The 51,622-nt window shown below is 35.8% G+C and overlaps 4 protein-coding genes across 9 annotated transcripts; 1 reads left to right on the forward strand and 3 right to left on the reverse strand.

Annotated features, from left to right (window-relative positions):
• Positions 1-670: 670 nt before the first annotated feature.
• On the reverse strand, positions 671-7,426 carry LOC140791403 (uncharacterized). 4 transcript variants are annotated; one of them, XR_012109565.1, is made up of 14 exons: positions 6,979-7,426; positions 5,930-6,375; positions 5,327-5,526; positions 4,972-5,133; positions 4,591-4,905; positions 4,275-4,433; positions 4,056-4,205; positions 3,743-3,925; positions 3,444-3,625; positions 3,177-3,353; positions 2,938-2,995; positions 2,246-2,592; positions 2,016-2,151; positions 671-930 (listed from the first exon to the last, which is right to left on the reverse strand). XR_012109565.1 is itself a non-coding variant. In XM_073141959.1 (12 exons), the coding sequence occupies exons 1-12, from the start codon at positions 7,307-7,309 to the stop codon at positions 820-822; spliced, it is 2,469 nt and encodes an 822-aa protein (XP_072998060.1). In that variant the 5' UTR covers positions 7,310-7,426; the 3' UTR covers positions 671-819. The 4 variants fall into 4 exon arrangements, 1 of the variants encoding a protein (XP_072998060.1); XR_012109564.1 differs by having other exon boundaries at positions 3,444-3,620; positions 6,979-7,424; XR_012109566.1 differs by lacking the exons at positions 2,016-2,151; positions 2,246-2,592.
• A 1,240-nt stretch (positions 7,427-8,666) lies between these two features.
• Positions 8,667-29,886, reverse strand: LOC140790990 (protein translocase subunit SECA1, chloroplastic). Its single transcript, XM_073141330.1, has 20 exons — positions 29,283-29,886; positions 26,761-26,833; positions 24,831-25,037; positions 23,992-24,095; positions 23,656-23,835; positions 23,081-23,299; positions 21,989-22,102; positions 21,590-21,703; positions 20,444-20,611; positions 19,311-19,486; positions 19,116-19,182; positions 18,874-19,020; positions 17,678-17,773; positions 17,528-17,596; positions 16,964-17,065; positions 12,226-12,477; positions 12,030-12,097; positions 11,111-11,228; positions 10,596-10,835; positions 8,667-9,044 (listed from the first exon to the last, which is right to left on the reverse strand). The coding sequence occupies exons 1-20, from the start codon at positions 29,688-29,690 to the stop codon at positions 8,925-8,927; spliced, it is 3,042 nt and encodes a 1,013-aa protein (XP_072997431.1). The 5' UTR covers positions 29,691-29,886; the 3' UTR covers positions 8,667-8,924.
• A 2,530-nt stretch (positions 29,887-32,416) lies between these two features.
• Positions 32,417-38,855, reverse strand: LOC140791142 (protein transport protein SEC23 A). Of its 2 annotated transcripts, none has more exons than XM_073141550.1 (6): positions 38,686-38,855; positions 37,541-38,050; positions 35,465-37,285; positions 33,807-33,923; positions 33,054-33,125; positions 32,417-32,877 (listed from the first exon to the last, which is right to left on the reverse strand). In XM_073141550.1, exons 2-6 carry the CDS (start codon positions 38,006-38,008, stop codon positions 32,740-32,742), a joined length of 2,616 nt encoding a protein of 871 aa, XP_072997651.1. In that variant the 5' UTR covers positions 38,009-38,050; positions 38,686-38,855; the 3' UTR covers positions 32,417-32,739. The 2 variants fall into 2 exon arrangements, with proteins under 2 accessions (XP_072997651.1, XP_072997650.1); XM_073141549.1 differs by having other exon boundaries at positions 37,541-38,065.
• Positions 38,856-44,617: 5,762 nt separating this feature from the next.
• LOC140790801 (CBL-interacting protein kinase 1-like) lies at positions 44,618-49,256 on the forward strand. 2 transcript variants are annotated; one of them, XM_073141068.1, is made up of 13 exons: positions 44,618-45,022; positions 45,151-45,213; positions 45,976-46,047; positions 46,185-46,292; positions 46,724-46,804; positions 46,892-46,945; positions 47,038-47,163; positions 47,766-47,969; positions 48,060-48,164; positions 48,307-48,423; positions 48,541-48,603; positions 48,682-48,756; positions 48,854-49,256. In XM_073141068.1, the coding sequence occupies exons 1-13, from the start codon at positions 44,852-44,854 to the stop codon at positions 48,977-48,979; spliced, it is 1,365 nt and encodes a 454-aa protein (XP_072997169.1). In that variant the 5' UTR covers positions 44,618-44,851; the 3' UTR covers positions 48,980-49,256. The 2 variants fall into 2 exon arrangements, with proteins under 2 accessions (XP_072997169.1, XP_072997170.1); XM_073141069.1 differs by lacking the exon at positions 45,976-46,047.
• The last annotated feature ends 2,366 nt before the right edge of the window (positions 49,257-51,622 follow it).

Consider the following 51,622-nt stretch of genomic DNA (forward strand, 5'->3'; position numbering starts at 1 on the left):
AAGCTCTATTGTGGATGATACTAAAAAGTGATTGCTTCTTATATGTTCTACTCAAGGAAAATTAGATAGAATATTATTCTGTAAATAGATACGTCATTAAAATTTTGATTTATCTATGAAGAATATCATAATAATTGTATAAATAAGTAAATTTGATGTCCTTGAAGGATAGATCATGTACATCTACCCTTCATATAATTTCCTAAACAGGTAGGATATTTTAAGTCCAATGTGGCAACATAAATAGCAATTACTGCAGTAATGACAATGACAGGCCTATATGAATAAGCAAACAAGCAATTATATTAGTTGATACTTGATAGTGTACTTCAATTTAAAATACACTGTATCCATTCATAATCTTAAATCAAGAAGAAAATTAAAAAAAAATGAGATAATTTTCTTTTCACCCTGAACTATCACTATTTTTCACAATAGTTTATGAATGAAAAGAAAATTATCCCAATAAAAAATCCTTTCACAATCTATTAAGAAGCAGGTGTGTCTAGCTCCACCCAGCCATATAAATGAAGCTGGAATTATGCCTGTGGCACATGTCACGCACCAAATTCTGAGATGGAATAAATCCTCTAATCCTAATAGTCACACGAGCTCCACAACATGATAGTATATCATCATTAAACAAATGATTAACTCCACTATTAAGAAATTTAACCATCAAACTTAACCACAATCCATTCAAAAATTAAGTCAAGATTCATACATTTATTACAAGTTTTTCAATGGAGAAAAAAAACTAACAAAATCATTATTCATGATAATCTACAATGGAGCATTCAACATAGAACAACCAAACTCTCAAAAAATACCAAACATAGAACAACCAACTCTCTCAAAAATATACCAAACAAAGAACAACCAAACAAAAATTCCTTCGCTTGCAATTTGCAGTCCATGTTTCATATGCATCTGAAAAAAAAGACAGAAAGTGTCTAAGGAGCTAACAACGGACACTTGCATTCATAATAAACCTACACCCCAGCATACATATAACGCTAGTAAAAATTTCAAAAAGATTTACTCAATGACAAGTGCTTGCATAATAATGTATTCAAATTCTCTGTCAAAATGTTTCACAAGCCATTTTAGATCAACAAGTAAATGTAATAATCTCTCAAGAATAAATACTTGCAAACAAAAAGAAAATAAATTTTCGCATTCTAATTCCTCTCATCATATATTATGTGTAAAGAAACTTCATGACTTAGAATATTATCTTGTCACAATACTAGAGTTGAGTTTCAGCATACCCTAGCGATATATCTTTGATAGTATCTCATGTGAATTTGATCATCTAATCTTACGACCTTACTCATGCTACCATAAGTCGAATCTTGCCTCTTTTGGCTTGAAGCATCCAGGACACGCAGTTGGTCTTGACCACCCATGAACCCATACTCACCCACAGTAGCCTAGACATCAATTACTGTAGACAATATTATCTCCTTTTCATTGGTTAAGATGTAGAAATTAAAGGTATACATAGTAAATAAGTGTGTTTTCTTAGAAAAGTAATGATAACTACATGTGATATGATTATGTCCTAATATGTAGTATTTGGAAGCATTTATCAAATTTTCTTTCTTAGATTTCGAAGTTTCAGCATGCACCTGTCATTATATTCTAAGCAAAAATACATTCATTTTAACATACACCTTAAATATGCAATTATGCTATTTATTGCAAAAACTTCAGCACATACATAACATCATTGCATAAATGTACATATAATACATGCTATACTATTGTATATATCAATTATGAGAAGGTGTTATTTTTACAACACAATCATCATGATACCATCTAATATGCAATCTCCTTTCACCGGTTTATTAATGTCAAGAAGAACATTGTCCCATCAAAATTTGAGGAATGCTTATAACTAAAAAGAAAATATCGTACTACGGTTGTTTAATGCTCGATAGTTGATAGCATGGTAATGCTATGATCCTAGATCAACAATAAACACATGAAGCGGTGTATAATCACAATACCTTTATGCTCCACGTGCCTCTTCCCCTTTCATGTAAATCACCTACCTTTGCTTGCAAAACCTAAGAAACATCCAGAATTTTTCCTTCTCTCACAATGCTCACTCTAAGCGATCCTCGACAATGTTCTCTTCATTCCCTGTTAACAACCTCATTAGAACTAAGTAGGAGAGTATCATATCGAGAGATATTAAAGGAAGAACCTCCGAATGAGAAGAGATTATGGTTCTTACCTAAGAGAAAGGAAGAGGATATTATTAAGGTTTCCCCCATTTTTTTTGTTCTTTTCTCTTTCTTTTCATGTGAAGGCTGCAGTTTTGTGTCTGTGCATGAGAAAGAGAGGGGAGTTGCACGTGCATGAGAAAGAGAGGGGAGTTGCACGTGCATGAGGACAGATATTATATCTTCTAGCTTCAACAGTAATGGTTGCATCGCATCGTGCCTCGCCAAACTCTGCATTGGTATAAGCCTCTGCACTGGGACATTTTACATCAAGCGCAATAGACGCCTCATGCTAACTTATGTAAGATACTCTTTGCAAGATCTATGTGCTTCAGCTTTGCACTTGGGACAATTTGGACTGTATTGCAAATAAAATACAAAAATGTGGTCACAAACACACATTCCAAAATGACAAAAAAGAAAAATCGGGCATGCCCGGGATGTCATATGACAACAAGAGCAAAAACCAATTTATAAATCTTTCATACCCAGGTGTCCTCTCTTTCCAGCCTACTTCTTGTTCTAAATTTTGAAATGACCCATATGACATAAATTTATTTCACATTTTAAACAGCAGCAAAGATAGCATTTCGTTTGAGTGAGCATTTAAGCCTTGATGATAATTGTAAATTTAAGAAATTAATTCCACTGAAATGCAATTCCCTTTAGAAAAAGATAAAAACAGGCCTGCAAACAAGAGTACCTTGATGTTGGTCTTCCTTTTCCTCTTCTTGCTCCCATTTGCAACATCAGAATTTCCACTAAGCAACAAGGCAGATGAATCCACATCAGCAGAAGAACTAACCATATTTACAGTAAGATCATCTCCCACAGATTTACTAGATTCGACTCTTAATTTCTTTGGTTGATTGTCACTAAGAAATACATAAAACATCAAAAGAAATGGTAAAGAAATCCAACAAAAATGGATAGTAATAGTACCTTGAAGTTTTTCTCCTTTTCTTGTTTAGGTTCCTATCTTCAGAGGTATCAGTGTTTATATTATGCACAAGAGATACATTAGCATGAGAAGTATCGCCAGTAGAGTTTACTATGCCACCTGCCATTAACTTTTCTTCAACTTGAGATTTAGATGCCAACTTTTTAAAGCATCTACCTCTGTAAGATAGGAAACACAAAAGGCTAATGAGATTAAGGAGCACAAATTTCAGAATACTCGCAAAATCAGGTGTCTTCAGTTCACGGTACCTAGAGGTTGTTGTCCTAGACCTCTTAATGTTACCTCCAGCTGTTGCATGAGAATCTGAACCACATACAAGGGCTGAATCATTAGAAATACCAGGCGAAGATTCCACCACACCATCTGCTGATGAATTTCCTTTAAGTGCTTTCTTGGACTTAACTCTAGCGTTCTTTGGTTTGTCACTGTACTATTGACAGCAGAACAACATTCCAATTATCAAACTTCCATATGTTATGGAAATAAGAATAAATAAAGCTACAGTGTATCTACAGAAACAATGCCTAGTCATCCAAGGTAACAGTACCTTGATGTCTTCTTCACAGCAGTATTAATTACTTCGGGATTTAGGAGCGGTGTGAAGTCATTAGGACCAATTAATGGTCGTTCGCTCTCCCGATCTACAAAATTAGATATGAGAACAGTTCTCTTCACTTGTCTGGCAGCTTGAAGTAAAGGTACTTCATGGGGAAGTAAAACCTTCCATCTCCTGCATATACAAATACTTTAATACGAGCATGCATTCTGAAGCTGACTAGTGCATGATAGAATCATCAAAGCAAAATTTAAATATGATTGGGATACTAAGTAAATTAAAAGATGACATGTTGCTCATCTACCTCCTACACTGACTATCGGTTCGTCCAGGAATGCAAGTTGCAATCTTGGACCAACAATACCCATGCTCGCTTATTGCATCTAACAACTTGGAATCCTCTTCCGCAGACCACGCATGTAGATTTAAGGATGGATCTAGACAATTGTGCCATCTGTCACAAGAATATAACCTTAGTTTTCACTAAATTAATAAAACAGTGACCTAGACAACTGTATCCTACCTTTCCCTGCACTGAACCTGAGTCCGACCAGGGGCAAACTGAGCAATTTTATACCAGTTCTTGGCCCCAAAAAGCATTACTGCTACTTTGAGGCGCTTGTCCTCATCCACAGACCATCTCCCCACCTTTCTTTTACCCGGGATTAAGGATTTTCTCCACCTACATAGGTGCGATAGTGGTGAGAACTGTATGTTAGAATTAAAAAATATCCACAAATAATAAAATAAATTAAGTTACAGTTGGACCTATTATCAGAAATCCGACGTCAAGCATTTCCCTTCAAATAAGAATACAAACAAAGTTCTGGACCTTTTACCTATTAGAACATTGAGGCCCTGTACGACCTTCAAGATTAGAAGCTACAAGCTGCCAATTTTCATCACCAAAAGTTTCTACAGCAGCACGGAGCTTGATATCTTCATCTACTGTCCAATCCTTGTTCAAGATATGAGGATTAAGACTTCGTTGATAACGTGCAAGGCATTGAAAGGGAGTTCTATGTGTTCCCAGTGCAATGGAAATATTGATCCAATTATAAACTCCCCTCTCTTGGACAATAAATAAAAGCTTCTTATCCTCCAGTACGGTCCAGGGATTGTTATTAATCAATGGATCATCACAGTTAAGCCACCTGGATGATAACAAGTGAGTTGGGTGCTACTTATAAGAAAAGGGCACTTCAAGAAACAAGAAATACCTTGCTTTACACTCCTCACCAGAACGGCCTAGTAGATACATCGAAGCCAATCGATCCCAATTAACTAATGGTAGGAATGATCTGATTTGTTCAGGCGTGACTTCAAAATCACTGGCCGACAGTGCAACCATGAAACCTGAACCAGTGAGTCCCTCTTCATTACTGCAATACAAAAATGTGGTTAAAAAAAATTAACAAATTTTGCCACTACTCATGCAATTAATTGTTGCTTCTTTAGAGCCAAGTGACCAACCAGAACTCACATAAAATAGAAATTGGCATTATCCTGTGCACATGTGTGTGTGTCAAAGAGAGAGGAGAGAGAGAGAGAGAGAGACAGGGAAAGATAGATTACCTTTGGACATCCATAGATCTTAAAAGCAGCATTTCTTGGTATTGTTGCTTGATTCCTTTAGCAAGCTTCTCCTTTTCTTTGTTTGACCATGAATGTTTATGAAGAGAGAGGGGAAATTGCTTTAACACCATCTTATATTTTGAAACATGAGAGTTTTCAGCAGGGCCAAAACATAAGGCAGGTAATTTCTTACATGTAGTCTGCAAAAGAACAATACTTTATCAGCTGACGTAGCTTTTTCTTCATCAAGGTCCAAAATGCACAAAATGAGCTGTCAGAGAAAGAGAATCAAGGAACAAACACAACTAGCATTTATCAAAATACTCTGAAATCAAATCCTTAGACAAATGTATGCAGGTTTAATTATATTCATCTCAAAACACATGAAAATTTGAACATCAAGAAAAGTGAACCAAAAGGCGCATATGCTACGTAAAATCATGTTAGCCAACAATTAAGCACTAAATGAATAATCATTAATGTAGCAAGAAAACATGCAATGATACTAAAAGGAGACTGTTGTTACACAGAACTCAATCCTTCTACTTATAACAGTCAACAACAACGATAGAGAAGCTAATATTAGTACAAGTTTAAAAATACCTTATGATCATGTGCCTCCCTTGGCTTCTGAACTGAGATTAACCTGACACGAGGATCATTCTTCTGAGATAAAATATGCCCCACTCTCCTTTTGCAGGCAATATGAAACTCCATTAGACATCTAACACGCTCTTTCAAGTCCTTGTTTTCTTCAATCTTTGCTTCTATTTCAATCAGCTTCCTCCTGATGAATTTCTGACATGATCTATTCTTCTTGATGACATCAACAAAGATCTGTGCAGACTTTGGGAAGTGAGAATGTGCAAGAGACCCTGCATTTAAAGTGCAAGCTTCATTTTCCTCAGGGCATGCTTCAGTGGAAGCAGAACCAAGATACTCTTCGCTCACAGCCCTATAGTTTTTAGTAGGAGTATCTGGACCAGACATATCAATGCCAATCACTTCAGCTTCTAGAACAGAACTTCTAGATGTCCTTCGTAGAGGATCTACAAGAAAAGGTTTTCAACGTTTGTTTACTGAATTCAGTCTTCTTAGTTAGACAATCTTGTACAAAAAATGGAAAGAAAATGAGGAGTTAGGAAGAGGGCTATGAAATATATCATCTATTTCAATATGCAAAGAGCTATCTGCAATGAATTTCTCAAATATAATTACCCTTCTAGAACCTAAAATGATTAAAATGTTCCACACCATTATTAGCAACGCAAACATGAGAATGTAACCTAGGATAGTTCATACTTCGTAGCATAATGTAATTTGATTTCTTGTTGCTCACCAAATATAGATAGTGACAACATGGGAAAATTAATTTTCTGCAAACTTAATCATTCAAAATTCTTTTGGAAACTGTTAAAGATGTCAATATCATATTGAAAAAGATAAACGTATCCTTAAGATTTTGATGATTGCAGAACACAATACTATTTTCATGAACACTGCAAATTAGGGAAAAAATTAGTGTTCCTTCATACGAAAATCTAACATTGTATGAATAGTTCTCTATCAGCGTCGATTCTAAATTTAGTTCTTCCAGGCATCTCCTAAACCCAAAACACGCATAAAATATTAAAACCAATCGGATAACTCACCGTTCTCATAGCTAGAAAACCTCCTCTGGATCGCACGCAAGATCTCGAAATCGTCTTCCTCGTCAGAATCCTGCGGATGCCGTGCACACAGTGGCTTGATGAAGGGCGGCAATTCGACGGCCGACAAGGACGAGGGGAACCGCTCCTGGAGGCGGCGGAGCAGACCGACGTCGTCAATACCGCTGCTGCTGCCGCCGGAGTCGGACCCCGAATCGGAGTCATCGAAGGCGCTCGCGGGGTCGTTGCCGGTAAGCAAGCAGGCTCGCCGCAGGGCCTCCATGTCTTCGTCAAGGGCTTCGTCTCGGTCGCTATCGTCGGAGGACGACGCCATGGGAGAGAGGAGAAGAGATTGGAGAGCGGGATTTAGGGTTTTAAAGAGAGATCCTCAGTTTTCTTTCACTATAACCATCTTTGTGGTGCAGACTGCAGAGGTGTTACAATAAACGAGCAGCTCGAGCTTGACTCGGACTCAGACTGCTGAAGCTTGGTCAATATGAGTTAAATAAGGGTTCGGAGTACAAAATCTTCAAAAAGGAAGTGTGAATCATAAAATAAATAAAATATAGGATGTGATTTATAAAAATTCCCTTTGTACATATAATCTCTTCAAATCCATCACAACCACCGTACCACTCTCGATCCTCTCCCTCTCTTTTTTTTCTCTCTTTCCTCTATATTTAAATATATATTTTTTTAAATCCATCACCACCACCACCATACCACTCCAACCTGTTCCCCCTCTCCTCCTCTATAAGCCTCCCCATCCTACTCCTACTCTTTCGACCTCCTCCTCCAATTAGGTTAAAACTCGAGCTCAAGCTCGACTTAAGCTCAGACTAGCTCGACTCGAGTTGAGTTGAATCAAGCCTAAATATCAAACTAGGCTTAAATTAATTTTGAGTCAAGCTTAAGTTAGAGCCGACTTGCTCAAGCTCAACTCATTTACACCCCCTACTATGGTATTTTCTGATGTTGATTTCCATTTATTTATGCTGGCTCTAAATTTTAAAAGATTTATAAATTACACTACATATTTTATCTATTTTGTAATTCACAAACAGCCTTTAAAAATTTTACTTTCGGGCCCCTCATTTTGCTAAGCTTTCCTAGACCTTCTTCCCATCTCCCTTAATCCTCCTCTTCCCACTCCTTAGCCCCCACCCCACTCCCCACCCACCCACCCAACACACCCCCGCCCCAACGCCGTGACAAAATATCATCATCACGTTTGGGTAGTTCAAATCATCTGGCATGCGTTGGCAAGTTTGCAAGCATAATATTGATCTCAGATTTGATTAGCCAACATAATAATCCCCTTTGCAACATCATCTCAAACTTTACAAGGTCTAATTACCCAACTCCTTTGGAAAACATCTGATCATAAATAAGTTTTAGAAGAAGCAAGCCTTACATGATTCAGACCCCAAGAACACTAATACCAACAAAAATGACACCAAGGAAACGCTAGAAGGAGCAAAAGCATTGCTGTGGGAGGGAAAATGTGCAAATGATGCAGGCAATGTGGTCAATGGCTAACAAGGACTAAAAAGCTTCAAGCAAATAAGATCCTCAAAGAACTCAGAACTTAGAGACCACATACAAAATGAAACTATTTTAGCTAGGACAAACAAAGCAAATGGAAGAAAGGGAGGTGGATCTGGAGGATTTGCAAACATATTGATCTCAGATTTGATACAGTTGAATATATATATATATATATGATCCCTTTCACACCTTCACAACATCATGTCAAAATTTACAAGGTTTATAATAAATAGCCAACAGCTCCTTTGGAGATATCTGATAATAAATAAAATGAACAATGCTTCCAGGCTTGCGTGAAGCTTTTGGCTGACCAGCTAACCATCTGTATTCCTTTGTGTTCTTTTAAAAGTCGTGTTACTGAGCATGCATCAGTGTGAAACCTGCAATTTATCCTGCGTACATTATGATGCAACCTTTGCAGCACCAACGGGATTGGCATCATTGTCTGTTCCTTTTGCTTTTGATCCCTTTCTTTGTGATTTTTCGTCTTGCTGTTGGTTCTTCACCATCATTGGCTGGAACTGCAAGGATGACACTCCCAGACTTGGTTAAAAAAGAAAAAAAAAATATCTTGCTTAACGCAGCAACGACGATAATCATGATATATATTACTGGAAAATGCGAAAAAAACTGAAGTTGTACAACCCATGGAAGAACTGTCCTAAATCCTACCACAGGAAAACTTAGAGCATGTTAATAGTGATGGTTATCTGGGCGTCAATCCTTCAAAATTACGTGGTCATATCCAGGACAAGGAACTTTGGAGAAAAGGATGGTCTGATAACAGGTGCTACAATTCTTACTAGGGAGACCTATCTAACTTATTAGGTTAAACTCAAGCAACGAAAGCAGCCTTCTGTCAAAAAGGGAAGAGAAAGAAAAGAAAAGAAAAGAAAAGAAAAATCCTCAGATATTGGAATACTGCAGACAAGAACTGAATCTGATAGATGAACAGGTTTTATTCGAAGTAGTCCGGCAGGTATTAAGTCGATTGCTAACAAGAAACAGGCAATACAGGGAGATAACGGCATGCTACTTTTCTAAAGTTCAAGTTCCCTTAAATATTGCATATTGGTAACAGACTATTTTAGGAGTTATTTCGTTGAGAGCTTTTCTAAATATTATATTAATAGATACAGCATCTAATTCAAAAATTATTGTTTAGATTAGCACACCATCTGAAAAACAGTATTTTAAGAAACTAATTATACTTGAATGCAACAGTCTTTTGGCATTCATTTGGGGGCCGTTTGGCTACATATATCTAGAAAAGCTACATCTACAATTATAAAGTATAATATGAAAATTAGTTTCTAATTTATAAAACCCATGAAATATTCTTTTCAATGATTAGGATGTACTCACATGCAGCATCTTGGCATCCACTTTAATTAAATGAATGTTAAAACACATTCTCTCAATCTTTAATTGAAAAAAGAAGAAGAGGAAAGACATTAAACTTTTGTTTATATTGATTTCTCATTTAACACTATAGATACTATATCTTGAAACACATGAAACCAAACGCCCTTAGATCAAATGGATGCCAAAATACTATATCTAATCATCCCAACATGTTCATCTTTCTCTCATTTCAATCTCAACCCAACCCCAACCTCTCTCCTCTCCTCTCATTTCCATCCTCAACTGTAGCTCATCTTTCCTCTCCTCTTTTCTATTCTCCTATAAGTAAACACTTGTTTACCAAATACGTCATTATGAAATATAATTAATCAAACATGTGTTTAATAAATACAGTGTTATGAAATACAATCAACCAAACAAGTCATTTATTTCTCTAGATATAACAGCTAGAGAAATGTGAATCTCTTAATACACATGTATTTCTAAATACAAGAAATCAAACGACCCCTTACTGCTACTTGACAACACAGAGCCTTTAGGTATGAAAAGAAACTCAGTTTGCACCACTAAGTAATAAAGTATCTGTCCACTTAGATAAATTATCTGTTGGTGAAGCGTGCACATACACAATTTTGTTTGAGATAGATCTATGCATAGGTCAATTATTTTGTGAAAAGATTTTATATATGCAACACGGAAAGACAAACCTGGTATACAGCATAAATAACATTTCTTCGGATTTGGGCCATCATCTCCAAGAATAGATTATACCCCTCAAGTTTGTACTCGATAAGGGGATCGCGCTGAGCATATCCTCTTAAGCCCACAGCTTGCTGAACAAATTTCAGGGCTTGCAAGTGTTCTTTCCATAGCCTGTCAATGTTGCTTAAGATTAGAAACCTTTCAGCTTCCTTCATCAGCCCCGGTGCTTGCGTTTCTACAATCTCCTGAAAAATATTAAATTCAGAACAAAATGTAACTTGGTGAATTTATTGAATAGGCTGCATAACCTAGAATCTTCTAGCACAATGGCTAAAAAGCTTCTAATATATGTAGTAAAGAAAATAATAAACATAAGTTAGTTTAAGCAACAAGATTTTTTTAATCTAATTTCTTGTTAAAAAGTAAAAGTTGTGCCAAATACAAGCAGTATCACCATGCTGAGTGGCTTATATATCACGACTTCTTAATCATTGAAGAATTATATTATCAAAAAACTAACCGCTTTTTGATAGTATGCTTCCCGTCCTCGGGAACGAAGATAATCCCGCAAATCTTCATAGTTGGAGCATTTACTTCCTAGCAACTCTGGTGTCAAATCATTTAACAGGTAGCAGTACCTGCCAAGTGGATAATTGTTAAGGCTCAAACATACTCTTCTAGATCATGCAAATCAATGTGAATTATATAAGTTGAAGTCCAACCTTTCAATTAACTAAAGCCTTGCAAAATTTTTAGAAAAAATTGCAAGGATATTTGAGATAGTACACTAATAGGACCACACCATATGATTTTTTTTCACATTAAAAAAAAGCGACAAATTTGTAAGCAATTAATGCCTACCCTGATTTTTTACAGTTATATTTCATGGAGCTGTATGCAATTGCTGATATTCCTAATTTACACTTCTCTGTAACTAATGGAACTTAACAGCAAAAAATTTTGATTTTTTTTCCAGAAACAAAATGCAAGGAATACCATCAGCACTTAATAAGGTTGATATTAAAGGTGTAAGGAACTTTTTTTATCTGCAGACAACTAGACAACCAACTAAATCTCCAGAAAGAATTGGTTGATCATGAAAAGAGTTTTGACCATTTGATTATGAAGACACCTAGGTATGAGCTGGTAGCAGAAGCTAAGTAGGTGAGGCTTTAGTAATCACAATGCTCTCAAAGAATGGGGATGGGAGGGACTTAATGTCAACTCCCTTGCAAAGAAGGGAGGACTATCAGAAACATTGCCAATGGGGAATCGCTTCGGTCGAGTATCCCGAGGTTGGCACATCTCGTTGGGCGTGGAGAAGCACTGGGAACCCCAATATCTTTCTTTGGAGCAGTTTCTTTTCCCGTCTCTTCTACCATTGCCTTTTCGCAATAATTAAACAGGTTAGCGATAAACATTGCATGGTTGTAACTTACTGTTGCAGTTTCGCAATCAGCTTATCCAAATCCCAACTTTCCCTTGGAGTATCTGAGGCAATGTTCGCCTATTCATTTGCAAACAACAATTAAAATAAAGAACAGAATTAAATATTTATGGTCATGAAAAGATATTAATGACTGCTCCTACATTCAACATAACCACCAGACTATAAGATTCATAATAAACTTATACCTCCAATATATCATCCATTGTCAATTCAGCATATTCTGTAATAAGGGACTGAAGACTATCAGATTCAAGGGCTCGCCTTCTTTCTGCATACACACGATCTCTTTGGCTATTCAATACCTCATCATACTCGAATAACTGCTTTCTGATATCAAAAAAGTAATTCTCAACTTTCCTTTGAGCTTCATCTAGTGCCTTTGTAAGCATTTGAGATTCAATTGGGAGATCTTCAACTCTAAAAGCCCGCATCAAGCCCTGCACTTTTTATGGGTAAGGACACATTTTGCTATAACGAATGGCAAATATGTAGCTTAGAAAAAACAATTCACTCTAGAGGATCTAACTTATCAAAAGCTTGCTTCATGAAGCTTATTGCATATCTTGCAGACAACATTGTCAAGCACACAGATGTCTGAAGGCAGTTTTATGATAAAAATCACCATTATTTCTGGAATTGGAACAATTGCTGGCAGTGAGATGTAATGAAAACAAGATCCACTGATCACACCATAGACATTTAAATGAAGATCAGATAATGTGAGAACCGGAGAAAAAAAAGGGGGGGGTTGAGAGAGGAGGGTGCACGTGCTTTGCACGTGCAACCCCCTCCCCTCTCCCTCTCCGGCACGCGACGAGACAGTCGCAGAAAATCTCGCTGAATCCAAATCTAATTTAGATTTGGATCTTTCTCTATAAATTAAACCGTAATTTTTCTCTCTCTTCTTAATCCCCCTCAGCCTCCTCCTCTCTTCTTCCTCTCCTCCTTCGCTTTCTTCTTTCTCACCGTCGGAATCACGCAGTGGAATCGGCCTGGCCGAAGTGCCGCCGAGCCATCGGAGACCACCACGTGACTCCTTGGTAAGCCCTCTCCTACCCGTCAAATTTAATTTCAGTTCAATAAGGTAAAATGAAAATACCTAATTCGTGAGATTTTGGCTTCGTCGGCGAGTCACGCCGGCCGGCAGCCACAGATCTCTGCCGCTCCATCACTGGAAGCGTCTTGCCGTTGGCCTCGTGCCATGGGCGTTCACCTTTGGAGCCCTCGTGGCTCCGGTCGCCGTCGGCCATGAAGTCGATCACCGTATGCGGGTTCTCCTCCACCTCGTGAGGACGACGAAGTCACGAGAGAGAAAGAGAGAGAGAGTCGAGAGGCTTGAGGGTGGTCATCGAACCGTCGCCGACGGGGTTGCCGACGGTCACTCTCTCCCTTAACTCTTCTCTTCCTCGCGTCGATCGCGAGAAGAAAAGGTTTTGGGTGGGGCTCGGGTTTAACCCGAGCCAACCCTTTTCTTATTAGTTTCGGGTTCGAGCTCGGGTTTGGATTTCGGATCCAAGGACTGGACCCGAACCACCTAAATGGGTGGGCTGTGGGTTGGCCCGTAGCCCAATCCACTTATTTTGGCTGGGCCTTAGCCCAGCCCAATCCAATAGGTAATTTAACCCATTTTTGTTCTTTTTAGTTTTTTTTTTTAATTTTAAAAATATTGATATTATTCAAATTAAAAATTTTATTATTATTTATTATTAAAGGTGGTGATTTTTAGTACGTGAGCTAGAGATTTGAGATTTTGGTTATCTTGCCTAGACTCAGGTGAGTGGGTTCACTCACATATTTATTTTGATTATATTTCGTACCTTTGTCATACCATGTAATTTTCTGTGTGCAAAAATTATTTATTTCATCCTTACATGTAAATTTAATTGTTACATTTTATGTGTGCATTTAATCATTATACTCAGTACATTGCCATACCTTGTGCAAATATTAAATTAGTGAAAAGAAAATTGAGACTAGTATTGGTACGACTTAGAGAACAACCCTGGTATAAATCGCTTGCAGTTTTCCGTGGTAACTTAAGTCTATCTGGAAGTCTAGGGGAAAGTCTTAAATTAGATCACTGCGGTGACTTTATTAGGTGACTCTGGCGAGGTTAAGAAACAGTCCTAGGATGAATGAGAAATTTCTTAGGTGACTCTAGCTTCTCTCAACGGTTAGTAAAAAAGACGGAGTGTGTTGATCACATAGTGATACCATCTGATGACCCTAACCGGATCAGCTATAAAGAAAAGTCCCGAGCGTCATCTCGAGGTAACTTCTAGTTTATGTGGATTCACAGGGTATAGACTCATTGAGACATATGACAGTATAAATATTGGAAAAATATTAATATGTTGAAACCATGCAAAATTACAAGTTGTAACTCTTTATTGTTATCATTGTCATTATTTAAAGAGCATGCCTATTGCAAATTGTTATGTATATTGTTGATTTTTAGTTTTTATTTTATTTTATTCAACATTAATAAAATTTAGAATTTATTTGGTTTCGAGTGGATTCCACTCACTGAGCTATAGTTGTTGGCTCATGAATTTCTTTTTAATTTATTTATCTATCTCAGGTAATAGTCAGCGTGGCGACTGAGCGAGACGTATCTGGACTCCACCTCCACTTAGGATCCACCTATTTACTTTTCCGCTCTTTTGAATTTTATGCTTTAAATTAGAAGTTAAATTTCTTTCGTTTAGAGACTTAAAAACAATGACATTATTTTATAATTATTGCAATTAGTTTAAATTTAATAAAGCAGATCTTCTTCGTTTATTTATTATTGCCATCGTACACTTAGAAAGTATTAATAAGGCTTCGTATATCTCAAGCATATTGAGGTGCATGGCCAGTCATGATTCCTATTTCGAGTCGTGACAGATAATATCACAATTTTACAGTACACATGATGTGCCCTGAACTAATTGTAAGGATTGGAATCAGGAAAGCAGACATCGTATGATGTAAGGATTTTTTTTTTTGGGAGAAAAAGTAAGAGTGGAATTGAGCCCTAGCTATCTTGAATAAAATTTCTTCTCCTCTTCAAATGTTTGTTTGATTGTAACATAATCACCATGTAACAATGAGGAACCGTAAGAAACCAAACAAAAATAATAACTGATAAAATATTAGGGATCTCATAAAAAATCATCTACATTTGAGGTAAATTATGAGTCTAATAAAGAGGTCACGTAGACTGCAAATTGATGCATAGGTGATGGTGCTGGGTCAACTGGCTTATGCATGTGATCCTCATATAAGGTCCGACTGCATATGCAGACTGTATATGCATATGTGCCCACATATTCACCACCAACGACCGCATCGTATATATATGCACCCTCATATGCATAAGAAAACGTTGTCATTATAATGAAATCAGCGATGCCCATGCTGATAGGCGTTGGGCATGCCAGTGGCGTACCATCACTGGCACGAGGGGTGCCACACAGCAAGCCTCCTAACAGCAATCCCCTTGATGATGCCTTCGCAATCGACAACTTAATTTTCTATTCGACACGACCAAGCCCATCTCCTTTCTTCAGCTAGGGTACCCCGACGTGAGCGGCATCTTCTTCCTCAAGCTAAGGCACACGAGCGACAGGCGATGATGAGCGAGACGACAAGCATGATGGCAAGGCGAGTAGTCTCCCTTCCTCCTCTTTTTCTCTCCCTCTTTTATGGCAAAGCCAGCATGTACCATGCCGGCTGGTGGTCGACATAGGCCATGCCACAAGCACAACCTTTTTTACCGTCTGGCGAAAACGCCGCAGGCGCGAAGCGGGAGTGAGATATTTATAGTGTTTCATAATAATTTTTTATGGATTAATCTTGTTGGTGCAATTTATCATGAAAATATTTATTGAGTAATTATATGATTAGAAAGTAGCATCTTTAGTTGGTAGAATATTATCAAAATGATTCTCCATATATTACTTTCTAACTTTTGCCTATTTATTAATTTGTTATGCTAAACTATTCAATAAACTAGATATAAATTATATATAATTTTATTTTTAATAATGCTAGACTGCATATGTGCCCACGTATGCACTTGCACACCAGATTGGTGCTATGCGGTCACATGATTGCCCACATATCGCAGGCGCTTAATACAACATTGATTTGAACGATACTTCCTTGTTGTCGTGGTGGCATAAAGATAAATGTCATTTTAAATATTGGTACATCAACATGCGCATATTCCAAGAACTGGGGATATAATGAGGTGAAGGCTTTTTCCCCCGAACTTAATGATGATAGAACTTCGAAGGCCTTAATACAATTTTTCATAAAACAAAAGGTTATGTGCAAAAGCATTATCTCTTATATTTCACTGCTGATACATCTGATAAGATCTTTTGAGTGTCTCTTGTAATACAAATTGTATCATCCATATAGTGATAGTTTGATATAGACAAGGAATAGCCCTGGTGTCCAAAAGAAACTTGTACATATAGCACTGATGTACTACTCACTGAGGATATCTAAATAAGCAGCTTATCAGCTTTATAGGAACAACATGTAGCATAATTTTCAACCGTTTTATTTGAACGACATTCCTTGCTATCCTAATTGAGGAGTAAGAATACAAGCCTCTTAAATGTTGGTACATCAGGGGTAGCAGAACCAGTGATATAATGAGGTGAAGCCTTTCAAAAGAGAAGCCCAAAGAACAATGTCTCAGTAACTAAGATGACAAAAGCAGATCTTACATAACAATATCAACATAGATCTTACATAATAATATCAACCTTCTCATGAAATCAAGTTTATGTTATAAAAACAAAATTTATGAAAACATAAAATTAAATAAATAGAAATAAGCTGATATTTAATTTATAATATGAGAAAACATGTCCCATGTTATATGACTTTCATTCACATTTAACAGAATTAAGATGAAGTGAAAACCTGTATCCTGTCTCCACCAAAGATTCTGAAGATGTTGTCCTCAAGACTAAGGAAAAAACGAGAACTTCCTGGATCCCCTTGCCTGCCACTTCGACCACGAAGCTGTGGGCACCAGGCAGAACATGTTGACGAGTCAGATGGACAAGGAAGAGAATTTGCATTATTAACCTCTGCATAGAAATGGACAGCAAAATGCATGCAGAGGGAACATTTGGTGGAAACATAGCATCAAACAATTATATATGAGTGATGATGGTGTTGAGTGAAAGCATGTATGCTTTAATATATCGAGTTAGACAGAGAACTATTCTAAGCTAAGATGATACTTCAATCTGAACATCTGTCATTAGAGCAGATCCTCCAAGACAAGAAGGATAAGCATCGGCATAACAATAGTGAAGTGCGTTTCCAGACAATGTATCAGAGTGATAACATATAAAATTTTGGATATGCATCTTCATTCAAAACTACATGTTATTGAATTACCAAGTGTGAAGAAAATTGCAATAGAAATACCAACAAAGTAACTCGAGTATAATGGATAATTTCACGGTTTGGCTTTACCTGATTGTCAATCCTACGAGATTCATGGCGTTCTGTTCCTACTACATGAAGCCCACCTGCTAAAACAACCTGAATAAATGTTCCTAGTTAATAACTATAACAGGGCCCCTTTAACAGTACCTAAATTCCAATCATGTGGATAAAACGGACCTGTTTTCTTTCCTCTTCAGTGTATATTTTATATTCCTCAATTATCTTGGTGAACGCATCCCTCAGCTTTGAAATGACTTCATCTCGTGTAGGCCCCTAGAATATTGTAGAAAAGCATAACCAAGTCTTATATGTAACACATGTTGTTGGAACCATTACCAGTAGAATATCATGAAAAAACACAACAAAAAGCTTCACAAAGCAGAATAAAAGTTATAAAACAAATAAACAATCACCATAGGCCACACATCCTCAACAAAAACCATAGAAAACAAACAATATTGGTTCAGAATAATGTCATATCTGCAGTTCTACTTTATTACAGAAAGAAAAAAGAAGACAGTACTTTAAAAACTTGAGATTTTACTTCAAAAAGATATGTCCTTAATGCTAATTTATTTCATAATATGATATCTATAAGAATGCACATCAAACATAATCAAGGTAAAGTACAAATGAAATCCTTCCAAGTACAATTTACATTGTGAACCACTTCCGAGAGAAGTTTCTTGCAGGAAAAAGGTCATATGCATCTGAATGAATCCAATTAAACTACAAAAGAAATTCCAGTCATCAAACTTTATTAGCCATTCAAATCCGAGGGACATTTCAAATTCACAAGGTGAAATGATCCAGCACTGATCAATTGCATGCCAACCATCTTACCTCTCACTGACGAATTTCAACCCTCATAGGCACACTAAGATGAATGTATGAAATGCCAACAGAGTTATGAACTAGCATTTTTAAATAGAGATTCTCAAAAATGCATTTCAATTCCAGAAATAATCTAGTCACCATTAACTCATACAAAACTGTCCAAAAAAATATGCAGCACCGGCCGGGAATATGGCATCAATTTTCAGAGGGTTGAAGGTTGATGGACAATCACAAGAACTTGTCAAATCCTAGCCATTAAATTTTTAGTTGCACCATAGACAACCCATATTGATGAGAAAAGACTTGCAAAATGATGAGGGTGATGATTTTTAATAATTTGTGACAATCATTTTGTAATTTAGACCAGCTCATCATCAAGAGATAGCTTCACTAAAATATGTACTGTCCATTTGACTTCCATAATTCCATTATATCACCATTATGTTAACTGATCAGACATAAAACCTTTCAATTGAGTTAAATATTACACATAACTCGGAATAATATTGATATATCATTGTTCATATTTGTACTACCTTCTCACATGTGTATGAAAGCCGCTCTTCTGCTTCTAGCTCAGTCAATGATCTCTGACCCCATGTTTTGGCAGCTAATTCCACTGCATCCTTAGCAAATGATATTGTGTCTGTAGAAAGGTTGCACGGGAATAAACTTTCATTCACCTGAAAATAAAGGAAGCAAGAAAAAATGAATTCATGCAGTAAGACTGAATCCTATTTCATAAAATTCAATATGATAACTTCATTCACAATTCTACCTTCCAAGTTTTCCTTGGTGGAAGTTTTTTCACAGATACAAAGACCCCTTCTGTTGGCTTGACAACTCTGTGTCATATATATCATCATAGAACCAGCGTAAATAGAGTTATGGTAGCATAAATGGTGATTGCAGTATAATTGTTGACCATGAAGATTTAATGACAATTAAATGGTGTATTATCAAAAGTAACTACCTTGGCATAAGCAACTCTCGCAACTTCAACCTTCCCATAAATTCAGCATTACCTCCAAGGATAATATCTGTACCACGTCCAGCCATATTAGTGGCAATTGTCACAGAACCCAGGCGCCCACTCTGTGCTACAATTTCTGCTTCCCTTTCCACATTCTCTGGTTTTGCATTTAAGACCTAAGGATAACACTAATATAGGACTTTAAACTATGAAACAAGGATTACAAACTTCATGCTTATTAAAATAAATTAGGTGTATAAAATTATAAACTACTAAACATTATGCATTCCATAGGAAAGCACATAGAACAATGGAAAACCCTCTGGTACTAGTAGACTTTAAGAACATTATTCATACTATTCTGAAGAACTCTGCTCAAGCAGCAACAAATTATTAAGCAAATAAACATACAAAGGAGCCAATGGATCCCACTTTAAAGAAGATCTCACATCAACCAATGAGTCTTAGATATTTGGACTTCATATTCGAAGGCTGAATATTTGGAGTCGAATTAGACTAAAATATCATTTCCATCAGAACTGATGGACAATGGCAACATAGGGCCTGTACAGTAGAGAAAGCATACTACCAGTTGCAATAATAAACAATACACTGATAAAGAGTCCACCTGTTTTATTTGGAAAGCTGGTAAATAGGTTACATCTCTAAATTATGCTCAACTGAGTTTTCTTAGCTTTAGACTTGGTATCTCATACTTACAGCAAGATTTTCAATTTTCAGCAGAAGTGAGAAAAACTAGGCTTTTCTGTCATTTCCTCGGGAAATTTGTTTGTCTAGGTCTTGAAATTTAATTTATTAATGTCTGGTACTACCAACTAAAGATCTCTCTAAAATTGCAATACTTGCAGGATTATCAGGTTGAACCTTTTTCAGGTTCTTTTAACTCTTGTAACATTTAGCAGTTAGTTTACTACCAAAGCTGTGTATGAATCTATGAAAGTGAATGCTCATGGATCACATTGTCACATCTGATAAAATCAGAGAATAAGCTGTTAAAACAAAAGGTAAAACAAATATACTACACCAGTGTTTTTCTAAAAAAAGTATGCAGCAAACAAGGTAATAGACGAAAAGTAAAAGAGATGTACCAAACTAGTGTTTGGCTACCTCACCTCATGGGGAATTCCTGCTTCACGTAATTGTTCTGATAATAAATCACTTTGTTCAACGCTGGTTGTACCAACAAGCACAGGGCGGCCAGTCTTGTTCATTCTTGCTATCTCCACAACAACAGCTCGCCACTTTCCATTTGTTGCCCTAAAAACTACATCTGAATCATCCTGCAAAATGGAGATATCCTTACTCCTTAATACTTGAGATAACAAATTATGATGCATGTTATTTAAGCTGATGCCAAGAAAGGATTTCTTTTTTATGCAAACAAGAAGCAAACGTGACTTTCTTATGCAGCATGTGATCTACACACTTTTGATTTTTAATGTTCTTAACCTCGCATGGCACGTCTCATTCAAGTTCTTTACATTTGACATAGTAAGATATTCAGTCTATTGTAATCAGTATTTTTTATTAAAGTAGTATTAGTAGGATAACTAGAGATCTACCTAGATTTCATATTCACTTGACAAATAATTGGTCAGTAAAACTTAAACCCCTTTATTTGACCATTTTCCTTTCAATGTAGATTTCCTGTAATGTGACCTTTCTAGCCATAAGAATCTCCATCAGCCCAGGACACCACTTTTCACACTAGTAGCACTGTCAAAACTCAAAAGCACAATCTAGATCCAAAATTTTCATATATCATAAATATACAATGATACATACTCAAGAATCCACCAGTTAACTAAGGTTATAAAGCTTTAGGAATTCATCTTTTGGGGTCAATTTTCAGGTTGTAAAGTAGAATTTATAATCTTTTACAGATATACTTTTATGCAATCAAATTGTAATATGTGGGGACCATGAAATTCATTATTCTTACCATTCATGGGCACCTTTTTCCCTTCCAAAAGTCAGTTGTCCTTTACTCCTTTTCACAGATAAGTACATTTTATGATTTTAACATACAAATCAATTGCAGCTTCTTGACCATAGTTTAATAATTAAACCCCAAATATTCCATATGAATCTCATAAAGAGTTAAGAAGGTATGCCTTATGTAATGACATAACAGATATGTTCTGCTACTTTGATAATCATATCATCATGCAGGATATTGTTGTCAACTGACCATATTTAATGAATGAGAATATATAACCAAACTCCTATAAATATTTGAAGCTTCAGAAAAGTTTTACCTTTCTTATCATTGGTTTGTTTGTAGGAACAATTGTAACTTTTAGCTTGTAGATGCTCTCAAACTCAGTACTCTCAGTTGCAGCAGTGCCAGTCATGCCGCAAAGTTTGGGAAACTGATAGTTGGCAAACGACAAATTAGACAATCTTTGTCAGGAAAAGGTTTGCCCAATCAGCTCATTGAAGGCAGAAAGGTAAAGCCCAATAAACATTATATGTCCTGCTGGTACAGAGATAGTGGAAGTGAAACATGAAACTAGGCTCTTACACCATAATAAATGCTTCCTATTTCCTATAGGATAACAATAACAACTAATACAACAATTCTGTTTTATCTTTGTCAGTGTAGGAGAGGAAGTTTGGAAGAAAAAAATGAAATCAAACATAAGCATTAGCCTCACCTGAAGAAAGAAGTTCTGATAGCTGATTGATGCAAGTGTTATTGTTTCGTTCTGAATAGGAACACCTTCTTTTGCTTCAACTGCTTGGTGAAGACCATCACTCCATCGTCTGCCCTGCCAAAATAATAAAATCATAAATAAAAGTCTAAAGAAGGTCAAGGCAACCTAAGGAATATGAAATATTAAAAAGTACTACAATTTATGCTTGCTAAAAGCAAAGGTTATAGAAAAGACAGATCCATTTTACAGGAAAAAAAAAGGTGAAGGTAAAAGACAGAGGACACTTAGTTATGCAAACTATCTTATGTCTAATTCAACTGGAAGAGCTCGGGGATAAATAAATGCACAGTGAAAAGAATAAGTAAGTAATCAAACTGTCAAGTAAAAGGATAAAGTTTCTTGCCCACTTTCTTTTTAAAAAAGGATAAACTAGTGCTAGTTTCCATGGTTTTCCATCTAAGAATTCAAAAAATTGATAAAGCAGCTGACTGACCTTGTTAAGAGAATCTGATTGATGGTATTTGTAGAATGTAGGCTGTAACATCTAGATCATGAGTCTTGGATAGCCTATATCAGCACAGGAACTAATGTTCACTTAGTTATCCTGCATGAATATGCCTGTCTTGACTAGGGTCTACGGATCCATTGCTTTGAAAACAACCACTTACCGTCAAGCCACCCGTCTTAGGTCTGCCGATGTCCACCTTAACTTGTTATGTGATGTCTTAGTATGCCAATTGAGCTTGAAATTCAAAATGAATGTAGATGCTGCAAGATTTTTTATTCTAATGGCTTATTACAGTCTTAGTAGAAATGTAATAAATTGATATTGCATTTCATTTAATTTATGTATAGTCTAACTGTTCTTTAACTATTTCTTTTTTTGTATGCTTATTTTAGGCATTCGCCCGGGCATTCGCATGAGCGCATAGGTGCTAGGTGGCCCCTTCTCCTCCCATCTATTGTCTACTGTCTTCTAAAACATTTAGTATATCAATAGAATCTTGATATTTGAGGAAGTGAATCATTTTCAGTTACAGGAGATGAGGAGATGTCCCTCTAATTTATTCACAACAGGAAAGGCATACTCACTTGCATCACGCGGCCTGTGAACTCATCCACAATAAGAACTTCCTTGCCACGAACAATATAATTTACATCTCTAAGAAAGAGCTCCTTTGCTTTGACTGCATTTAGAACATATGAAGCCCATTGTTCACGAGGATCATATAAATCTTTTATGTCCAAGATCTCTTCAGCATCTTCATAACCTTGCTCTGTAAGTAGAATAGTTTTCTGCTTTTCATCAACCTAAAAAAGAAAACCTTATTATAGGGAACATGAGAAAAATTGCCCATTAGTCAACAAAACCTTTACAGGGATGGAATATCTTTCCAGTATATTCAATATTACTTAGCAAAAGGGAAAGCAATCCTAGATTTCATCTTCCAGCAAATTAAAGAGTCACTTCAGGTAGGAGATTATAATATGCCCAGATGAAGCCGTGAGTAAACAAATAAGACGAGAGCAATAGAGTCTTATTGAGGGAAAGACGAGATTTCAGTATTAACAAAGATGGACATTAAGTACCCTACATCAAGTAGTTGGTAGGGAATTTTAAATTGATTTAAAAGCGTATATAGATTACAATATGCTCTGTTTCTTACAGTGTAATGAATATCTCGCTCAAAAGCAGTTGCAATCTTTGCTGCTTTGTAGTAACGATCGCTCGGCTTTTCAGCAAGGCCTGAGATGATAAGAGGTGTTCTTGCTTCATCAATAAGAATGGAATCAACTTCATCAATGATACAGTAGTTAAAGTCCCTCAAGACAAGCTCATCAACAGTCTGTAAGTATTAAAATCCAAATCTTGTCAGAAAAACCCTTAATATGTCAAATAAAATTCAAGATTTGTCAGCTTTAGAAGACATCTATCACAAGAAATACTTTCAAGACTTTACAATAGAACAAGGACTGAAGCATGGAATGGGTAGAAAACTTACCATGGCAAGATTATCCCTTAAATAATCAAATCCAAGCTCACTGTTTGTGACATAAGTTATATCATGTGAATAATTTTCTCTCCTTTGCTCGCTTGTCATATTCTCTGTCAACACAAGACATGATAAAGATAGAAATATAATTCATGTTATGTTATCATATTAAGAAAAGAAAGGAATATTATTGGCTAAGGAATACATCAATAGCATGTTTCTGCTTTCTAGAACAAATCTGAGGGAAACATACGTAGAATTCAATAAAAATAATGTCCTAAAATATACCAGACTTGCATAAAGGACAATGCATATTTGACTAAAAAAATGCACTGGAAACAACTTTGGAATTCAACAAGAAAGAATAACAGCCTAAGATATGCCAGAGTTGCATAGGACACAAGTTTGTATTTTGGAATCTGCTAAGACCCAAATCAAAGCCGAACATGTCTGACTAGGAAGACCTTATGAAAGATCTTATCTAGATTGGGCGCAATGCTCCATTTGAAACTTTACCCGATATCCCTTCCCATTAATAGGTTGCTTGGAGCTGGGCAGGTTTGGACCAAAATAGAATAACTGCTAAGGTGAGATCCAAATGGCCATGTTTGATTCCATCAAGTTGATTCTGATGGACCTAATTTCTAATCCCAAGAATTTCTTCCTATTTTGTTCATAATTATTTTGATTTAGATCTCCATTACCTACATAATGTCCAGTACATATATAAGTTATCAATTGAGCATCATCTGGAACCACCCACCTCAATCAACATGATTAATAGAGATGAAATAGATAATTCGTCTAATTACACCATCGACATTTGTGGTAAGAAGGATATGACATACGTTGGATTAGTCCAACCTGCATTCCCAGGAATCTAGGAACTTGACCAACCCATTCACAGTCTCGTCGTGCAAGATAGTCATTCACAGTAACAACATGGACTCCTTTCCCACTTAGTGCATTCAAATAAGCTGGCAAGATAGCAACAAGTGTTTTTCCTTCACCAGTCCTCATCTCTGCTATTTCCCCCTTATGAAGAACAATTCCACCTACACATCCCACAACCAGAAAACATTAGAATCACATACATCAATGACTTGATATTAGATGAATATTTTCATTTTCTAATATGAAACACAACTAATTGAGTTGAGCAGAAGCCAAGTTTCAAAGAACAAGAAAAGTGAGATAAATATATATATTCCTAGACAGATAGCTCCAATAGAACTGTGCAAATATGCCAACTTTCCTACCCAATTTTAACTTAGGTAATAACTAGCTTCAATCCCAGTCTTAGGCTGAAATCAAGGATAACTGAATTGAGAAAGCTAGCTTCAATAGAAGCTCCCTTATCCATTCCATAATTTTTTATTATACATGCATCATCAATTTGGATATGCTTCCTTGTTTTATTCTCAAAAAAAAATTCTTTGTAATTATTTTTCGTCTGAACAAGAGAAAATACTCTACACTGTCACTGAAGAGAAATGAATGACAACATAGAAGGTAAAGTTATAAAGAGACCTTAACTGCTCACAACTTCATGTATCATTTATTTGCCAAAAGGCCCAAAACTGCAAATCAACTGGAGGAGTTATTAATGTTATAGCAAAATTCCATAATTCCATCCATTATTAACTGACTAAACAAGTAACACTTCTCTATGTAGAGAACTGCTATAGTCTACGGTCAAATCGGTTACATGGTGAAACAAACATGATTATTAATCCCATTACCAGTTAAATATCCAAGAAAAATTTTGGACAAATATAATGATATTTAACCAAAAATAACATAATCAAAGTGCAGCCATGAGATAGAAAAAATGGCATCCAATACTATATCATGTTAGAATATAAAATATAAATTACCATTCTATAATAGCTTAGGCCCCCGTTGGATTCAGGATTTTCTTTCTTTCTATTCTAGATTAGAAAAGAAACATTAAATGTTCCCTATGCTAGATTAGAAACATTATTCAAATTATTACACACATAAATTCAATTACAATATTACTCTTGATTAGAATAAAATTATTTTAAAAATCATCTCCTCTTTCTTTCTCCTACCATCTATTTATCTCATTTCACAAACTAAAAGCCCCTGCTCAATTTTTCCACTTATCTCCTATCTTTTAACCTACCTATCTCATTATATACTTACAAGTATGCCAATGCATACTTACAAATATGTATTGCATAACTAAAATAAATGAGAAAACTTCAGTTTAAATCTATATATCATATCAAGGTATTTGAGTCAATTTTCATTTCTCATTTAAATTTTATCTCAATTTTATGTCACATCAAAAGTAATTATTACACCACATTACAAGTAAACATTAGAATACTCTACTCGTCAGAGGTACAATTTTTTAAGAGTAAGAATTTAGAATAGCTATCTTAGATTTTTCCTTAATCTCAAAGCAAACGAGACCTTAAACTTTTAGAGCAGTTAATAAGTTTCCATTGTATTCGTTAAAAATTCTGAGTTTGAATCCTGCCAGCCCATCTGTTGTTTAAAATATTAAAATATTCACCCATTTAAGTCGAGCCCTTTTCTTAAGCCTATCAAAATGTCTCAAGCCCAAAAATAGGGGGGAGTGTTATAATATAAAATATAAAAATAACTGTTCTCTAACAGCTCAAGATTTTAGAAAGTTGGTAATTTTTCATGCCCAATACTAACAATTTGCTTAAATCTTGGAGGTTCGATGATAGTTCTAGCATGATCCAGAAGGTCCAATAAAGAGCATGAGCACGAAAAGCATACCTATTAACTGAACATCAAAAGGACGAAGCCCCAATACTCTCTTTGAAGCCTCTCTTACTACAGCAAATGCTTCCTGCCAGCAATATGAGGCACTAATTAGATAGAACATATGGCTCTTCACAATATGAGGCACTAATTAGTTGTCACTACCAATATATACAGAAGTTTGCAGTTTATTGATCTATTTTTTATGATGAATGTAGCTAAATGAGGTCAAAGAGAGTGCAAAAGGCAAACAAGAGGTTGACATAAAAAAGGTCAAGAAAAGTTCTCAAAAACATATTGAGAATAATCATTAAAGAGGCAAAAGGAGAACCAGAGGTTGCAAAATGTCTGATACACCTTCGGAACCATAAACATCCTGAATCAGATAAAATAAATAATTGGGCCAGCTACATTTTGGCTACCCGTGCTTTGAGCCATCAAGCAGCCATCCTGAAGCTTATTTCTTTTCACTAAACCCCCATGGGAGCAACTGTTATACAAGCATAAACCAAAGTAAAGATGGTGGATATATGCCTTCCTCCAACAAATCCTCTACAAATAGGGTTTGGAGAGCTTCTATTGCAACCTAAGGTACTGATAAAGTTGAGACAAACACATCCTTGGAGTTAAAAAGCAAGCTGGTTGGAGAGATCATCCTCCACTAGAGCAGGACAATTTTCAGGGCCAAGGAATTCTGTGTTCTCCCATACAAACACTTTTCTCTCCCTCCCACTCTCTTTAGGAGTGTTTTTTTAATAATAGGGTTAAATTATCCATGAAAATGATTTATTGTTGGAAAATTTAGCCGCATAAACATCTAAAGAACTATTAAGCTTAGACAGAAAACCAAGTATTTGGATATCGGTTGTCACCATATAGCATTCAGTGAAACAAACTAAAGTTCAAGGGGGCAATGCAATTTTAGGCCAAACTATTGGGAGGTAAAATTTAAGACTTTGTCTTAAGTTCCAAAGTTAAAATGCCACTTCTTCTCCCAGCAGACCTACAAGCGAGGTTTGACTTGAGATTGTTGGATCATTGGTTAATTTGTAATATAATATTCAGGATATTATCTCTATCTAGTTTCTTTCTTCAAAAGTTTTAAACTTATTCTTCTTTTCCACACATTTCTCTTCTTTCTATTGGCTGGGGTCTAGAATATTAAGGAAAACCGGCAAAGCTGCTAATAAGTAATAATTTAAATTTTTAAGTACTAAAATCAAAGTTTGAAACAAATTTACAGGACAAAATGATAGGTTACGGAACAATTCCTTCAAGATCTGAATTTATTGCAGGAAACAGTCCGAGCAACCGAGGAAAAATATTCACCAAATATTCTGCCGTAGTCAAAAAATTACGAAACCAAGTGGAATCGATCTGTAACTCCCTGATCTACGTTTTTTGTATTTACACCCTTCGCATATTCGAACTGCAACTGGAACGAAAACACGATATATTGCAGATGATAGTGGTAGTGACGGGTGGAGTGGAAGTTAGGGTTATGAATGATAATGGAGATGAGGGTGGATGGGTGATATTGTTTAAGGGATAAAGACGAAGAGGAAAAAGTGGTCGAGATCCCAAAGAAGAGGGAGGACTCAACAGACGAAAGAGATTAGAAGTTAGGAGAGACCTTACCAATGGTAGAAGTGATAGGTTAGTGAAGAGAGAGGAGGGAGATTAGGATAGAGAGAAGATAGAGAGGCAAGAAACCAATATTCCAATAGCATAATAATTTTGGCTGCCATCCACACCTTTATAGAGACTAGCCAATAAGCCCTAATAACAATAATTAACCCTAATTCTAGTGGACTCCCGCCGATCGCGTTCAAACGCACAAAAATCTTTCTCCTTTGATGCAAACGCGATGTAGGTGTTCAAACGTGTCCAATCGCGTTCGAACGCGCATTTCATGTTCTCTGTTTTTGCAAATCCGATGCAAGCGTTTACAAGGGCGTTCGAACGCGACCTCTTCTGCTCGAACGCAACTTACAGAAATTTTATTTTAATAAAAATAAACAACTAATGCAATAAGAAAAGACTCTAACAAGGTGTATCACAAAACAAAAGAAAACTAAGTTGTGAAATTTGATACCAAGAATTTGCCTTGACATGCATCATGATAAAGCACTATATACACTGTATGTGACTCCTTGGAAGCTCTGCATGATTTCTTATTCTCCTGGGTGAAGCTATATATGTGGTGGCTATATGCTGAGAGATGCAGTTTCTAAGTTCATGTCTAACCTATATGACCGTATGCAGGAAGCATTCAAAACTATATGTGCATTCCATAATGATGGCAATCTGGCATTAGAACAAGTGGCCTTTATTAGAGTTGGAAAGCAACTTTTAAGATTAACACTACACTATCTTACCTATTACAATCATACTAACTCTCACATGCTCAATCTTTGACTTTGCAAATGGAACCCTTAAATTACAAACTAAAGAAGCTTCTCCAAGCAACAAAATTTGAACCTGTACCAAGTATTACACAAAATTAAACGTAATTACTGAAGTCATTTGAGTCTTACAGGTAGAAGAGAATCCATAGGCTCATCATTCCGAGCTCGCTCCTTCAAAAGAGATGTCCTTTCCCTTAGCTCCGAATCTGACAGCCGCGACATCTCCGGCTCCAACCTATTGATCAGAGCAACGGTTGCCTCGTACCGCTGTCTCGTGCCCTCGCCAGTGTCGGTCCCCTTAAAAAGCCCACCTAGTAATCCACCCAGAGAAGCCTTCACCGCACCCGATCGATGCCTTCGACGGCAACCACTTGACGCAGTTCTCGCCATAAAATCTTTCGTTTGGCGGGGTTTTAGACCGAAAAAGTTACTGCCCATCTCAGATTTTGGGCAGGATTGCCTTTGGGACAAGAGTACCTTGTGAGAGATCAACGGAGTGATCTTCGTCATGGGAGTAGGAAGTTGGGGTGCGGCCATTTTGGAGTTGAGTTGGAGAAGGAGGAGACCCACGAATAGCTAGATTCTACCGTCTGGAACAATCAGGGGAAGGAATTTGAGAGATTCATGAATGGTAGGAAGGATCAAAATTGGATTTTGGAGGTCGTTCTAGCTACTTTCTTCTCTCGTGGTTTTGTGAATCCGGCGGGATAAGAGAGCGAGAGAGAGTGGGGATAAAGAAGGATAAGGTGGGAAGTGTGAGCTATTTATTTTGGAGAATCTAATATAAATTTCTGGGCATAGAACTCCACAAAATTGTAAAACAGACTAAAATACTTTAGAATAATTACTTAATTTTAACTCTTATTGTAGACGATAATTTCTAAAATCTAATTGGTGCATAAGAAGGAATATTTATTCATAAATTATTTCTCTCTTAAATATATTTTATATCTATACATATTTTAATCAAATTTTCTATAAGGTAGAAATTATACACAAAATCATATTATAGGTAGAGCCAGTGCCCGAGACATAGTTTTTTTATATATTAACATATTTATTTATAGTTAGTAATTAAATATAAGTTTTACATAAATGTATTCAAAGTAATAATAATACTTTATAATAAAATAATAAAATATGAGTAAAGTTATATATATGTATCTAATTTGTATTTAGAAGGTGTCCATAAAATTATTCTTGAAAAACTTTCTGCGTAAACCAAATGAGGCCCTAGTTTTTTTTCTTATTTTCTCCGTACCGACTCGGACCGACAATCAAGATGTCTATAATTGAAGATCTAAAAGGACTAAGAATTGTAACATAATATTTTTATGTTATAGTGCTAGATAGATGGTTTTCCTATCGAGTTTTTGTGACCAAATAAATCTCTCTTTCACAACCTTTTTTTAAGAAATAGACTACTATTCAAACTTAATAGTGGAGCCTATTTCTATGTAACTATCAGTAAAACGCTAAATTTGACACTTTAAGTATACAAACCGCTAATTAGATTAGCAATTTAATTCACTAACCTACAAATATAAATGTTAAACATATTGTTATTTTTATATAAAAGTAAAATGTTAGATTTTATCAAACCCCTTTGATATTAAATTTGGGGTGGTTTATTTTCAAGGGAGTTTGAGAAGGGCTAGCTTGGTCAAAAACTCATTTTTTGTAAGCAAGAACTTTCACGGCTCGCAAATCATCCTTTCTCATATCTAGAAGAGATGAATGACTTCTTTCCCCGAGCTTTTGACCAAACTAGACGCCTTTTTTATTTGTTTTATTGAAATAAAATGCTTCATAAACTTATTATCAAATGGGGTCTAATTTACTGTAACCCTAACAAAAATGTTAAACTAATCAGTATTTTTAAAAATATTAATTAGTTCAACGTTTTATATATATAAATTTTTTAGGACCAAACAAAAATACTAAACCGATCAACATTTTTGCTTAGAGATAAAATACTTATTAGTTCAATATTTTTATTGGGGCTACAGTAAATTAGACCCGTTTAATAATAAATTTAAGGAGTGGTCTATTTTGGTAAAAAAAAAAATTGGAACAAGATTAGTTTGGTCAAAAACTCTCTTTCTCCTCCAAGATCTCTTATTTTCTTAGGACGGATTCACGCAGCTTTCTAATTGTAATCCCTTTCTTCTTCACTCACCCTTTGTATAGCCCACTTTTAACGCCTTTTGTAGGGAATTTCTCTTATAGGGTTAACCCTAACTTGCCATAAAAACATTCTATGTGGTGCTTATGTGGCATAGACTCGCAAAATTTGGTAAATTTTTAAAGATAAAATTTGTATTATATAACACATCGCCTTTTAATAAAATTATGGTTTACACCATACATTTTCACTATTTGCATATCGAGCCCTATAATTTAACGAATACGTAGAAAAACAACATCATATTGTTAGATTAATTAGTTAAATTTAACCAAATCTCTCAACTAAGTTAACTATACTAAAAAAATTATAAAAATACTCTCAACCAAGTCATACTAAAGATATTTTAATCATTTTAGTTATTTTAGAAATAAAATATCTCCACTTAATGAAATATTCTCACGGTGTTAGTTTAAATTTAACACATGGTGTTTTTTTGCATATATTCGCTAAATTATAATGTTTAATTTATAAATAGTAAAAATGTAAGGTGTAAACCATAATTACATAAGTAAAGCAAGTATTATATATAAATTTCCCAATTTTAAAAACTCGGATAGGTCGAATAGGTAAAAATCTCATTTAATGGTGGCATCAAATAGGTCAAAAACTTGATTTAGGGTGGCAAAGTGTTATTTCCCCCACAAAGTTATACCAACGTAGAAATATAATATTAGGGGAAAACAAAGACACGTCATCAAAATTAATCAGATTATTAATTTTTTTTTTACCAGATTAGTCCTCCAGAACTTCTTTTTTTACGAGAGTAAACAAATTAGAGAACAGTTGAAAATCACTATCATTCAATAGTTTTTTTTTAACTAACCTAGTCTCATATTTAAATTTTGAAGTGAATTAGACATGTATAGAATGTCTTTTAAGTATATGAATTGATTAAATCCATATCATCTTAACTATCTTAAACAAAAGATACTAAGGAGTGTCTCTCTCTTCCCCCCAGGCTTATTCCTCCCACAATTATAATCCATCTAGAAGAAATCCAACTCTAGATGGCATAACTATGACAATGGAGTCTCCAAATTCTTAGTTAGACCACGACACAAAATAATTCCAACGATTCCAAAAATATCAAATCGCGAAGCAGATTTTATTGCATTGTAAATTCTCAGACATGTATAACGAGATCTCAAGAAGCAATCTAAGGGTGACCCAACAGTTGACTGTTACAAAAAGAAAAGAAAAGAAAAAATCAGCAGCTAAGCTTAGAACCTTGTCCCCAAGATGTATTCATTCATCATCCATCATCAACTGGGATTCTCTGTAGTAGTAATTAGAATACCAGAAATTGTCGAAGTATTTTGCTGGTGATTCTGTAACTATCATCGTCTCGCTTAGCTGTTGATGAAAAAAAAATGCTAAAATCTCCTTTTGTAAGTATTTTTAGCTTGGTTCTGGCGGCACCAGCTTCAGGCTTCGCATCCACTCGCAGAAACTGTAATCATCAAAATGAACAAAGCTGTTCTTTAGCTTTACCCTCTGGTCGGGACTTAGCATCCGCAACTGTGGGAACCTTGCCTCCTGAGATTAGCATAAACATACAAAAAGTTACTATACTTTTTTTCCAATAAATTGTGACCATCTATCGACTGCAATTTCAAGAGCCAGAAAGCCTTAAACCAAAGAAACTAAGCTGGTAAACCAAACACCATCCCGCTTTGATACAGTGGAATAATGGAAGGTGGGGAACACAGTACCTGCTCATAAGTAGGATCCTTATGTGCTGGAATAAGACGAGAGACAAAATAGCGAGCCTGAGAGCTCCCTTCCTGCACCGACATTTTAAGTAAATCAAAACATGTGTTTCGTACTTAAAAAGTTATTCTATAAATGTGAGAAATCTGGTTCTCTATAGTTTATTATAGTTAAGACATAATAAACATTCATTACCTAATGCTAATCAATTTGTTGGTTACATATAATCGAAGTAGACCAGATTTTTCAGTAGGTCTAAGGTTTGAATCTTGCCAACCCCATGTTTATGCTACTCTCTGTTTCTATTATCTGTTGTATGCAGCATGAAGGGGTTGCACACCATATTATTTATTGTCTGTCCATATACATTGTTAATCTCTTTACCAAACTTCTTAAGCATTCCGGACAAAAGATTCCAACAATTACAAAATGGAGAAGGGAAGAAAATCATCAATGTGGAGCATCACGTATGAGCAAGAAGTCTGCCATATGTTAGGTTCTCTTAGTTGCATGTACTCTACATTTGAGACAATAGTGTATCATATATAAATACATCCATACCATAATGTATTGTCAATAAATATTATATATTTCAAAGTGAATCTAACACGAATTGCTGGCATCAAGTGAAAAATAAGCCGAAGATACGAGATATCTAAAGGAAGACCTAGAGCATTCTCATAGATAAATAATCATCATAGTGTGAGGCTGGAAAAGGTGAACCAAGAAAACAAGAGAAAGTGCAAGAAACAGACCTTGAAAGCAAGGATTCGCGGAGCTGGAAATCGGTGTTCACTGAGTTCCTCTGCCAAGGTTCTGCATGCTGCTAAAGCTGCGGCACATTTTCCTTCTTCAGCTGCTAGCTCAGCACCCTGTGATTTGCAAAAAAAACAAAAAACAATTAAGTGCCATAGAGGGAGAAAATTGGAATAGGTAGATTGAGTGCATAAACCAAGAAAGAATATGTATACAATATTGCAAATCTGCAACAGAGTCAAGATGCTTCAAGCAAAAGTTTATTATTTGATAAGTGGAGACAGATAAATGAAAAATACTGAGGAAGAAGGGAAGAGGACAGATAAAACATAATTGATCTGGTTCAGTATTTCAACATATGGACAGTACTAATAGAACTTCTTCTATAATTGATTTATAATAAGGTAGAGATAAGAAAACATAATTATGATAGTACTTATAACCAATGAACTCATCTTTATTGTGTGGTTACAAAAACAAAACAATCAGCAGAAAATATCCGGGAAAAACATTGAAAGATAATTGTGGAGAAAAGTAAAACAAGAAAGAGATGCAAATGTGAAGCTTTATGTATCCAATACATCTTATAAGAGGAAGAGAAATCTATTAGAAAGGTAAAATATGCAATTTGAAGATTACCGGTAACATATAAGAATCAGAATATCACAATTCATATTATATGGCCCTATGACCACAGAAGATGAATGAAAACCTATAAAATAGTGACCTTAAAAGAGAGTTCAGAAGAACTAAATGGGTTCCCTAAGTTTCTACTCCAACAAGTATCCATTCGATTTAAATACTAAGACTTAAGCCAAGGTTTAAATCTTCAACCAAAGCCAAGTTGCCTGGTGAAAAGTAATGGTCCTTAGGTTTAGGACTTGAGCATTTAAGGAGCTTCATATAAAACCTCATGATTTGCTGCAACTGGGTCTTTCAGCTATAGTGACAAGCTAAATAATTAGGACTTCCTCCTTATAGGAACAAGAAAGTGCAATATAAAAGAAATGCAACGTTAATAAGCAGTTAATGAGCAGGCATATTTTCTTGAAACCTTCCACCCCTAGTTTTTATTGGGTAAAGAATGTAATGGTAAAGGGATATGTGATTGGAAAGAAGTTCCATTTTCAAATTGCCGCGGTTAATGATAGAAATTAAATTAAACTTGCACAATCCCTAAAAGTTGAATTTGTGATCATCCAAACGATGGTGCTAATAATAGGATTAGGTTGGTTTCTTATTGTATGTTACAGTGTAAAATTTATATGATTAGAGTTCCCTATCATAAGTTGAAATTTACTATAATCCAAAGGTTCTCAGAGGTCAATTCATTTCCAATGGACAAAAGAGCGACAAGTTCAGACCAAGTATAAGAATGAACTATTCTTATTTCTTAATATGTTTCTCATCTGTGAATTTTTCTAGTCAATATATTTTAATATTGAGAGATATAGAAATTGCTGATAACTATAAACAAAAAGCTAATTGCACAAAAACAGGCACCATAATCTATAAAAATAAAAATCAGATGTAATATGCCGGAAGTAAGAGAAATGCAGTAATGCACACGAGCACACGAGCACCATAAAAAATATAAACATTTATGTACAATAGAAGAATGATAAAGTAAACCTATTTATGAGTGTGATTTACATACCAGCCATACGAAAATATCTGTTCCATGGTCAAGAACCACTGCAGCATTTGATTGCATGGCTAGATCGTACGCTGGGAGCTCCTCAAAAGTGCCACCTTGACAATGCATTAGACAACGAGGTGCCAACATACGCAGAGACAAATCAAATGATGCATTTAAGTACAAGTTTCTCAATACAGATCTTTCATCTTCATGTCCAACTATATTTCCTAAAAGTGGTCCTCTACGCAGGTGAAATAAGTTCTCAGGCAGTGAAAATAGCTCCTTTGGCAACCGATAAAGGTTTGATTTCGGAAGTTGAGACCCAAATTTAAAAGCAATGTCTTTCACCCTTTCATCAACAGTAAGCCTCATGTTGACAGCATCTGAAAAAGTTCTGGCATGTAATAGAGTTCTTTTACCTATAAGAACTGCAGCCACATCTTCTTGAACGCTACCAAGATAGTTGGTCACGCTATCTACAGTAGGCAGTCTCACTGTGATGACTCTGGATACATCTGCTTGATAGACATTAGAGTAACGAACGGCAAACTGAAAATAGACAAACTCATTCTTGATGTCACCCTTTGTTTCCATCGATAAAGCAAAACTCTGAGTTTCCTCAACGCTATGCATCTGAATACAAAGAGAAGCATCATTCTTGAATGTTTCATGAGCATCTGCATGTGCCTCCTCGCCCGGTCCAATGACCTGAGTCACAAGAATATCATCTGAACAGCGTATATCAAATAATCCATGGGAACCAGCTGCCCTTGTTGATGCTCTTTGCAAGTTAACACCGAAAGCCTCCCCAAAATCATCATGAAGTATCAGCACGCCACCAGAACTTTTTGCAAGAGGCTGCAGAACTTGAACCCTCACGGGACATGTTCCAGCACAGAGTAAATCAACTATAGTGTCATGCCGGTGTGCTTCCTGACCGAGAGTCTCCATCCACTTAATAGATGTCTTCTCCAGGTATGCATAATTAGGATGAGTAAATGAATGAGGTACTGATCCAGGACCATAAGTATTTGGGCCACCAGCACAGACCAAGATTCTACAGTTTCCACCTGATCTTTTAATGATGCCACGAGATATATCCGCTGAGGGCCCTTGAATTATCGCTAGGGCAACCTCGACTGCAGCACCAAGGCATCGGTCTCTCGATACTTCTGGCAAACTAAGTTTGTAAGGTCTAAGAGATGAAAATATGGTATGTGCAACAGGAAGTGAAGCATGAAGAGGTGACAAGTAAACACCAGTTCCATAAATCAATCCTTTCAAAGATTCTTGTGTTGGCGATTTATTTCCTGGGAGCACATCTGCTGATGCCATTGAACCCTCCGAAAAATCATAGACAGAAACAGTCCGTCCATAGGAAATAATACCAACTCTTGTTGTAGGGGGGAGGGAGTCAACAAAAGCATGCAGAGAACCTTGTAGATGCTGGAGGTGTGGCTCATCTAAGCACTCATCTATGACAAGAAATATAGGTGCAGACATTCTTGAGTCAGATACAGGAATGAACCCTGGCCTTCTATTCCCAGCTTGAACATAATCAATTGCCGAATACGAGAGTTCTGGCCAGTGACGCAGGTCTTGCTTACTGGGGGCAACATATTCCCCATCACTGCTATTTAATTTCTTACAAATTACACACTGCCACTGTCCTAAATCAATTAAAATTTTGCAATAGAGGTTTGCGTATGCTCCACAGTTCTGACAACGGTGAGGGTCACGATGCACCACCTCAGGTCCTGGTGCTATTTCCTTCCCAGGAGAAACCAGTGCTCCAAATCCCAAGCTTGAGACATTCGCTAGCTTTTTATGTCTCAAGACCTGTGGAAACATATATATAGTGCAGAAAAACAGCATTAAGTATAAACTTATGCCAGTTTTCTTAAGAAGTGGCATCTCATAGCTTGTGAGATAACTAGTACCAAAAGGAACATGCCTAACATCAACTTGAAAGAGATATATTAAAATTGAGGCATAGATTAAGTAAAAATATTTTTAGCTAGGGGAGCAAAGAGAAAAACTAAGTTACACATCCCAACCTGAAATAAAAAACGAAAAAAAACCAGAGCATAGTACCTTGTGTGCAGAAAAGAGCACATATGGTGATTCAAAAGTGGATTCATCAACACTTGCCACATGATGCAGAGGAAATCCATGGGATCCATTAGAATAATGCGGTGGAGAGGATGTTGGCAAAGATGAGCCAGCTGAAAAAGCCACTGGCTGAGGAGATGCCGGTGAAGCCTGGAATGGCACAGCTGCTGGTCGCAGTGGTGAAGAGAATATCGGCGGTCCTGGAGGAGTACTAAATTGGGGCACAGGGCTACCTGTTTGAATCCCATCACCAGGAGACAATGAGCTAGGTGTTTTTGATGAAGATAATGGCGTCTGGTCTTGCAATGGTCTCTGAGGAGAAAATCTAGTTGGCACCGGTGAGGAGAATACAGGTGGGGTTGGTCTTCTCTCAGGACGCGGTGTTGTTGTGCTTGGGGAGGACACGGTAGCAGTATATGTTGGAGGAATTGGCGGCAGGATGTTCTCCATTTAGGACTGAATTGCTACCAACAACTGATAGACTCTTTCGATCTGTGGAAATGAGAACTGTAAAAGAGGCAACGGGAGTGTATGTGATGACAAAGTTTTCATTCCTTTTAAGCATCAAATCACCTTTCTAAGAAGTCATGGCATAAAAACGTATCAAACTGCGAGAACTTTCTGCCTTTGGAGGTGGAATGAGGGAATAGCTAAGACTATATACACATTATTTAAGAGGTTGTTTCCATGACTCCGATCTCGTCCTCCTAATCCCATTCAGCCGAACAGATTTCCCTTATGACAGTAGGAACCTAGTTTGAGCCACTAGCACTACATCGATCTAAAAATGGAATCCAAAATCGCCCCTGTTTGCGCTTCAAAGTGAGCGATCAGCAGATTCCAACAAAGATTTAACCTTTCTGAAACCAACCCAAATTTATATATAAAGAAGCTGTAATCGGAACCCAAAATTTAAACTGGATCTACGAAATAGGATTAAGGTAGCAAAAGGTTTGAGGCGTCACGCAACAAGGCCGCTCTTGCACCAAGAAAAATTCAATTTTGATCGAAACCCAGAAGAGAATGGTGGATTTCGAGTCCTGGAAGGATCCTATTAGCTAGGGCAATGGGGAACAACGCATCAAACAAAGCAAGGAAGAGGAGATCTCTCTCCGGGAACCACGTACCTCGTAGAATCCGTGGGTTGGAGAGAATCCAAGAGGGATGAAGAGGAGAGAAGGATTAGGGCTTCGACAGCAACGTTGGGATCTCTTCTCTTCTCCTGCCTCTCGCCTTCTCTGGATGTAGTTTCCTCTTTTTCTCCTTGTTAAATTCCTAATTCTGGATTTATTTCATTGGAGTTACTTCTCCAATCTGCTATTAATGAGAAAGGTGGAATTAGAAGACGAGAGGGTAAAAACGAGAAGGGATAATTACAATTACTATCACCCTTTTGCGAGTACGTCCCTCTATTTTATTTTATTCATTCATTTAGACTCCTTAATTAAAAATATATCACCCTTCATAGATGGAACAGCTGAAAAGATTAAAATACTCCATAAGAAGTTAAAAGTATTTCTGTAAACTGAAATTTTTATCTCGTCGTAGTAGATTTTGGTAGGAACCAAACTTTAATGAGTAATATTTTAAGCTTTTTTTTATTTCTTATTCTGTAAAATGATAAAATATATGGGGAAAGTATATTTTACACGTTGTGGTTTGGCCTAATTTTATAAAACCAAAACCCCGCAGTATTTTCAACTCAAGCACTTAACTCCTTGTGATTTTAACTAAAATACAACCGTTATCTTTTTTATTATATTTAATCAAATCAGATGTTGAATTTGATATTAAAAATGAAAATTTTAAGACTCTGATAAGATTTTCAGCGCATCTAAATAATTCTAATTAGATTTTAAATGACAAAGATATGACAAAAATAATAATGGTTGCACATTAGTCAATATCACAAAGGGGTTAAATGTTTAAGTTAAAAGTGCAGAGGGGTTTTGTGAAACTAAGCCAAACCACATGGGGATAAAGTGTAATAAACCTTAAAATATATTTTAGCATTAATGATGTAACGCCCCCGTCCGGCACGGGCACGTGCACGCACACTCACCCACACGGCACGCGCGGCGCACGGAACAAGTCGGGCGGGGCCCGTCACGCACAAATAGTCTCCTATGCACATTTAATCATGACATCATCAAACAAAATCTGCTAACCTATCCATGATCATATAATCCATCACCAAATAAATTATACTATTAACCAAATAAACATGTTAATATATAAATATCCCAGTCCGCAATAATATACATTAGACCACTACATAATCTGGCAGGACCCACATAGGCCACAACAAACCATCAAGATACAACTAAAATAATTAATACAAGAGTACACTATGATTCGACCTATAATATCTAAATCATCGTCTAATACAAAAGAGTACAAATATCAAATACTAGTACAATTCAATATCTGGTTAAACTATCATCTATACCGTCTCGCATCTATAGCTCACCACATCATCATTCTAAAATATCTTCTCAAGATATCTCAAGCCGTTATCACGTACCATATATCTGAGAGGGTTAGAAAAAAAATGAAGAGAGTTATGAGCAAAAAGCTCAATGAATAGACCTTACCCCGAATCAGTGATGCCAAACAGAGAGTAAATCATGTACTGGATAATATGAATCAGAAAGAGCATCATGCCATGAATAAGTATATGAATGTTCCTCAATAATACATAAATGAAAAATAGATAACATGTCATATCATAACTGATAAAATATATAATCATCAATAATGTATAAATAAATCTCAATGTCATATCATCATCATAACTCTCTCTCTCTCTCTCAAATATGACATACGATGCATGCCGACCATGACTATGCTATGATATCAAATATAACCATATATGATACATATTGATCACTTGATAATCAAGTAACCAAATGATAATTAAATCATATGCATTTCTCAACATCACAATCATCACTGATATCTCGGTATAATATCATCATACTAGACCACTATGCATAGTCAACACCCGGTACCCAGTCTCAAACATCATGTCTGAAGGCTCAGAGCATATTCCGCTACCCGCAAGAGTATCTCTAATATAACCATACCCCGCCACTCGCTAGGGTATCAACATCCATCCAGACTGAGCACCCTTCCTAGCTGATAGAAATCTCGTGAGGATAACTCGCCACATATGCCCTGGCGAACGGCATGTGTCCGAATGTCTGCTGCACACACAGACTAACGACCTCGGACGTAAGGCCAACAGGATCGCGACTATGTCGAGCGATTAATCATCCACCAAGCGAGTCCTAACCCTCGCACTCACTCGGGTATCCTCACGCTTTCTATCAACTATCATATCAATCATATTTCATACTTTCCTTGTAAATGACAAATCATATGCATATATCCAGTACGATAACAAGTCAATGCATAACAAGAATTTAGGTGTGCAATGCCGACTCCAACTATGTATCTAACACATGCATACTCCTACTAGTCTATCACATGCACACTCATACTAGAAATCACTCCGACACAAAGTCATAACAGTATAATCATCTCTAATCATCTCTATTTATCATCATCATACTCATATCCAAGATCAGCCTGATTTCATACATAATAAAAATATGCTCGACTGTAATCATCTCTAGATAAAGTCATATAATCATGCTGGAGGCCAAAACATGCATGTACATAATATATAATATAACATAATTTGAGAAAGGCGTATAAGGGATAAGACTACTCACCACTACTACAAATACCAAGCAACCACTCGTTTACGTTGTTATGACAACGATCAAGCCTCGATAGCTAGGTCCACAGGGTCTTGAACAAGGGGGTCGGGATCTAAAATTATTTATAACAAATAATGTCAGTCTTTCTATTCATTAAAATTAACCCGGCAAAAAGATAGTTTCTTGTTATAATTATGTACTCTTCATTTCTATATTTGTTTTGTTATTTATTAACCATAATCATATTATTTAATAGTGTATTTAAAACATAATTATATATCTATTATTCTCCTTGATAATTAAGAAAATAGGAATTAAGTTACTGTAAATAATTACGTAAGAATATAGGTACATAACCCTAATAATTATTATTACCTACCTAGGATTAACATAGTAAATTATATTGCAGGTCTTTTGCTAAACATGATATAATTAGAATTATATACTAACTATGATATAATTATATTTAATTTATATAAATTAAATACATTAAATTAACTAAACTAATTGAATAATTAATAACATAATCAAATATAATTAGAAATAAATAATGTGCATATATATATATATATTTAAATAAATAATACATAGTGCTGGGCATAGCCCAGCACCACTTGCAGGGTGCAGTCCAAGAGGAAAGAAGGGAAGAAGGAGGAGGAGAAGAAGAAGAAGGAGAAGAAGAAGAAGAAGGGAGGAGAGGAGGGAGGTACGGACCCAGGCCGGTGGGGAGGGTGTCGGTCGCTGGCTGGCCTCTCGCCGGCGGCTCAGTTTCGGTGAACCCGAGCTAAGGAGGAAGAGAGAGAGAGAAGAAAAGAGAAGAAGAGAGAAAAGGAGAAAGAACTCACCGGTGTGGTGGAGGTGGCGATAGTGGTACCCAAGGATGGAGGCGGCGGCGATAGGCCGGTCTCAGCGAGAGAGAGAGAGAGAGTTTGAGGGAAGGAGAAGAGAGAGAGAAGGACCGAAAGAGAGAGTGGAAGGGGAAGAAAAAGATAGAGAGAGAGGCGATGGGGGTTTTGGCGGTGGTTGCGGCGGCACTGGGGCCCGCCGCAGCCAGCTGGCCGTAGCCGATTGGCTGCGGCGATGCGAGGGGGTGCGTGGCACCCCCCCCCCCCCCGCTGCCCCTTTGTTTGGGCACGAGGCCGGCCACAGTTTTAAGATTGGTTGTTACAAATGAGATATTAAAAGTAAAATATAGTGTTGAATGAGGTTTTTCTAGTTTAGTTACATTTAGTTTTTCAATCTAGTATATAAAACTAAGTGCATATATTTTCTGTAGCCGATACACATTTTGTTATATTATTATAAATTAAAAAATAAAATATAATTAAGTTGCAAAGCCCCAATGCAGAATGAAAGCAAAATGTAGGGTTTCTTAGAATAAATTTCCCATTTTCAAAGTGCTTTTGCAATTTAATTATATCTTAGTTTTTTTTATTTGCAACAATGTACTCTAGTATCTAATGCATATATAAATTATGTACAATCCTAATTTTGAAAAATAAAATAAAATAAATATAGTTAAATTACATAAGCCCCGTTTTTTCATGGTCCTCGATGAATTTGGCTATTTCTCAACAAAGAGCCAAGAAATAACTAGGCCAAATATTACTTGTCAGGATGATCAATTCCTAAAAAAATGAGCCACAAGCCCACAAATTAGTTAAATTCATAACTCGGCTCAATGCATTATGTGATCTTCTCTTTGATTCAGGCGTGACTTCAAACTTGTAAGACTAATGATAGGAACCCCAATGTACACAATGCTTAGTTAGTTTGCTTGACTATGAGTGTAACACAAAGTTCTCATCTTTTCTATTGAATCAAGTGCTTCATCCTCCTCATTCTCATATAGGCAAAAATCTATCTCTTTTACATGATTAGCAAAAATTAAATCATGTGAAAAAGTATTTTATTGCAAGATTAGTTATATGTGGTATAACTTTTTCAACCAACGGACTATTTTTTTTTTGGTTGGAAAATCCTCTTCCTTACGTAGGACCTTCTTCGCTCGCCCTCTTCCTATAACTAGGACTGAAGTATATCTAGAGATCATATCTTCATATCATAGACTAGTCCATAGCTGATGGCAAATTCATGAAAGAACAAAGAGAAATTAACAATAGAATTGCAAAGAACTGATGAAAAAAAAAAACTTTATATATTTACAAATATTTAATATGCCTTTTTACTTTGATGTAAAAGAAATTTAATAATTCAATTGTACAAGGACCTCAAAAGGCTACTCATATTCAATGTAGATAGGAATATACAACTCCCCAATACAAGAGGTTGTCGAGTTAATTTTAGATGAGAAAAATGTATATAGTGCAAGTGGCTTCTTAGCTTGACTTGGCTCGGCAGATCGGTGGTGGTGTATCGGTTTACAGGACTCGATAGCATTTGGCTCAAAAAAATGGTTCGATAATGCAATGTATTGGAACTTTGACTATGCAGCTTTGAGCATTAGTTTAGCATGATAATGGATCAATCTATGACTTGGATGGCTTGGTTTATGGGAGGGTTGACCTCATTCTCTAGTATAATATTTGATATACTTTAAAGTGCTATTGTATTAAAGGAGAATTGGCTTCTTTTTGACCAATAGTTAGCCTACGGGCTCATCATCAATATGGAAAAATAAGTAGAATAGTCTTAAAAGAGTTAAACGAGTAATAAGCAGGCAATAGCATTACTATATGAAAAGAAAAAAAAAGGATGTTTGGTTGCTAGAAAATGAGGAAAGAAAATAATAATTTTTATAAACTTGGCTATCTTTGATATTTGATTGTAAAGAATATATTAAAGAAGATTCATTTTGACTTTATTTCTCGAAAGATAAAAAAACTACTTTATCGAAATCAAATCAGTTTCTTGAACTCCATTTTCATAGCTACCAAATAGATCCAAACGATAGTATATCTTACATAAATTTTTTAGTATCCATTGTCCATTGTTCCAACGGTACGTCTCTATAACGTTGACCATATATTATATTAGATTCTACATAAATTATTTGTTGGTCTAAATGCTAATAAATAATATTTAACTATCGTGGTTTACACTTTACACCCTATCTTTTCAATAATTTTAACTTAGTCTCCGCATATCATTTTCACTATACATTTCTTGCCCGTCTCCCTAATTAAATTAATCCCCACTCTGAATTAAATATATTGCAAATATAGGGTGTTTGTTATAAATTTTCCTATATAATATCACAATATACATCGGCCACGGCGTTTCCGTGGTTTACGATGGGCGGCATGGGACCCACATCAGAGCGGGGCCCGCCGTTGCGCTGACGTGGTCGTCCCCATTCGTTCCATCGCTTTCCGTCTTGGCCTCCGATAATCCCGTTACCGCCCGATGAGACGCTTCACCATTCGCCCGCGAGCGAGCCCTTCCGACCCGCTCCGCGGTGAGCGCAACCGGGGCGGTGACGGGAACCTCGACGTGCGACCATTATAAATACCGTAAGGCCGCCGGTCGGAGCTCACGGACGCTCCTACGTCCGCCCGCCGTCGCCGCAGCCCGCCTCGACCCGAGGGGACACGTGGCGAGCAGGGAGATGGCGAAGGACGGGGAGAGGGTGCGGGTGGGCGAGTACGCGATCGGGCGGACGCTCGGGGAGGGGACCTTCGGGAAGGTGAAGGCGGCGCGGCGAGTCGACACCGGCGGCTGCTTCGCCATCAAGATCATCGAGCGGAGCCGGATCGTCGACCGCAAGACCCACGACCAGGTACTACTTCCTTCATTTTGTTGTTCGCCATTAGGGCTAAATACCAGTCCCCTTGTTTATTTGTGGAAAATTACATTCACCATTTAGGTTTATGTTTTCATTTTATTTTTGTTTATTATTGTGAGCAGATTAAGAGGGAGATTGCTACGCTGAAGCTTCTCCGGCATCCCAACGTCGTCCGCTTGTACGAGGTCTCTCTCCCCCTCTCCCTCTCCCTCTCTCTCAAAAGTATGGGGGCCTGGGGGGGTTTCTAGTCCAATTTGTTCCATATATTTGCTGGTCTTTATTGCAAAAAAAAAAGATACACTGCAAAAAAGATTGTCCTTTTCTTTTATTGGGTTTATTTACGTAATAGCGACTAAAATAATATGACTGCTCCTAAATTTTTAACTCTTAAGAATTGCTATTATAGTTAGCTTTTAACCTAATATTTCTAACAAATTATATTAAAGTTAATAAACACATGCATTTATCAACTATTTTTTGTTTTGTGTAAAAGAAGATATTTTTTGTACCATAATATTGAATAACTTTTAAACTATTTAAAATAATTTATTAAGGGCAAAGTGATTTTTTTTCTGAATCTTAGTTCAATTTTAATCATGATTATTTATATTTAACTAACATAATGATATCAATTATAATATTTCAAAGAATATAAAGGTAATTATAATATTTTAAATATTTTCGGAAGTAATTATGTCAAAATGGTTTTTTTATTATGCTACTTTTGACATGTCTGCAGCTTAAGCTGTTGGGGATCCATTTTTTGACTATGTCATGGACCCCACCCTTCAATATTCATGTCTTATGAAGTAACGCATCCCAACGATATGTACGATTATAAAATAAAAAAAAAAGTATTGGTGTTACATAAATCTGTGTGCCTCTCGTTCTTAATTTTGCCACAGCTTGGTAGATCCAACAATTTCATTTTGTTGCTCTTTCGACAGGTCTTAGCTAGCAAAACTAAAATCTACATGGTCCTTGAACAAGTAACCGGTGGTGAGCTGTTTGACAAAATTGTAATAAACCTCATCTCCTAGCTCTTTGGCACATATTTTAAAAGTTGTGAAATTGTTATCTTCCTTCTAATAGCTAAAATACGCCATGCCTCTAAAGATGCATGCTATCTGATTTTCTACGTCGACGGATGCCATAGGAACTCGAAGGACACCTTTCAGAACACGATGGACGCAGGCTTTTCCAGCAGCTAATGGATGCTGTGAGCTATTGCCATGACAAAGGTGTCTACCACAGGGATTTGAAGGTATATATGCTCTCTGTACTTCAAATGCATACGACTGACAAATTCTATTATCTTAAAGTAGTAGTTAACTATTTATGTAGCTGGGCTAGTCAATTATTACCGTAAAACTAGAAAGATCACATGATAGAAGAGAAAATGTTGAAGTTGAAACCATTTTACACAGAATATTTACAGCTGATTGAGGTAGTAAAATTACAACAAATTTTGATAATTTTGTCAATTTGACTCAGTTTGTAAATGATTTTTACAGTCACTTGTGTTTATGAGAGAGAGCTCATATTAGGAATAACCATTGACCCATGTATAAACTTTTCTTCATTTTTTTCATGATTTTCCTCTACCTCTCTAATCTTTACTATCTTATGCTGGAGTAGAGGGAAAATAGGACCATTTGAGTACTAACTGCTATCATTTCCTACATTTTGTTGCAGCCTGAGAATGTGCTGGTTGATGCAAATGGAAAAATCAAGATATCCGACTTTGGACTCAGTGCTTTGCCTCAACAATTTGGGGTATATGTTGATAATAAAATCACACAAGCATATTGATTATGTTTATGATATTTTGATATTACATTTTTATTTTTGCTTATGTTTCAGAATGATGGTCTTCTGCACACTACATGTGGGAGTCCCAATTATGTTGCACCTGAGGTAAGAGAAAATTTATTTTTGAGCTATCAAGATATTGTTATTCTTTTTCCTAGAGATTTAGTGACAGATGAGTTTCTCACATATGTTGATAGGTTCTTGCCAACCGTGGATATGATGGTGCTAAATCAGATATCTGGTCTTGCGGTGTCATCTTGTATGTCATCCTCACAGGATGTTTTCCATTTGATGATAAAAATCTTGCCGTTCTTTATCTAAAGGTGAAAAATATCTGACTAATCAGGAATTGTCTCTACTAGGTTATATTTACGTATTTTAGCTAGCACTAATAGTTAGTTATAATGATTCTCATGCATGTTTCTGAAATTTTTTGATCTATGGTGAGTTGTAGCTAATATAGCATTTGATGATGAGGTTTGTCTTCTAGTTTAATACTTTAAATCATATGATAGTATAATTTTCTCCTTGAACCAGTAGTAGGCTTTAGTGGTGATCTATATAATATGTTTTTGTTTGTCTCTCGTTTTTTAGAGTCATTATTCTTAAAGTATATGCCATCTTGAAACCTGATTATTGCTAGGACTGAATTATTTGGGTATTCGAGTAATTTGCTACTCGTAGTGCCTAAAGAGTAAAGAGACATCTTGAGACATCTTATCATTTAAACTAGTCGTACTACTTTCTTTGTTTAGTAATTGTGCATATGTCGTAAGATCTTTAAAGAGTTGTATTTTTTTAATTATTATTTAAGATCCTTTGAAGTTATGTTACATGATAGGAACATCTAAACATGAGGTTGCGTTTGATATGGAAATTCTTCGTTTGTAATTTGGTACTTAAAGAACTTCTGTCATTGATTCAGATTTTGAAAGGTGAGCTCCAGATTCCTAGATGGCTCTCCCCTAGTGCACAAAACATTATTAAGAGGATTCTTGATCCAAATCCTCAAACTCGAATAAATATGGCTCAAATCAAAGAAGATTATTGGTTTAAGCAAGACTATATTCCTGATATACCTGAAGAAGAAGATATAAGCTCTGATGATGAAGCCTCTGCAATCAAGGAGGTAAAAGTAGTTTCTGTTCTGTTACTCCTTTCTAACTTATATATGGCTTTCAATTACTGTTAAGATTGGACAAATTTGTTCATTTTGAAGGTAGCAGAAACAGATGAACATGGACACATTTACAATCACATAAATGCATTTGAGTTAATTGGAATGTCTTCATCCCTCGATCTTTCTGGTTTGTTTGAGCAAGAGGTAATTTCTTTTTATTTTAAGAATTTATCTGTATTCTTAGAATATCTAGTTCTGTTACTTTTACTATAATAAAATGAGGGAAGATCCTAGATTCTCTCTCTTGTTAGGCTGATAATGTTTTAATGATTATAATTTCTCCTAGGATGCCTCTGAAAGGATGATTAGATTCACATCAAATTATGCGCCAAAAGATTTGTTCGAGAAGATTGAGGACATTGTTACCAGAATGGGGTTTCAAGTTCATAAACGACATGGCAAGGTACTTGTTTAAATTTCCTTTAGTTTGTCAAGCTTTATTTCTTTGAGTAGTTCTTTGTAATTATCTTCCAACTTAAAATTTGCTGAAGGCTAAAATTCTAGTCATGCTAATTTGCAGCTGAAGGTAATGCAACAGTGTCAGGGTACTACAACACATATGTCACTTCTAGTGATTACCGAGGTAAAATTTTCTTCTCCATATCTATTAAATATCTAACAAAGGTTTTCATCTAAATGTTTGTTAGCATCAAAACTTCAGGTATTTGAACTTAGCGCGTCTCTGTCTGTTGTTGAGTTGAGAAAATCATATGGAGATTCTTCACTGTATAGACAAGTATGCACTTTTATCCTTACCATGAAAATCTTGATCTTAGTTTACATAGGGTGAGTTTAGAATGTTAGTACCTTAATTCCAACTATTACTAATGCAGTTGTGTGCAAAGTTGTTGGATAATTTGGGTGTCCACCAAAACCAACAGATTTCTGCAAAGCAATCATTAATTCAAGAACACACAGAATTAGAAGGGGAAATGCCTGTTGTTTTGTTCTCAGTTTGAGTCAGTTGTAGAAGATTGTTCAATGCAGCATATAGAATTCCAAAGAGAAGATTGGAACAAGTAGAACTTTTTCTCTTATTTCTTTGGAAAAGAAAAAGTTTGTATCGACCGAAGGAATTAAAGGGCTTGAATTGTATAAGCCCCATTTGGGATAGCTCTGACATACATGCTTCTGAGCTGGTAAAGAAGTGTACAAGTTTGGCCTTGATATACTATGTAATGAGGGTCTAGGTTGTGTATGATTACACTCTTGTTTTCAATTCTTTGGATTTTAAAAGCTCTTTTATTTTCTATTCTCTTTCTATTTGTTTTATTCATCAAGGTAAAATCAATAACATTATAGCAATTATTATTTATTCATTCCCATACACAACATAAATAAAATTTATTCTCAATAGTGGTAACATTTGTCGATAAGCATTGCCAAGTATATTCTTGACAGTGGAATAGAGGTAGTTCCTGATAAATCTGTTTTGAGTTAATCAATTATGTAGAGAAATTTTCTATATCTATAGAAGATACACTTCATGGAGAGGGCCCAAAGTTCAATTAGGTCAAGCTTGAATGGGGTTTGATTTGAACTCAAAACTGAGTTCATGTTCAGATCTAATAATATTATGGAGCTGCTTTAATCTTTAATCTTGATTTAGTTTTAAAATGAGCTAAGCTTGGTGATAACTATCGGCTCTGAAATCATTTGAACTGATGAAACACATTCTTAATGAATATGTATCTGCTTTTCGAAACACAATCCTATTTAGGAAGATGGAGAAACTCATTAATGAAATCAAATGTGGATGCTTTATTTTGGCGATGAGATCTTAGATGATTTTTCAACGATGTCCGATAAATATAAGCTTGTAAGGCATGATTTTGTTTTTTGTTTTTTTTGTTGTTGTTGAAGTTACTAACCAAATGTCTTAAGCAGTATTGATGATAATCCATTGGATCATTTCACCCGATAGATTTATTATTGACAGCTGCAAGTATACTCTTGTGACGGTCTAAAATTAAGCACACTCCTATGTTATTCATAATTCTATATCGTAGACGTGAAAGAAATCACCCCAATTGTCTGTGTTTTCACCTTTAATGATGATAAAAATAAGATGAAATAATCGATCATTTTCATCAACACCTGTAGCTATTAATAAGGTTGCTTTATATTTGCCATATAAGTGTGTTCAATCCGTTCTTATAGCAGTTCAAAAGTATTTCAATAGAAGCACAAAACAACTAAAACATACATCGAAGAACTTGAAAGTTTGAGTCAGATGACTAAATCTTCTTTCAATAAACTACGATCTTTGAGGATTTCCTTTGCAAATTAATTATAAAATATGATAATTTATTGTAGGACTCCCTTCACTTGTCATGCAACTGTATAATTGTTTTGATTGCATTCTTAACCATCTCTTTAACCTCAAGGGTGATAAGTTTGCTATCCAACTATTGGTGGTACTTATTTAGTGATATATTTAGATATGCGTATTCTCTGATGAATACAATAATCTTTCACTTTCCATGTTGCTAGCGATATCGTGCTAGGAATCTCCATTAACATACATTATCTTGTTGGCACTCACATAATAGATGTTAGAGTTAGAGTCTGTCACTTTGTAAGGATGATAGAATAAAAGTGTATTATTATCTTTACGCAATTCTGTGTGAGAAATCTTTAATTAATTGGTAAACTAATGATCTTATTATTCATAACTGCTACAAGTTCACAGCCTTTACCTATATTGGAGCAAGTTGAATGATCATCTCTAGTCGGATATCATTATCATCGTCATCTTTATAATATGATCATCAAACCCATTATTCATTGTTGCTTCCTTTATAATATGATCATTTTCTTCAGCTTCTATTAATCTAACAACTTTAATTATATCGTTCTGGCATGAATCAGATTGCCGATAATCATCATCCACACTCTCAACATTGAAAGGTTGACTAAATTGTGCTGCATAATAATGTTTCAAAGTCTTGATATTTAGAGAAGGATAATGGATGATAAATTCATTGGTTGAAATGTTCTTATTGAGTCCAAAGTGGTGCTTTCATACATATTCAAAAAATAAAATAACAATTACCACAAACAAACGTAACCTACTCTATTCAAATAATTGTAATATATTGATATTTATCATAATTTATTTTAAAATAATAAAAAAGAGACAAGCATAACCTACTCTAAATATAATTTACCATAATTTATCATAATTTGTTCTAAAATGATAAGAGAGATTAACATAACATATTCTATTCATTCTTACAACAATTGATCATAATTTATTCTAAAATGATAAAGAAAGATGAAGATAAAGAGAGGTAAAGAGAGGAAGGAGAGAAACAAAAAAAAAAAAAAGAGAAATTAATTTGAACCGGCTATTAAAATAATATGTTTTCATTAAAAAAAATATTGAATTAAAAAGAGTTCAACAAAAAGAGACTTGTAAGGTTTGGGATTGGAGCTTCGTGTGTTAAATCTTGGCTCGACCTAATAATTCAATATGATAATTCGTCTGTTAATCGAGTTTGAGTTTAATTTAATCAGATTCGAGTCATAAACTGATCAACTCACTTAACCTAATTAATAATCCAATCATGTTTCAGTTTATATAATTACCCGTTTTGACT

This window comes from Typha latifolia, chromosome 6, assembly GCF_019914945.1.
Source record: "Typha latifolia isolate L0001 chromosome 6, TyphaL0001v2, whole genome shotgun sequence".
NCBI classification, from domain to species: domain Eukaryota; kingdom Viridiplantae; phylum Streptophyta; class Magnoliopsida; order Poales; family Typhaceae; genus Typha; species Typha latifolia.

What these genes read in the sequence shown, in the direction of transcription:
- LOC140791403 (XM_073141959.1), bottom strand. Translation starts at nt 7,309, where the DNA reads ATGGCGTCGTCCTCCGACGATAGCGACCGAGACGAAGCCCTTGACGAA. An exon ending in GGGAGGCACATGATCATAAG is followed by an intron (nt 5,527 to 5,929) that starts GTATTTTTAAAC and finishes GTTCTTTTGCAG; the next exon opens with ACTACATGTAAGAAATTACC. An exon ending in CAGGTTCAGTGCAGGGAAAG is followed by an intron (nt 4,206 to 4,274) that starts GTAGGATACAGT and finishes TTCTTGTGACAG; the next exon opens with ATGGCACAATTGTCTAGATC.
- LOC140790990 (XM_073141330.1), bottom strand. Translation starts at nt 29,690, where the DNA reads ATGGCCGCACCCCAACTTCCTACTCCCATGACGAAGATCACTCCGTTG. An exon ending in TTTTGATGTTCAGTTAATAG is followed by an intron (nt 25,038 to 26,760) that starts GTATGCTTTTCG and finishes TGGGATGTGTAG; the next exon opens with GTGGAATTGTTCTTCATAAG. An exon ending in CTGATTGCGAAACTGCAACA is followed by an intron (nt 11,229 to 12,029) that starts GTAAGTTACAAC and finishes TCCACTTGGCAG; the next exon opens with GTACTGCTACCTGTTAAATG.
- LOC140791142 (XM_073141550.1), bottom strand. Translation starts at nt 38,008, where the DNA reads ATGGAGAACATCCTGCCGCCAATTCCTCCAACATATACTGCTACCGTG. An exon ending in TGCTCTTTTCTGCACACAAG is followed by an intron (nt 37,286 to 37,540) that starts GTACTATGCTCT and finishes ATGTTTCCACAG; the next exon opens with GTCTTGAGACATAAAAAGCT. An exon ending in AGGATCCTACTTATGAGCAG is followed by an intron (nt 32,878 to 33,053) that starts GTACTGTGTTCC and finishes TGCTAATCTCAG; the next exon opens with GAGGCAAGGTTCCCACAGTT.
- LOC140790801 (XM_073141068.1), top strand. Translation starts at nt 44,852, where the DNA reads ATGGCGAAGGACGGGGAGAGGGTGCGGGTGGGCGAGTACGCGATCGGG. An exon ending in ACCGCAAGACCCACGACCAG is followed by an intron (nt 45,023 to 45,150) that starts GTACTACTTCCT and finishes TATTGTGAGCAG; the next exon opens with ATTAAGAGGGAGATTGCTAC. An exon ending in GTGAGCTGTTTGACAAAATT is followed by an intron (nt 46,048 to 46,184) that starts GTAATAAACCTC and finishes CGGATGCCATAG; the next exon opens with GAACTCGAAGGACACCTTTC.